Raw genomic sequence first — 59,271 nt, 5'->3', positions numbered from 1 at the left:
CAGACTAGGTAACATAAGATAACAATAAACAAGTTTAAACGATTTTTTATTGGTTGTGATCATATTCTAAATATGTTTGGATTATTGAAAAGTATACAGCTCCAATGAGTGTTGAGAGCTGTATCCATACATTCATGTTGTGCTCAAAGTGCACCAGACTGATGCATTTGACTTCAACATTTAAAAAACAATCTTCCAGGATGTGAGGTCCACTCCTAAATAAAGCAGGTTAAAATAATTAAATTGCATACATTTTATTTTAGTAAACACTGAAGACGGGTCCCACAGACCCAAACAGCACACAAAGTATAATGTTAAAATGTGCTAAATATATATACTGCAAAAAAACAAAAAAGAGGAGTAGCTCATGACTTGTTTTATGTTGTGAAAGTAGCTCTCATCCTCATAAAGGTTGGTGACCCCTGCTCTAGATGATAGGAAAGGAGGTTTCAAACTTCCTTTATAACCTCCTTTAGCTTAGGAACTAGGGATGTCCCGATCACCTTTTTTTGCTCCCGATCCGATTCCGATCATTTGATTTTGACAATCTGCCGATACCGATTTTTCCCGATCCGATCTTTATGCAATGCATTAAGAGAAAAAGGTAACAGATAACGGCTGGTCATCCAACGCGATGAATTCAGCTATCTTGGCTGTTAGTTCTTTGGCCTTTTCACTGTTCTGGGGCAGTTTCTCTTTCCTTTTAAAAGTCTCTGAAAGTGTCGGTTGTTTTCAGTGCCGTTACGTTGTTGTTGGTGTTTGTTTCTCAGGGGGCGTGTTAGATTGGTCGTGTTGAACGTAGCTCTGTTCTTTCCACCACGCGGAACCTCCGCCTTGCAAACATTGCATCTGGCTGTTACACTGCCCTCGCTTTCAATTTTATAATACTTCCAAACTCCTGACATTTTCTCTGTCCCGACTCCCGAGTCACCAGCTGAATGTAGCCTCTCATTAGCTTACTCGTTAGGGTCTTTGATCTGGACCCTGAGTCTGTAATAACGTTTTCATTCATTCATTACTGCTACTATTAGACACTGTGCCCTGCCCACTCTGTTGCCAGATTTGAGAGAAATAAGCAACCAGGTCTATGAAAACAAGCCCAAAAGAAGCAACACATACATGATGTTGTGTAATTTTAAACCAAAACTAAGGATGACTTTAAGACGTGAACATGGTCATTGTTGTTTTGTAACATTAAATAAAATAATAAAATATTTTATAAAAAAATAATAATAATAATAACTCCCGATCCCCGATTTTTTTCTCCCGATTTCGATCTTTTGAAAATCACGTGATCGGCTCCGATCCCCGATCACGTGATCGGATCGGGACGTCTCTATTAGGAACCACTGGACCTCCCTTGACGAAAGGAGAGGAGAAAGTGCTGCCCCACAATGCCTAGCAGCCGCAGCATTTGCCGTCACACAACAGTCGGCCGTTCACGGAAACAACCGATTATGACCGAGAAATTATATCATGAAAGTTACGGTGCTTATTAAGCATTTTAAAACATGTGATAAGTTGCCAAAATGCTTTGTTTTGAACGTTCATCAGTATTATAATCAAAAAGAGAAATATGAACGTGTGGTGACCACCTATTAATACACTGGGTTACAGAATTCACACACGGAACTACAGTTGGGGGTATTGTTCCCACACGGACATGTTATGTGTTTACTATATATGTTGTGTGCCTTCCTGGTTTCTCTCTCGTCTTCCCGGACTGCAACCGGACAACAGCTCTTAAATAAAGTTCCCTTTTGCACCTTCATTGCACCGCCTCTGACTCCCTATCTCTCGGCACTACACTGGTGACCCTGACAAGTCTCGAGAAGTTTCCGGGACGGACCCAAACACGGCAAAAGGAACTCAAGTTTCTTTCTCGAAATGCCGGGGATTTTTTGGAATGGTCCGTGGCTGCCTCCAGCACGCGGACTGAGGCTCGGTGTGTGCCCCGCAGAAGAGCTGGGGACGTTGCTCGCCATTCCTGCATCAGCCTTCCATCCAACAGGGGGACGATGCACGACCTGCTGGGTCGACCAGCAACCCGATTGCTACCTCGTGGGCTTGTTTCTTCGGGGCGTGCGGCTGCACGTCCCGGCTGCGCTAGCTGACGACAACTAGCGGCTAACCACGGCTAGCAGCTACCCATGGCTGCCAGCTAGCGGCTAACGGCTAGTTGTTAACGGCTGTCGACGTATTTCTGTTAACATCTGACTGTTAACAATTTTTTTTACGGTGCCGGAGAGGAGGTTCGACCAGCCGGTTGACCTCGTGTGGACACTCACCTTTTTTTCACCACCTCGACGGCGGTTCCAGACGCCACTCACGTTTTCGTCGGCGCCTGGGTGGCGCACTCCTGGACCCCATCTCGCCTCTACGGTTTCGGACGTCGCCCATGCTGCCATCTGCCCGTGGGTGGCACGCTCCGGAACCTGTCTGGCCAATCCTGCCTTCCGGGGATATCCAGACGCCACTCGCGTTTTCATCGGCGCCTGGGTGGCGCACTCCTGGACCCCGTCTCGCCTCGACAGTTCCGGACGTCGCCCATGCTGCCGTCGGCCCGTGGGTGGCGCGCTCCGGGACCCTGTCTGGCCTCTCCTGCCTTCCGGGGCTATCCAGACGCCACTCACGTTTTCATCGGCGCCTGGGTGGCACACTCCTGGACCCCGTCTCGCCTCGACAGTTCCGGACGTCGCCCATGCTCCATCGGCCCATGGGTGCCGCACTCCGGGACTCTGTCTGGCCTCTCATCTGTCCACGGCTCCTTCCTCCCGGGGAGACTGCTCCTCTCTTCCGGGGATACCTCGACGCCTGCCGAGGACTTCGTGCCCGCCGCCGTTGTGCGTCTGCCTGCGGCCGGGTTGCGCTCCTTCCTCCCGGGGTGACTGCTCCTGCCTCCCTGGGATTCGGCTCCGTTCTTCCGCTGTGTCTTCACCTGCGGCCGGGCAGCGCTCTTTCCTGCTGGGTTCGCCACGACACCTACTGCGGCCCCATTACGACTGCCCGTTCCGGCCCACCCCCGGTGGGGGTGCCCTCGTTAGGGCCCCTACCCTCTCTTGCGGCCCCCTTTCGTGGCCCGTTCCATGGCCCGGCCCTCACCTGCGACCCCGCCCTCCTCGGCCCCTGTGGTGCTTCCTCCACGGACGCAAGGATTTTTATTTATTTTTATTTTTGTTGCCATGTTTGAATTCTGGGGGGACTTGTGTGGTGACCACCTATTAATACACTGGGATACAGAATTCACACACGGAACTACAGTTGGGGGTATTGTTCCCACACGGACATGTTATGTGTTTACTATGTTGTGTGCCCTCCTGGTTTCTCTCTCTTCTTCCCGGACTGCAACCGGACAATAGCTCTTAAATAAAGTTCCCTTTTGCACCTTCATTGCACCACCTCTGACTCCCTATCTCTCGGCACTACAAACGTTTTTACTGAAATTATCAAATAAAGTCAACATTTCACAGTCTTTACTGAGCTGTGTGGGGTTTGTTAAACTTTTTAAAGATGTTTGAATGGTGATATACACAGTGATAGATGTTAAGGACTAACGTTTATAATAAATACATTTGTATTTATTTTAAGATCTTTAGTTCATACAATAATACGTATTGGGATCATTTGTATTAATGTGGACCGGAGGGAGAGGGTGACGACTCTGACAGCATAAGTTTCACTTTCCTTTTTTATTTCAATTCCAACTTTGGTCATGAAGAATATGTTTCTCTGTTGTCCACGTTCATAAAGCATAAAACAACAGCATCAGAGCACGGTGCAGAGTCTCTAGATGAGTTTTACATCCATGTTGTAGTCCGCTGTATAGAAAACTAGTTTCCATAGTTTCCCCGGGGCAGCAGACGCACACATATGACGTCCGCTGGTGCATCATATACACGTCGGATAGTGAAAGTGCGGTCGGATTCTCTAAAGTACCACAGTCTCTTCTCCTAAATCCTTTTTAATTCTCCTATCCACTATCCCTTCACCCCGTGACGTTTCACTCAGAGGTCAAGGAATAGACGATAGGGTTATGGGTTAAACGTTAGGAGCTGATTTTTGGATTATCCGACCGCAACCATGCGTCACCGTCAGGGATTTCACAATGTGAGACGGGTTTTGAACATTTTACATGACCAAAGGGGGGCGCCAGATACAGCTCTCTTGGCATTAGATGCTGTGAAAGCTTTTGACAGGGTGCAATGGTCCTATTTGTTTGAACTTCTTGACCGTTTTGGTTTTGGGGAGAATTTTTGTAATTGGGTAAAACTTTTATATGTATGCAGAAATAATTACCAATAATATCATATCAAAGCCGATAAGGATCAGTAGGGGCTGTAGACAAGGTTGTCCTCTATCCCCCCTTCTATTTTTAATCGCAAATTGAACCATTTGCTATTGCTGTGAGAGAGCACACAATGATTACAGACATAAATGTGAGAGGGTTTGACTATCGAATAGCTCTTTACGCTGATGACGTGATTCTCTTCCTTAGAAATCTGGAGAATTCTATACCGGCCCTTATGGATCTGATTAAAGGGTTTAACCATACAAAGTAAATCATTCAAAATCCTCCATAATGCTCCTTAACTCGGAGGAAAAGTCTAACCTACCCAAACATGCTGGCCATTTTAGAACAGTAAATACTTTTACTTATTTGGGTATTCAGATTGTTCCCAAATTGGAAGATATTGTGAACTCTAATCCGACTATAGCGTCTATTTCCAAATCTGTAGATAGTTGTTCTCCCCAAGCTGTTATATTAGTTTCAAAAATATCCCCCTGCCACCCCCACCAGCTTTTTTTACTAGAATGAAGAAAATGTTTACTAATTGTATATGGAATAACAGACGCTCCAGGCTCCGTTTGTCTCTCTTGTACTTGCCTTATGATAGAGGAGGATTACAGTTCCCTAACATGTTGTGGTACTACTGGGCAGCTCAGCTGAGAACATTGATGTTTTATTACACACACTGTAAAATATTACCATGATTTCACAATATTTAGCCGTAATATTTTACAATAAATTACTGTTTTACCACTTTACAGTCTTTACCTGTGATGTTCACAATATAATACTGTAATTTTGAATTTCACAGTGAAATCAATGCAGGCACAGTTAATTACTGTGAATGTACAGGATCAATGATTACCAGGATTTCACAACATGTTACTGTATTATTTCACAGTACATTACTGTATTCAGACCATCCTCTGTGATAACACAACAAATTATGTGATTTTCTTGCTTTTACCGCTCTTGCTTGGCTTTAAATACTAATTTATTTCTTTGGTGCAGGTTTTACTTAAATTGAAAGTGGCACCGCTGCATGTGCCTTAAAATAAACTATGCAACATATAAATCTATGTAAAATTGAAATTGGTGTCTTGGCTTATTGTTTTCAGGTGCTTCCTGGGCATTAACCCCAAGACGGGCTCGAAAGCCAAAAAGAGGCATGGCAATTTAAACCCCCATGTCAGCACATTCTTCAGAAAATTGTTGACTTCGAGTGGATATCTGTGTAGACATGTGCTCCCCTCCTTGTTTTCTTTTCTGTCTCCCTGCTGCGCAGGTGCACCTGGTCTGCCCCTGGCTCCGCCTCTGCCCAGGTGCACCTGGTCTGCCCCTGGCTCCGCCTCTGCCCAGGTGTTCCAAATTCCACTCAGCCGTGTATATATAAAGAGAAGCTGGAGGAGAAGGATGTCTCGCCTATCCTAACGCCGGGAGACACTCTCCTTACCTCTTTGCCATTTTGAGCTGTAGGCCATATTTTTGCAGATGTGATTATGTTTAGCCTGGAGGACCTGGTAGTCCAGTTTTCGCGGCTAACGAAATTGATATATATATATATATATTCATAATTGATTTCTGGTCGGGGGGGGGGGGAAGCTCTGGGTCCTACGGCCCGTGGTGTGGCTGGCTCGGGTTCCCTCCTTCTGTTTGTTCCTTTTGGCCAGTCCTCCAGACCTCTTTTTGTTTCCCATTTCGCTTGTGTGAGCAAACGGCTGATTATTAATAAATGCTCGTTACCAAGTACCGGTTATTGCGTGTATTCTTTCATGTTGTGGATCTCAGCACGAGCCACTATCGCGGAGTAGAGGTTGGGGCTGTAACAACATGTCCAAGACACTGTGAAATGCACTTTGCACTTCAATGGAGTAATACAAAGTTAAAATGGGCATTTTCTTTGTTTTTCTTTGTTGGTTGAGCTGATTGAATTGTGTAGTTATGGTAAAATCCCAGTTAACTAGTCAGATTTACAATATAATATTGTATTATTTACATTTTTATATTTACAGTAAATTACTGGCTACTGTGTTGCATTACTTCTACAGTAAAAGTGTGAAAATACAATTAATTACTGTAATTTATGTACAGCAAGGTACCATAATACCACAGCTCTGTACTGCTATATCACAGTAATTCCATGGGCATGGCAACTGTAAAGTCACAGTATTTAGTCGTACTTTTATTCGAATTAACTGTAAAATATCTACAGTAAATTACTGTGAAATATTTACAGTCAATTACTGTGAATTCCATGCAACAAGTAGCCAGTAATTTACTGTAATTTTACAGCCAAACATTTTACATTGCAGAGGAGAGGCCTCAGGCGTGGAGGGATGTTGAGTCTTGCTCCTTAAAGCTCCCACTTCCCACTTATCTATATTCTGATAACCCTAAAAACCTTAAAAAAAACTACACCTATAGTTAAAAATATGATTGGTGTCTGGCAGGAGGTTCAAAAATATATGAACGAACCTTCTTCTCGTTTTGCGCCAGGGAATGCCGATGGGGTTTTAGACTATGGGCTGAAAAGGGGGTGGGACAGTTAAAAGACATGTTAGGAAGTTATAATGGGAACTTTTTTATCATTTGAGGAACTTTCAGTAAATACGATATCCCTCGTAAGCATTTTTTTAAAATATCTGCAACTCAGGAGCTTTGTTGGAGCGAATCAGGATCGACTCATGCTGGCCCCTCCTCTGTCTATATTGGATACAGTTTTAATTAAAAAACCCTTTGGGAAGGGCATCATATCTGAATTCTATGATCTCCTGCTGGCGTTCTCCCCAGAATCCTCGAACTCTAGACTTAATGCCTGGAAAACTGACTTACAGGAAGATCTAACATTGGAACAGTGGAGCACAGCTTGTAAGGTGCCCCAAACACAGATGGGTAATACGCGTCTAAAGCTTCTGCAATACAATTGGCTAATGAAAGTGTATATTACACCAGAAAAAAACTGAATACATTTAATGCTAATATCCCAGACACGTGCACCAGATGTGGGGAAGAAAAAGGCACATTGTTCCATTGTCTATGAGTATGTCCAAGAATAAAGGAATTCTGGGAAGAGATTAGGGTAACAGTACAGAATATTTTATTGATCAGCTTAAAGCTGGAACCAAAAATGTTCGTACTTGGCCTATATCCGGATGGACATAACATACAGCGTTATGAACAAGTTTGTATAGATATCTGTTTATTACAAGCAAAAAGAGTGATTGCCTTAACATGGAAAAAGTTGGGTAAACCTAGTATTGCACAGTGGTTTAGGGAACTTTCTTTATGTCTGCCTTTAGAAAAAATCACTTACATTCTCAAAGACAAACAAGAACTGTTCCAGAAGGTCTGGGGACGTTTTATACATTATACCAAGAACAACGACCTATCTCAATTTCTGAACGAACATGGGGCAGGATAATATGTTATAATATGTTAAAATGTAAATTACTGTGATAGCCTCTGCAGAAATAGGGTCCTATTGCTGGAAAACTGGATGGTTGCGATGTATTAAAGTGCCCTTGTTGTATGTACCAATTTAATTTAGTGTTGTTATTTTTTCTTTAATGTAATGTAGTTGTCCTGTGTATATGTATGTATTGCTTTTGGCTCTATGTCTTCGTCCTATGTATGTGATTTTTTTGTATGCTGAAAATCAATAAACATATTGATAAAAAAAAAGACTGGATCTTGGTAGAATAGGGCCAGATCTGGATAGAAAACATCTGCATCCCTGAGAAATAAGGACAAATCTGGATATAATAACACTGTATCTGGGTAAAAAGGGTCGTATATTGGTAGAAAAATACTAGATCTGGGTGGAAGACAACTGTAACTTGGAGGAATTAGAATGGATCTTGGTAAAATAAAGACCATATTTGGGTTAAAGAGGTCATATCTTAGTAGAATTAGACTGGATCTTGGTAAAATAAGACTATATATTGTTAGAATAAGACTGTATCTACATGGAAAGAGGAAGAGTTTTTTTTTTTCTCGAAAATATAGGATCTTGTAAGAATAGGACAGTATTTATGTAGAAAAAGCAAGATTTTGGTTGACAAATAATAGATCTGGGTAGAAGACGACAGCATCTTGGAGGAATTAGAATGGATGTTGGTAAAATGTAAACGATAATGTCAGATCTTGGAAGAATAAGACTAGATCTTGGTAGAATAAGAACACATCTGGGTAGAAAAGGCCAGATCTTGGTAGAAAAAGCCTGGATCTGGGTTTAAGATTGAATGGCACAAATAATTGGTGGATTAGAGCCAGGACACATCCCTTAAACTCAACAGCTGCCTCTTAAGACTGCTAATATCCACACCACCATCATTATGTCATATCAGCCACAGTGTTGACATGGCAACAGCCTTCTTTCCCTTATCAACCCAGCCGATCCGTCTCTGTTGCTGCTCAGCACAGCGGGCTGATTCTGCCTAGCAGCCCATATTTACCACATACATTGGTGTATAGCAAAAAAGGTAAGGCAGATTGTAGTGGAGATTTTGAAGTACATGTATGTAAAATACTCTGTTTTGAAAAACATTGGCTGAGGCAATTCTCATTCTCTCTAATTGAGAAGTTCTGGATTAATCTGTAAATTGTAAAAACATTTTTTAATTATGGTATACTTTGAAGTAAATCTACAGTCCATTATAACTCTAATATTGAATTATCAAGTCGCCCTCAAGACAAACAGTGACAAAAATGAACAAACATGTATGGAACAATTATTTTATTGAACATAATCGAGATGTTCAAACACACTGAGTATTAAAAGTATTGCTATCATGTGAAGCAACATTTATGCCAACAGTGGCTTTCCAGAGGGCCAATCGAAAATGTATACAAGAAAAAACTGAACAAAAGTGGAATGTGAACATCAGCAGCATCAAACCTGGATCACTTTTTAACATATCCACAAATGGACCCGCGACATTAGGACAACAATATTTGTCAGCAACAAACACATGTTCCCTGACATTTTAAACATGGACCAGTTTTAACAGCTCATGGAAATGTAGATGTTCTCTTCTGTTATAATGTCTTGTATTGAGTTCATATTTAGCAGTAGCAGCTTTGACAAGTTAGAAATGCAATGTCCACAATGTAGAAAATAAATTCTCACTAATTATCAAATCAACTGTTTTAGGGTTGTGTTTTAAGGGAATTTTAAAGGTGCAAATAATGCAATTTTAAGGGTTCTTATGCATTTTTTTAAACAATTTAATACCCCCGGATTTGTTGTTTCATAATATACTGAGTTAAAGATCTTCCAGTGTGAAAACATTGCACTTCATATTATCCTGCACAGCTTTGGGAGTATACAAAAAAGGCCAAAAGGTATTCAGTAAGGAATATCATTTTATGGCTTAGGTTCATTTAATGCTCATTTGGTGGTTTGGCTGGCACATTTGGAGATACAGCAGGACGATCATGAGGTGTGACACATGGGGAGATTAAAGGCAATGCAGCCGGGGAAATGTTAGTCCTGTCAGTACAGTTTAAGAAATAACATTAATAGGAGAAACAAATAAAATAATGTACAGGGCTGCGAGGTCTAAGTGATTATTGTCTTAAAATCCCCATGTGACACTGCCTTTGCATAACAAAAAAAACCTTAATGTATTCATTTATTTCATGGACAGAATTACCCCTCAACAGAGTCATAGCGGGGCAGGAGTCCCTCCCAGAATGCACTGGGCAGACCCAGTCTAGACAAACACATTCACAATTATGTTCATAACTATGAGCAGTACTCCTTTAATGTGGCACTACTAATCAGTTAAAGCAAAACTGAGATTCATAAAAAACTCATATTTACCAGGTAGCTGTTATAGAAGTCTCACCTTTCTGCAAAATTCCGCAACCATTTTGAAAATTGAAAGTCCTTTGGAGCCCAAACATGATCATTATTGTTTGTGTCAACATACACAGGTGTCATTATTGATTATTGACAACGGAATTCACAAAAGACGACTAAAGTGATACTTCTATTTTGGCTTAATGCAGAATAACCGCTTTAAAAAACTAAACAACACAACTCATCTCTTCATGTCTAATCCAGTCACACAAGCAAAATGTGTGTGTGTGTGTGTGTGTGTGTGTGTGTGTGTGTGTGTGTGTGTGTGTGTGTGTGTGTGTGTGTGTGTGTGTGTGTGTGTGTGTGTGTGTGTGTGTGTGTGTGTGTGTGTGTGTGTGTGTGTGTGTGTGTGTGTGTGTGTGTGTGTGTGTGTGTGTGTGTGTGTGTGTGTGTGTGTGTGTGTGTGTGTGTGTGTGTGTGTGTGTGTGTGTGTGTGTGTGTGTGTGTGTGTGTGTGTGTGTGTGTGTGTGGTTTAAGCCCTCTTCATGCCTCGCCCCATCAGGCAGGCGAAGATGGTCATCACCATTTTCTGGTTGATCTCCACCAGGTCGTCAGGCAGGGCGTACACTTTAGCTCCAATCTTCCTCGCCATGGAAACGGCATACCTGGTGCAGGAAAGGGTCATAGTTAGGATCGCTATGGCAACAAATTATAGCTGTGACATTCATTGTATTATCTTGCTACTTGTATTTGCAGCAAATGCATGTTAGATGTACCATGTGAGCTTTCAAAGTTATAGCCACTGAAAAGTAAAAAGAGTGCTGACTTCTGACTCGTTTCTCTCCTATACATCATTTTTTATTTGGGTAATTTTTTTTATTTTATATTATTTTAAATGTTTGTTTCTCTTTATAGTTAACATATTTTTGATAGTGTTCCAATCGCAAAATACAATCTTATATAGTTTATATTATCGGTTTTATATCTGTGAATACACATCAATAATTATATATGTTTTAATCACCTTTATATAATGGAAATGAGACACAACAATATAAAAATGAAAATATCTGGGAAATTGTGTTTCAATCTAGCCTTTTTTCTGTGTTTTGGACCTATCATTTAATAATCACTTCTTTAAGCTAAGATATTTTTATTTTGAGTATTTCAAAAATCCTGAGCACAGATATATATTTTTTTTTTTTTCCCTATGTTTTATTTTATCCATACATAGTAAGCACTAAATAATATCCCACTGCAGGCTGAAGGTTTTTTCACAGATCTAATGTGAAGCTTAAACCCAGCCACAGTCAGAGGAAAGCAGGCGGCGGTTACTTGGCGTTGTTGAGTTGGTCTTCCTCTGACAGAGTTCCTGTTTGAACCAGTTCAAAGTTCACACTGGACGGCTGGATGGCATCGATCAGTTCCAGAACCGGCATGCTGGTACCAATGGATTTATCCTACACACACACACACACACACACACACACACACACACACACACACACACACACACACACACACACACACACACACACACACACACACACACACACACACACACACACACACACACACACGTCACACTTGTATACTCTACATAATGACAAATACACTCAAAACAACTAGGCTGTTAACAGAGCACTACTGCTTCTTTAAAATAAAACTGTGAACAATTTCATTATTTTTGGTAAACAAAGAGCTGTGTTTTTTCACAGTCTCTGACATGTCAATGATCAGGTTGTGATGCATTACATCAAACACATAATACAGTAGCATTAACACTAGTAGAAACCAAAGAAAGAAGCATTGCAAACGTGACAGACCTGATTACTCTGGTGGAAAAAATTGAACTATAATTTTACAATTTTCAAGCCAGGACTTTGGATCTAAAGTGTGATAGAAAAGAATGCTAAAGGGTCTGTGAATGTGTTCTAGCTTGACTGTTTACTTCGGACTTATTATAAGCCAAATTTACCCTAAGAAGGGCTACAGTAGATATTAAAGTCAAACTGACCCTAAAGCTTTTGATAGAGGAACTCTTGCCGGCCTCAGCCAGCGTCTTGTTGACCCATGAAATGATCAACTCATCTCCCGCTACTTCTCCTTCTCCCAGGTCCTCCAGAACATTTAACGTGTACCTGCAGGGATTATAAGAGCATACGTTAGAATATCAGCAATCAAATCAAATCATACTTTTGGTGAAGTATGGAGCTTGGGGTAAAATCATTTACTGAAATAGTTAGGGACTTTATTACAGTACAACATTTGATAATATCTAGCTGTAACTGATGTAGAAGGAGAAACTCATTTTGGCTGGTAACCTAACAAAAAATCGTACAAAATCAATGCTACATTTTTCCATAAACCCGATTGCTTTCTATCACAAAGCGGAGTATTTCTGAGTGAGGTTGTTTTCTCTATGGCATCACTAAAAGGAATTAACATGTTGGAAATGATAGCCTTTCAGCGCCCTCTACCTGCTTCAGCCTGTATAGCAACTCAAATCTTTAGAGTCTGAAAGTGTTTTTTTTTCTAGTTTCTGGTGATTTTCTAAAAATAATGTCAATAAGCACGTGAAAAAGTGAAGTTTCACTGTTGAGAGATTAAATCACCTCCTCATCAGCTGCCACACCAGAGCCAGAGTGAGAGTTGGATTGCCATCGTACAGGTCCTGTCCTCCAATTCCCACCAGAGAGAAACCAGCCTTCGTCTTTCCCAGCTCCACAGCATAGGCACAGTTTTCCCTCTGTTGGACACACACACACACACACACACACACACACACACACACACACACACACACACACACACACACACACACACACACACACACACACGTTTAGAAAAATGACTATATCACCTTTTCAAAATTATATCAGACACACTTTATGTAGTGGCTACTGCTTTAGAGTAACTTAGGGTATTTGAACCTCCCAGTCCCAACCATAATATGTAATTGGAACATAACCATATTTAATTAGATCTGAATCGTTTTTAATGTATTGACTCTAACCCTTGTTTACATTGTTGGTTCACAAGGGAAGTCAAGAGGACGGAAACTTCGAACCTACTCTGGACTGTTTTTTCTAAGCTAATGTGAGGGATAAGATGTTGTCCCGGGATGGTAGAAATACAATTTTTAGGATTGCACTCGAAAGACAGACTTTTTCCTGATTGTGATTAAGTTAGCATTAGCTGTTAGCAGCTGGTGAACAGAGGTTTCATTAGATTACGTAAAGGTGCGTTCAAGCTCTCTCCAGTTAAAGTTGATACTCGGTGAAGGTTAATCAAAACATTATCATGACGTGTACAATTGTAATCTTTAGAGGAGAACCTTTTTCAACAAAATAAAATAGATATTAGAGATATTTAACTACAAAATAAAAAAACAGTATGCAAACAAAAATAAAGGATTTTAGTTTGAAGCACATGGGATATATTGTTTTGTTTTTTTAACGTATCGAGAACTGTGGATTTTCAATATTATTAATATCAACCTTTTTTTTTTATCGAGACTTCCCTAATCATACAAGTTATACAATATCTGTAAACATGTATGATACATTCACTTTAATAATACATTTTGAGGATGAATCATTCATACTTCATTTAATTGTATCCTGACTTCAGTAGGAGTTTGAAGGTAGTATGTACGTGTACCTTCTTTAAATGTCCTCCTCCTACTCCCTTGAATGGAGGCAAGTTGACTCTGTCCCAATCCACTGGCACCTTAATCCTTTCATAAAGCTGGAGGATCACCATGGCATCCATCAGATCCCTGCATTATAACACACATGCATGCATTTAAACAGTGACAGTCAACACAAAGCTAAAGTCCCTTCACACAGAGGGGTACTGACCCGTAGATATGGTGGACATGAGGATTCACTCCCAGAGAGTTCATCCAGTTCCTGAAGGTTCTCTCCTCTCTGGTCTCACCTTCAGAGATGATATAAGACTCAGACTCAGGGCTGCACAGGAAGTTATATTTACTGCATGAAGGAGCCATGGATGTATAAAGAGAACTGGATACAGTGTTGGAGGCGGGACCCTGGTGAATCCTAAGAAAGTTTCTCAGTGGCGCATGAAGCCAAAATGGCCTGAATCAAGAGAGCAATAGTAACTGTGTTGGGGCCCATAGAGCATGCGCACTTGTGATTTGCTTAAACCTCACCTCCAATACGCAGTATCAATTATACACTGATTTACAGACGTCTCTTTCCCAATGTAAGTCAATGGCAAAACTTATTTTTAGGCCCAACGAAATCACGGAAGTTGTAGTACCACGGTTTGGCTAATACAAAAATTAGCTTTCTGAGGGCTTGGCTTTTCCCATTGACTTAAATTGGGAAAGAGATGTGTGTAAATCAGCATATATATAATTGTTTTTATTAAACAACCCCTTGTCAGCCCTTATTTATATAAATTATTAGAGTTATTTTCCCTCTCCATTGATTTGACTGGGCCTAGTGATGAAGCGATTGGAGGCGAGGCTTAGCGAAAATGAGGTGCATTATGGGCCCAAAACCCTGGATGATCAGGATTAATGTTCTCAAGTCAGGCCATTTAGGCTTCATGCGCCACTGAGAAACTTCAAAGGCATGAACGATGCCCCGCCTCCAAGCTGAGTCCAGTTCTCTTTACACCTCCATGGATTGAACGTGAGTAATGTATCAGTGCGAGGGAGATTATCGTCCATGCTTACCCTCCAGATTCCATTCCTGGTTCTCTGGTTTGGTGAGAGCCGGGTGTTTGTTGAAGAGCGTGGCTACGAAGGCCATGTTGAGCTTTGAGTTCCCGCTCACGACATCAGTTGCCGTCACAAACTGTCTGCAGCCGAGGCGGTCGGCCTGTTTCAGCATACACTCCGCTCTCTTACTGAGGTCCTTCTCCTGGAGACACACACACATGTACAGTATATTGGGTTGGGTAAACTGGCATTTGGCATGCATGACATCCATTTGAGTTAGAGTTAGGGTTAGACATCGTAACATTGTAAAACACTTTCTGTGGCATGTTTGTTTCTCCTAATATCTGAGTAATTAAAGACTAAATAAAATATAAAAGATACATTAATTAACATACATACAGTATTAGACTTTGCTTCTTTAAGACGAAAACTTGCATATTACATAAAACGAATGGCTCAACAACTTACATAAACACCACTCATGTCGATCTCAATCCGTGGAACGTCCTCTTGGGTGCCGTCTGGAGCAATCTGCTCGAGCAGGTGGAAGTACGCCTTGGAGTCCTGAATAACAGATACACAAACAGATAGACACTCAGTGAGATGAGACAAAATACTAAAGATATTTAGTCCATAAAACTAAAATCTTAACACAAAGACAATGGCAGAAAAAAACAAGATATGACACAGGTGAGACCCTGAGAGTTTCAGTGGGGGTTTCGCACTGCAGATAGCATATGTTTGTAGGCTTACCAGGAAGTTAGCTTCACACTGGTTCCCTCAACAAAAGACAATATGATTTCTCAATTGGAATTTTGATTATTTCAGAAAATAAGCTTTCAAACAAAAGATTATGATACTGTTTTCTTCAGAAGGATGATTTTTGAAGCTGAGATTAAATCGGCAGAAGTTTACAGCTAAAATCCGAACTACACCAGGGTCCAATTACTTTAATTTCACCACGAATAAGCTGGCAACTTGTAAAATTATTTCACACGCTTATGTCTTCTATGCACGATGTCCTTTAATGTCAATGTGACAACATCGGTAGATTCAATTAACCACCTGTTAGGTCTAAGCTATTAGGCTCGTTTGAGATGAGCGAGACCGACGCAGACCTGCGCAATTGCGACTGCCGTCTTGCTAGTGCGTTGCATGATGGTTAGTAATTAGGCTTGTTTGAGATGAGCTGCGGCTTGCCTGGAAAATAGACGAGAATAGCCGATTGCAGCCGGGGGAGGTCTCAAAAAGCTCGCCTGAAGTCGGACAGCTCAGAGTCGGCTTGACTCGGTTTGCATTTATAAAGAATGCACACATGTGTTTAATCGTTAATGTCAGATATGTACTAAGTAAATACATTTGTTCCTGCTCAAGATTATATTCAACTTTATTGTTATTGCACAGATTACAGGTACTGAGACAACGAAATGCAGTTTAGCTTCTAACCAGGTGCAACAAGCAGTAAAGTGAAAAGTAATGTACACAACCTACAGAATAAAATATAGAATGAATTGAATGATGAATAAACAGTGAGGGGTATGAATACACTATATATACACAGCAGCCTGAGAGCAGTATGAACAGTGTGTATGAATATGCTAAGATATATAAAGTATGAAAACGGTAAGCAGTGCAAGTATAGTATAAAATATATAGATATTAATTTCATGATGATAAACATTGTGGAACAATGATGAAAAATGGGAATAGAAGTGGCGACGTAAAACTGACACAAAACACTAAAACACTTTTGCGGAGCCAATTGGAGAGTTTCATCACCAGCATGGGGTAAAAACCACCAATGAGCGCTCAGCTCGAGATACCAGCGAGTCGTTTCCCATCAAGCATTTCGCTTCTGCAGCCCGTGGAGAGGAACTGCTCCGCCTCGCTCTCAAGGCTGCGGGCGTCTTTGTCCCGTGAGATTTCAGCGTCTCATGTGGGCGAGCCTCCAGAGCAAGTCGGATAAAATTGCTAACCATCATGCAACGCACTAGCAAGACGGCGGTCGCAATTGCGCAGGTCTGCGTCGGTCTCGCTCATCTCAAACGAGCCTACTTTGTCCGACTGCATTTCGTTGTCTCAGTACCTGTAATCTGTGCAATAACAATAAAGTTGAATCTAATCTTGAGCAGGAACAAATGTATTTACTTAGTACATATCTGACATTAACGATTAAACACATTTGTGCATTCTTTATAAATGCAAACCGAGTCAAGCCGACTCCGAGCTGTCCGACTACAGGCAAGCTTTTGAGACCTCCCCCGGCTGCAATCGGCTATTCTTGTCTACTTTCGAGGCGAGCCGCAGCTCATCTCAAACAAACCTATTTACTCTGAAACAAGGTAACTTGAAGTGCTAAAGTGCCAACAAATGTCCAGGTTTTAAGGACTCATTCCTGCACCAGGCTTGGTGAGAGGTTCAGACATTTCCTTACCTTAATATCTCCGGAAAAGTTGGATATGGACATTCCGACTTTCTTTAGGTGGAAGTTGGCCCAGCGCAGCAGCAGCTCCTCAGGACTGAGCTTCATCAAGTCCTCCAGACTCTCCCCTTCCTCCAACAGCGCCGCTATCGCTGCACATGGAAAAACAAGCATGGGTCTGGTTAACACTCTATGCCAATAATTAACATTTCTTTGTTGTAAGTTTTGAATTTAATGCCACAAATGTTTCATGTTGACTGATTTTGTCATTTGCAGTTTTTCTGTTTTGGCACATTACTTTTAGCTTTGTGTCAACAGGCTAGTGTGACTGTGTGTGTTTGTACACACCTTCGTTGCGGCTCAGCTCTATATCAGCGAACAGTCCGATCTTGATAATCTGCCAGAGCAGTCCGAGCACCAGGTGAGGTTTCCCCTCCTTCAGATCCTGAGCTCCGATGTTCACTACTTGGCAGCCGATGGCCGAGGCGGAATTCAAAGCCAGGTTCAGATTCTCCTGATGGACGACAGACGCCAAAATATGTGTCACATTCATGGAAGTAATGTAAAATCAGTGATGTAGTTTTAGACATAAAGGTGGCATCACCGTTAAATAAATGATTTGAAAATTGCCTTCCTTGTTCTATATCTTTTAACAGCCACAATATGCTACTGTATCCCACATTTGATAGTTGAATAGTTTTCAAAGATACATGCAATGAAGTTAAATCACACTAAAAACAACATAAGCAGTGGAAAATCTAGTTAAGCAACTAACTAACCTGTGTGGTGAAAGCTGTGAGTTTCTTCTTGTTGATGGTTCTCTCATCAATGGTGTCAGCAACAGAGAGGTTGATGAGTTTACTGCAAAAACAACATGAGAGAAAAACATATGAGCATAATAGTCTGGTACAAAGCCTCAAAATCAGACTGAAAAGTGGGTAAAGGTAACGGACAAGGCCCCGTCGATTAAGAATACACTTTTTTTAAAGGATGGATCACAACAAGTAATACGAAAGTGATGCGTTAGTGTTATTGATAGGGTTTGGGCAGGGACTTCTTAAAGGAGAGCTATCATGCTATATTTGAATAATATATTGTAGGGCCATACCTATATACGGTATATTTATACGTTTTCTTTTTCAAAATACCAAACAGATCATGCATTTTAGCCATGCCTCATTTCACTCTATTTTGCTCTCCTCCACCCCTGTCTTTGCATGCACTGCTGCTGAACACGCCCCCCTGCAAAGGAGGGGGCCGAGTTAAGAGCGTCATGTTACCATGCTGTTACCATGCCATGGCAACCTCTCATTCCCCTGATTGGTGGAGAGTTGCCCATATAGGCGGAGCTCCTAGTCACTGACGTCAGACTATTTTCAAATCTGTATCAGTCTGTATCAGATCCGTTGCAGCCCCGTTTTTAGAGATTTGGGGTATGGAAGAAAAGAGAGAGGGTTGTGTTTTCTGACACTTGGTGAGTTCCCTGACACACCGGGGACACATATTCATGTATAAAAGACGTACAAAGGTGCATTTTGCATGATAGGTCCCCTTTAAGGTTTACCAGAGTATGACGCCATCTGACACTGCTTTGAACAGAGCTTCAGTCTCTGGGTTGATGGGCAGGACGTGGTTACAGTCAGGATCTTCCGCCAGAGAAGAGTTGATGTAGTTGGCGAAGGCGTAGCGTTCCTGCTCTGAAATACAGTTCAGTTAAGAGTCAGATCCCTTCTGTCATGATATTGGACAGAGTACACTAACATATCATTCTATTAGTTTAAGTGTAGCTTTACTAACCAGAGATTGAGTGCTGAGTTCCTTCACTAGAGATCTCGCTGGTGCCCCCGATGGCCAGGATGCCTTCTTTCTTGTTCAGAGCTTTCCTGAAACCCATGGCCATGCGGTCGTCCTTCAAATCCCCAAAAATCTGCAAGCAAACACAACTGAGTCAATTTAATTGTGGTTACATTTTTTGAGATACTAATTAAGAGAGTTACTCATCCGAATCAGTGTGTTTTTTTCTTCTGCACCCTTTGATGCACAACATGGGTCAAAAGTGACCCGAGTGAGTTTTAATTGTAAATATCTTTGCAACAAATTACTTTAACAATTCAAAATGCCAGGTATTCCTCAATTAACTTGTTTATGATCATCACAGCTTCTTACTTTCAGGTTTCCTTTCTTAATTTTTGAATAAAAATCATTTTTGTATCACTACCCTTCTAAGGGACAACATGGGTAAAAAATGACCCGTATTGACCTTAAATGTGTTTCTTAGCTATATTTTTTCATTCTCCCTTTCTTAATTTAGGAACTAAAACTGGTTTTGTATTTCTACATCAGGTTTACATACATGGGTAAAAAATGACCCATGTATGCAAGTGTGATAAAAATGAAAAAAATACATATTATAATAATACTTTCGTTATAAATAATAATTTTAGCAGTGATTTGGACCAAACATGTATTCACTCTGGAATTTGATAGGAAGCTTTTATTTGTAAACGATTGCAGTTAGGAACATGTTAACCGTGGTCAACTTTTCCCACGCCAAGTCTAATTTTACACTTCTTTTACCTAAGGAGATATTTGATATCTTGTGAAAGATAACTGTACATAATATTTGAACATTACCTGACCTTGTCATCCATTACTAGTGAGGAAGAGAGTTCATTTTATGTCAAATTACACAGGAGGAACTGGCCAAATGCTGCTAGTGTACAATATTATTATATATCACAATGGACAACTTCTTCACCAGTATCCTTCTGGCTGAGAAGCTCCTTGAGAAGAACCTGACCATTGTTGGGACTCTTCGCCAGAACAAGCCGGACATACCACCTGTCATGAAGCCATCCAAATTGAGGGAGAAGCATAGCTCAGAATCTGGATTCAGTGGCAACATGACCATGGTGAGCTATGTGGCTGAGGCGCGTAGTGCATAAAAGTGGCCAAAGCTCTGCTGACTCAATAACTGCAGAGTTCCAAACCAGCTCTGGCATTAATATATATACTAATATCAGCACCAAAACTGTGGGAACTTCATGGGTTTTCATGGCCGAGTAGCTGCATCAAGCCTTACATCACCAAGCACAATGCCAAGCGTTGGATGGAGTGGTGTAAAGCACGCCTCCACTGGACTCTGGAGCAGTGGAAACGTGTTCTGTGGAGTGACCAATCACGCTTCTCTATCTGGAAGTTTGATAGACAAGTCTGGGTTTGGTGAATGCCAGGAGAACGTTACCTGCCTGACTGCATTGTGCCAACTGTAAAATTTGGTGGAGGAGGGATAATGCTATGGGGTAGTTTTTCTGGGGTTGGCCTAGGCCACTCCAGTTTTACCAAGTCATTTTGGATAATTCTAGGCTTCGAACCTTGTGGAAACAGTTTGGGGAAGGCCTTTTTCTGTTCCAGCATGACTGTGCCCCACAAAGCAAGGTCTATAAAGGAATGGTTGGATGAATTTGGTGTGGAAGAACTTGACTGGCCCGCATAGAGCCCTGACCTCAACCCCATTGAACACCTTTGGGATGAACTAGAACGGGCCCTCTCGTCCAATATCAGTGTCTGACCTCACAAATGCTCTTCTGGATGAATGTGCAAACATTCCCACAGGGAAAGCCTTCCCAGAAGAGTGGAAGCTGTTATAACTGCAAAAGGTGGGACCAACTTCAAATTAATGCCTGAGAATTTGGAATGGGATGTCATAAAAGCTCCTGTAGGTGTAATGTGTAGGTGGCCAAATACTTTTGTCTATATTGTGTATAAAGAGGCGCATGGAGGGAACGCCCCACCTCCAAAAGCACATTACAGGAGCAATGGAAAGATGTGGGCTAAAAAGACTAAATGCATAAATCCCCCAGCCACATGTATTGTTTGGTCCAAATCACTGCAAAAATAATTATTTATAACATAATTAGGGCCTGAGCACGAAGTGTGCGAAGACCTATTGTAATGCATATAATTATTATTATAATTCTTCATAGTCTGGGGATTGGACCTGTTTTTGAGGGGGTTACGACACTATTCATGTAGCGACATTTGGCAATGCCGCCAGGACGGGTGAAAAATGTTACATTCCGGAGTTGATGGGTGCAAAATTTCCAACATGCGCCAACATAGCGCCAACATAGCGCCAACATAGCGCCAACATAGCGCCAACATAGCGCCAACATAGCGCCAACATAGCGCCAACATAGCGCCACCTGTGAAAATTCAGTTTACGAAAAATGTACATAGTCGCAGCGTAAGTCTGACGGACCTGAAATTTGGCACACTTATCCGGGTGGAGCTGCTCTACATATTATCCTCTCGTATCCCGAAGCTCTGCCTACTTTCTTTTTTTTCTCCAAATTAGCATAATGTGAAAACCAGTGAAATATTAACTTAAATTTCCTTTTTTTTATTTTCAACACCAAACTTAGTGTACAGCATCGGAGGGTCAAACACATTACCGTAGAAAATGAGCACGAGGTGTGGAAAAATGTGGCCGACATCAATCGAAACGTATTAGCAAAAAGGTGTGGCCTAGACATAAATGCTCACAATTCATCCGAAATGTATCCAAATATCACAGATTTCGGTGGATAGGTTCAATCTGTCTTGGGGAATAGGCACACAAAATCATGTTCATTTTGGACAATAGGGGGCGCCAAAAACACAACAAATGTATACCTCAAGAACGGATGGACGAAATAAATATATTTTGTCATACTGTAGATATACTGGCGAGATTTAAAGTGTCGCAACCAATGATTAATGTGGGCGTGTCCTATTCAGTTTTTTCTCGAAATCGAAGGGTTAAAAACACTTACGGACACATAACTTTGTGATAAAATGAGTTACGGCCTTTAAACTCGGGACACACGTGACAGCCCACAACCTTTTCCAGACTGTACAAAAAAATCATACGTTTTAGCAAATACGGCTCAGTAGCGCCCCCTATTGTGCGGTAGTCACATATAGTTTCTCCGAACTACCCGAAACTTGGCACAGACATTCCTCATGGAATTGCGGACATATTTCAAAATGGCTTCCATTATCCCCGCCTCATAAAATCTGCCATTTTGAAAAATGTGCGTTTTAAGCGCGTTTTCGCACACTTCTCCTAGGGAAATGATCGGAAAAATTCCAAACCACGACAAGATCAGCCCATATCCAATGTGATGCTAAATTGCGAATGAATAGTTGACTGCTCAAACGGGGAGCTCGTAACGGAGAATGTACCATTTTTGACGAGGTCACAAAATCGCTAAAATGAGCTACGGACGCAAAACTTGGAACACACGTCACAGCCCATGACCTTTTCCAGACTGTACAAAAAATGTGTACGCTTTTGTACACCAGCTCAGTAGCGCCCCCTATTGTGCGATAGTCACATACAGATGTAGCACTCCAGATAGGACTCCAATGGGTGTGTCCCAACCAAAAACCCAGCGGATCCCAGTGGCTGGGGGCGTTGCCAAATTGCTAGAGGGCGTTGCCAAATTTTCCCATTTGTTCAATTACAGGATTTAACCATGAGATGGCGCTTCATTCACAAATACAGTACAGTAGAACTTAGTCTGTTTGCAACGTTTGCAGCTCTGCAGTTGTGTTTGCTGAAGAACATTTAATCACTTATTTGTTATGGTTTTCACAGGCTACTATAACAAAACAAAAAACAATATTTTAGATCAAATAAAGTATATCTAATCTTATTATCTTAATTGTAATTCAATAATATATAGTCTTTATATATTAAATAATCATAATATTAGTACAATACAATACAATAGTTTGCTTTATGCAGTATATTTTTTGTAATATTGTTGTGGTGTTTTTACACAGTACAGTAGATCGAAGTAAATCAATGTATACATTAAGATAAGAGAAGATGAGATGGACCTTTATTCAGTAGTTCAAACAGCAACAGGGTGAGAGTGAAAAACAGGATAGCACAGATTCACACAGATTAATAAAATCAAAAATAAGATCAGTGATAAAAATAATAATGAGAAACTATGAAATAAGAAATGAATACAATTAAAACGTAATAATCATATCATATATTATAATGTATTGTATTATTAAGTAATACCATACGTTAACCCCATTATAGCAGATGCCACATTGAATGGATGAACACATTTATGCATAAATAATTACAACGGAGTATTTCTAAATACAAGTTGTAAAAATACTTATTTGTATTTAATACTAATAACATAATGATTAATTTTACTTTCAGGTGATAATACTTTTCAGGGTTAGGGTTAGGTCCGGTCTGACAGCGCTTAGCTCTCTGCTGCAGAGAGGAAGAGAAGATCACTGCTCTAAACAAAGTCAAAAATCGTACATCCAAACTGAATAAATATAATTAATTATTATTACTACGTTAAGTCTTGTTCATTGTTACAGACTGCTGGAGAAGAGAGGTTGGGAGATCACAGTAATTCCGATAGCCCATCGGAATGTGACCATCCTCCACACATTCCGATGGCCAATTAGTTTTAAACAAAGAGTTTGCAACATAGGCAACATAGGGGGGTGGGGGCTGGTGAACGGTATGGTCAATGTTTGTAAACACTGTGAAATGTTGACTTTATTTGATAATTTCAGTTAAAAACTAACGTTCATATTTCTCTTTTTGAGAAGTGAAATATGAATATGTTAGTGGCTGATCCAGCCCCATGGTCTGTCACAGCAGAGCCGTATCAATTTCCTAAATACCGAGGTCCAAATATGTTAGGGGGGTTCGGGGGATACCCCCCAAGATTTTTGGGATTTTCATGATCTAGTTAGGTGCTTTTTAAGTCCTGTGGGGGGTCACACATTGGATAATATATTGATTTCAAACCATGTCAGCATCAATTATTTTTGAAAGTGTAATACATAAGAATCAGTTGATTGTTACTATTAATGATCTGGACATGCAGAAGAGGCTAACATGATCACAAAACATTGTCAACCTTCATTTTCCATGTCTCTCTCCTTTCCATAACCTGCAGCCTCTCTTCCATCTTCTTTAGTCTCTCTGTCTTCTTCCTGTTCATTACTCTCTCTGTCCTCTACTCTTTCTCTGTGTTCAATCTCTCCCTCGTTGTTCACTTTTTGCTCCTCCTCACTTGTCGCTCCTGCCAGTGAATTAAAAGCAATTCAGCCATTTAGTTCATTTCACTTGTTTGTTTGCATTCTATTTTTACTTTAAATCAGTTTTGTTTGATTCTCAAAAGAGAACAAAGATGTAAGCAAATTGTGTTTTATACAATTGTATGTTATTATGACATCATAACTGCAATAGATGTATATGTTGTTTTACAATTATGCCTATTGTCTATATTGTAAATGTCATTTTTGACCCATGTATTCAAACTGTCACAGTTTGCTCCATCATTCACCAGTAGTTTCCATTCACCTGTCTCACCTGTTAACCACACCCACGTTTTTGCTCACTCTCTTTCTCTTCTGCACCCATTAGCTTTACTGCCAGTATTTAAACCCTCACCAGATCGTACTTTGCCTTATGCTAGTCTTTCACATGTTTGTTGTCAGATTGCCTACCCGGTTCCGACCTTGCCTGTCCCCGACCTGCCTGCTCTGCCTGATCCCTGATCCTGCCTGTCCTTGGACTATCCTGCCTTGCCTGCTGTCTGACCCTGCCTGTACCTACGTTGACCGCCTCGCCTGCTCCCTTACCCTCTGCCCGGCCCTAACTCACCTTCTGCCCGCTGTCCTCTGGTTCGTTTGCCTGTACATCATCCGATTCCGGTATCCCTCTGCTCTGGTATTATTACCAATAAAGTACATTTTTTACCCATGTTGTCCCTTAGAAGGGGTTTGCATAGCTTGTGTATCAAAGGAGGCCCATTTCTTTTTCAAAATACAGATGCGTATGATAATATGCTTTTTCCTGAGCTCTGCTAAATCCAATTGCAAAGTATAATTTGGTTAGGTTTGGTCCACTGCGGGCATTATACACGGAAAGCGGCAGTTTATGTGGTCTGGTTAATAAACCACTTTAATTCCAGAAAGTATCACAGTTTTCTTTTTATAAATGTACAACTTTAATCTTAGAAAAAGATCAAGTTTTATAGCAGATTATCAAAATGATTTTTGCTGTTTTGCTCAAGTTTTCAAACCTCATACATTAAGACCCTTTTTGTCAGAAGTAGCATTCCCCCACAGTTGATTTACCGCTTAATCACCCCTTCAAGTACCCCTTCATCAAAACTATGATCTCATGTTCCAAACATTCAAACAATAATACACTGGATATTTACTATTAATGATATAGAAGTGGATATTGTACAAATAATTTTCCCTTCAATTGACCTAGAACTACAGTTAAAAGTGTAACCATATATCCTTAAAGTGGACCTATCGTGCTATTTGTAGGCAATAGCATATGTCTCAGATATATACAAATATATAAAAAACATGTCTATGAAGTGTTTTGCTCAAAATACCAAACAGATCACCCATTCTAGCCATGCCTCATATCCCTCTATTTCACTTCCTGTTTCAAAAGTGCTGATTTGGGGTATAAAGTGTTAAAAAAATTAAAAATTAATTTAAAAAAAAGGAGGGGGCTGAGCTCATGCGGGAGATTCTCCCGGCAGATTCTGCGGTGATGAAACGCCATATCATGGATTATCAAGGATTATTTCTGAAACATTATGCAGTTCAAAGGCTTTCTCTCTTGCCGGTTATACCACAAGGTGAGTTCCTTTTTATTTCCTGCTTCTTCACACACATGATCTATCCAGTACAGGTTAGCTCTGAGTGTTAGTGATGCTAATGTAATGCATATTACGTCCAAAACAGTCGGGCATTGTTTCTGATAGCAACGTTTCTGATAGGGCCGTGGGTGTAAAGCCAGCCTATATTTCCAATATTATATTGTGCATGTGCAAGAGCACATGCACAAACTCACGTGCACTCGCGTGAGGCAGTCGCAATTTTTACAGGCTCCCACTACCTGTTAGCATCTGGCATCTGTTAGCATCTAGCTCTCCTGCTTACACACATTTAGCCATCCCTGCTTATACAAGTAGTAGTTTTAGTTGTCTGCGATCTGCGGAGGCCTACTCCCACCTGTCGAGTACGGCTGTGCTGAGGTATTTTTCCCCCGGAGACGTCTCGAAGAGACGGAGCGGCTCCACCTGTTGCTGCCTGCGATCTGCGATCTACGGAGGCCTGCTCGTCGCGAAGAGACAGAGCGGCTCCTCCTGTTGCTGCCTGCGATCTGCGATCTGCAATCTACGGAGGCCTGCTCCCACCTGTAGAATACGGCTGTATTGGAGAGGTTTTTACCCCGGAGTCGTCGCGGAGAGACAGAGTGGATCCACGTTTTCGGGCTTGGCCTGCTTCCACCGGGCGTGTGCTGCTTTGTGGAGGAGGATTTTACCATGGCTGGGGCCTGCTTTCCACCTGTCCTGGTTCTGCTGTTGCAGAGGCCTGCTTTCACCCCGGGGATACCACGGAGGGACCGGAGCGCTTCCACGCTGCTGCTTTCGCCTGTCCTTTGCTGCTGTGCTGATTTTGCTCCAGGAACATCGCGGATACTGTGTGCTGGTCTGGGAAAATGGCCCATATCGGGATTCTGCTGTGCCTGTTAACTGTTTTGGACTATGAGAAGATCTCTAGTCATTCTGAGAAGTCTACTGGATTCAGGTCTGTTCTGCCACCCGCAGTGGGCATCCCCTGCAAAGGTTCGGATGTGTTGCAGAAACAATTACCGGTTGCCTTGTCACAGACAATCTGATCGACAAAATATGTTTGTCTTTTTTGTTTTCCTGCGATGATGGTTCTTCAGGACTGCTTCTTAAGCTCAAATCACACTCTCGCTGACTTTTCCGGTGTTTCTAAAGTAGATGACAATGTATGTGTGTCGATTAAGAGGAAAAGATGCCTGTTTATTTTGTTGCTATTACTGTCAGGAAATATACAACCTAACCCTGGTCCGCCCAGTAGTAGTCAGATCGCTACTCCTGCTGATTTTAAAGCTAGGTCTGGGTTGGGTTTCATCCACTTGAATGTGCGCAGTCTGTTAGGTAAACTAGATTTTGTCCGCATTTGGGCAAGCTCGACTGACGCTGACGCCATTGTTTTATCAGAAACATGGCTAAATAAATCTATTTTGGCCTCTGACATTGCCTTAAATGGTTATTGTTGGATTATATTTTCCAAGGCCCATAACTTTGACCCAGTTTATCAGTTCAAACTGTCCTGACTGAGCACACGCACCTCATAACCTTGGCTGCTGTGCTCTCAGTGTTCTGTCTCCCTGTTCCTGCCTGTTGGCGTCAGCTGATAGAGGTGTTATGATTCTATGTTCCTGCCTGTTGACGTCAGCTGATAGAGGTGTTATGATTTTATCTTGTTATGCAGCATGTTGATGATGCTCTCGGAACTAGCTAAATACATGGGTCTGGGGTAGAGTTCTTCAGAATTGACGTGGCAACTCTACCGTGCAGTCAGATCGTGGCTGCTGTGACTTGTGATGTGAATTCTCCGGCCGAAACTCCAAATAAACCATCAGTGTTTGACATCAAAGCTCCTGCTCTTCCCGTGTCTCTTTCCTGAGTCGGTGACTCCCACTGCATTGCTGCTGCACAGAAGTTTCCCTTATAGTTATAATGTGTATCGTTCCGACCGGCCTAATAAAGGTGGCCGGTAAATGGTGGCGTTGCCATTTATGTTAAGAATAAGTTCAGTGTAGCTTTAATACATTAGTTTCCAAATCTATCAGTAAGCAATTCAAATTTGTAGCCTTAAATATAGAAGTGGCAAAGGGGCAACAGGTCATGGTGGTGGGCTGTTACAGAACCCCCTCAGCTGTCAAGGACTCCTTGTCTTCGCTAGCAAATCTTTTATCGCAGCTAGACTACAAGGAAATAGTGCTACTTGGAGATTTTAACTGGGACTGGTTAACTACAGTATCAGAGAATTTTAAAAACCTTTGTATCTCTTTAAATGTTACTCAGATTGTGGACAGTCCTACTCGCCCTAACATTAAGTCCCCTAATAAATCCTCCCTAATTGATCTCATTTTAACTAATGTTCCCTATAAAATTTACTCATCTGTGGGAGTATTTGCGAATGATGTGAGTGACCACTGTGCTGTAGCCACAATTAGGGACACTAAGGTCCAAAAGGTTAAACCTCGTATTATTATTATTATTAAGAGAGACATAAAACATTTTGTGGAGCAGGGTTTTGTTCATGATCTGTTTGGGTTTGATTGGGGGAAAATCGATCTGTGTGCTGATGTAGAAACTGCATGGTCTTATTTTTATCTTGGTTTTATGGAGATCATTGATAGACATGCACCCCTGCGTACATTTAGAGTAAAGGGACGAGACAATCCTTGGTTTTCTGCTGAACTGTCTAGTCTCCTTCATGAGAGAAACAAGGCCTGGGCAAAGGCTAGGAAATCAGGCTCAGAGGTAGAATGGCTGCGTTTTAGGCAGCTAAGAAATAGCTTCACTTCACATATCAAAAGTGCAAAGTCGAAGTACTATTTGTCAGTTACCACAGAAAACCTAAATAATCCTAGGAAATTTTGGAAAGCCATAAAATCAATATCCACCGGTGAGATCCGTAATGAGCTACCTCCGTGCCTTACCACAGCATCTGGCTCTATATCGGACAGGGCCACCATGTTAAATTGCTTTAATAAACATTTTGTGTCCTGTGGTTCTCTGTTTAATTCTGTGACTAACTCTGCTTCTGTGAACACCCCAATCCGTGACTCTGAACAATGTGGTCTGGAAAACCCTTTCAGTTTTACTCCTTTTACTGTTAATGTTGTTCATGAAGCCTTAACCAAGTTAGATCCTAAGAAACCGGCTGGCCCGGACAACGTAGAACCTTTCTTTTTAAAGATAGCTGCAGATTGTATTGCTCTTCCTCTCACTACTCTTTTTAACCTCTCCCTCAGCACAAACACAATTCCAAAAAGATGGAAGTCAGCTTATGTCTTGCCTTTACTAAAAGGAGGGGAGGCAACTATTTTAAATAACTATAGGCCAATCTCTAAATTGTCAGTTCTGGCGAAGGTGCTCGAACGCCTAGTGAGTGAACAGGTAAAGGAGTTTTTATGTAAAAATAATATCCTGTCTAAACATCAGTCAGGCTTCAGAAAGCAACACAGCACCATCACTGCCACAATGAAAGTGGTGAATGACATTACGAGTATTTTAGATAATAAGCAGAGTTGTGCAGCTCTATTTGTTGACTTGTCCAAAGCGTTTGATACCGTCGATCATCGCATCTTAAAGCAGAGGCTACTCAGTATTGGCATATCCAGCCATGCAGTAGGGTGGTTTGTGAACTACCTCTCTGAAAGGTCCCAATGTGTTCACTTTGATGGGCTGTCTTCTGAGTGGTTAAACATTGCTAATGGTGTTCCTCAAGGTTCTGTTTTAGGTCCACTTTTATTCTCCATATATATCAACAGTTTAGGTGAAAATGTGGATGAAGCTACTTTACATTTGTATGCTGATGATACCGTGATGTACTGTGCAGGTCCCTCCATTCAGGAGGCTGGTATTAAATTACAGGCTGTTTTTAACATTATTCAGACTCAGCTCTCTGAACTAAACCTTCTTTTAAATGTTGAGAAAACCAAGGTAATGCTCTTTTCAAAAGCTAAAAAGACACCAGAGCCTGTTTTAGATATTGTTACTATGCAAGGACAAGTACTTGAAGTGGTTACCTGTTACAAATACCTTGGTATCTGGCTTGATGATTGTCTTACTTTTAAACTTCATGTCAATAACCTGCTTAAAAAGCTGAGGGTTGGACTAGGTTTATTTTTCAGAAATAAGTCCTGTTTCTCATTTGAAGCCAGGAAAAGGCTAGTCACTGTGACCTTTTTACCTGTGCTGGACTCTGGTGATTTATTGTATATGAATGCACCTGCCTATTGCCTGAACAAGTTAGATGCCGCCTATCACAGCGCACTGAGATTTGTCACAAATTGTAAAGCACTTACACATCACTATACTCTGTATACCAAGGCAGGTTTGCCATCACTTACTGTAAAGAGGCTCAGTCATTGGTACACATTTATTTATAAAGCTTTGTTTGGTAAACTCCCGTATTATATCTGCTCTCTGATAACACAGAGAGTTGCAAGCAGCTATTGTCTGAGATCGCATGATGTAGTATTGTTAGATGTGCCAAGAGCAAGGACTGTCTTAGGTAAGACAGCTTTTATGTGCGCAGCTCCACTTGCTTGGAACAATCTTCAGCAAGAATTGAAACTGAGCAATCTCATTCCTCTGCATGTTTTTAAAGCTAGGCTAAATGAAATGCTCGTTGATACTATGGGCACTTGTAAATGTCTATAACTATGTAAATGTATCCTGTAAATATAATGTATGATGTCCTTTATTGTTTTATGTTTCATGTGGAACCTATATGCTGCAGGTCTCCCTTGAAAAAGAGATCTATGATCCCAAGGGACCAATCTGATTAAATAAAGGTTTGAAAATCGGACGCAAATCTGGATCAGCTCCGTTGTACCCCCTTTTTAGGGATTTGGGTATGGAGGAAAAAAGAGAGGGTTTTATTTTCTGACGCTGCGTGAGTTCCCTGACACACTGGGGACACATATTTATGTATAAAAGACATCAAAAAGTGCATTTTGCATGATAGGTCCCCTTTAAGTTTAAGATAACAATTTAAAAATGTTTTGCATTATATTAATACATTTTAATTGTGTTTACGAATGTTTTTTCAGCCATCTAGCAGCTGTTTTTAGCTATCTTTTCAATATGTATTCAATTTAATCTCAGAGAATGTCTGAGTTTATGCCTTGTGTATTTGTGAGGTATTTCTCGCAAATGTATCATTTTTATTTCAGAGAAAATCCAAGCTTTATTATCATAAATGTATAACTTTAATCTTGGACATTTCTAGTTTTTTAGGAAAATATTGACCCTATCCCCCAAGCTAGCTTTTTTTTATTCACCTAACAGCCATCAAGAATTGACTTTATTCAGTCAAACCTTTATTTATTAGTTAATCAGTTGGTTGGTCGTTTGTTCGTTTGTTCGTTCGGTCGGTCGGTCAGTTAGTTAGATAGTTAGTGTTACCTACAGCCGTGAACTCTTCGAGGTTGATGCGGCTGTCGTTGTCTCGGTCGAGCTTCTGAAGCAGTTCTCTGATCTGGTATCCAGGCAGAGAGCTGCCCACCTCCCGGAAGAGTTCCCCAAGCTCGGAGGCGCAGATGTACCCATTACCATCCACATCTAGAAGGAAGGGAAAATTGTGATATTTTTGTTGGAGCCCATCAGGATATAGTATCTGTTTTGTATTGAACATTTCTACATTTGCTAATCTAAACACAATGACTGGACTGGATTGCATGTTTGCCTTTCTTCTGTTCAAATTGACATGTGTTCACTCTTGTTTACAGAAGAGGATTTACAGAAGCCTTAGAGGCGAATGACAAAAAAAATAATCATGGTAATCCGTTTTCTAAGTTTGATGTAAATTGTTTGAGAGGAAACAATTTATATCAAACTTAGAACATTTTCATCCTAATAATTAGCTTTACATCAAACAATTTACATCAAATTTACATCAAACTTAGAACATTTTCATCCTATTAATTAGCTACCTAAAAAAAAAAAAGGAAAAAGTTTTCCTTTTTTTTTTTATCGATGAAATAGGTAGCTATGAAGGAACAAGGCAAATATGTATTAATAGGATGAAAATACATGTTTAGCCAATAGAAATGACAGAAATGTAACATAACTTGCCAACTTACAAAACATGAACGCTTTTAGTCAAATACTAGGTAGTGGTTCAGCCTAGTTTTTATACTTGAGTCATAAACACAGGAGAGAAATCAATTGAGATCAGACTTTAAAAAAAAAGAATCACCAGAAACATTTTTGCTATTTGCCTCTCAGGGCTTCCGTATGGCAAATACTTTACACACAAATACCCAGTTTACTGACTAGTTAGCTTAAAATAACTACTACTCGACACATAAAGACTTAAAGGTAGGGTAGGTAAGAATGGAGAAACCAGCTCGAGTAAGCTAGAATTTGAAAGTACACAACCGAAAAAAATCTGCCCCTTCCTTCAGACTTCCTTACAGAGCCCCTCCTCCAACACACACAAACGCGCACATGACCAATGAGGGCACGAGATAAGTTTGTGCACGAGATGGAGTCTGACAGGCAGGTAGGCCATCCAGTTATTTTAGCAGGGCCGGCTCAGATAATTGGACTTGCTTTTTACAGCGCCACGGCTTCCACAGATGAAATATTTGTATATATTTATTGTCAAAGCATTTAATTTATTCATTGCTATCGAGATGTTAAGAGCATTCCATGGAATATAACAAAAAGTGTTTCTGAACCCTACCCTACCTTTAAAGGTCCCATGTCATGCTTTTCCGGTTATTACCCGTCCCCTTGTGTGTTATGAAGGTTTTTATGCATGTAAGGAGAAATGCTCTCCGCAGACCCATTCTCAGCGTTATAAACCTTTTTCTTACTCAATATCAAGCCACACTTATTGTTTTTACTTCGGCTGTGAGTGTTTGTGTGTGCTCAGGATGAGTTTCGCTTGTTCTCGCTGTATTTGTTTCGCCGACACGGAAGCCCTGTCTGCTCCTCACAGCAGCTGCACGTCGCTTGACCAATCAGAGCACACTGGGCTTACAGGGAGGGGTCGCGAGCTCCAACAAGCCGTTTAGGACAGAGTGAATACCGGTGAATACACATACTTTACAGAGATGCTGTATGAGAAACCAATGTGAGTTTGGAAAATTGCACAATATAAATCTATTCTAGTAGACCTCAACAATGGAATTATGATCAGTAGAAATGGCCATGACATGGGACCTTTAAATAGGAGGCTAAATGCAGCAGACAGTTAACTTAGCTTAACATAAAGACTGTAATTGATTCTGTCTAAGGAAACCTAATTAGCTTACCAGCACCCTTTAAACTCATAGGTTAGCAAATGTTATATCACTTGTTAAACTGTACCTAGAACAAAGCCAAGCTAGCTGTGTCCAGTGTTATGCTAAGCTAAGTTGATTACTAATTTTAGCATAAACAAATACACGAGTTGTATTAATCTTCTAATCTAATTCTCAGCAAGAAAACTCCAAAACATACTATTACCAAAATATCAAACTATTATATTAAGCCATAACTTAAATGTAGGGTATCAAAGGTTTCATTTCTTTCTTCTCCCATGACAAACATCTGTCCATCAGATGGAGCACCAACAATGTATATGAACATGTGTTTGTCAGGTGCTTTACTCCACTTCAAACATTACTGACCAATTCATCTTTATGTACTGGGTGTCTACAATTTACCCACACACATTTTTACTCACCCACTTTCTGGAAGCCCTCCTTGATCTCCTCCATCTCCTCAGCGCTGACGTTTCCTGACATGCTGACACCTATAAAACGACACGGCAGCTGAAGTTATGTTCTGTAATACATTTGGAACTCATTACAATTTGAACTCATTAAACATAACACACATATTAAAGCAGATTTTGTTATTAATCTATTTACCATTACATGCTTTAATCAGCCTGAAGTATAGCTATTTTTACTTACGCAAAATAAATGGAAGTTTGATCTATTAAACAAAAAAAGACATTTAGCAAAACGGTTACATCAGCTTAGAGACCCTTATAAGTACTTATCGATGTATGTAGATGGCTTCAGGGTTATATTAGTCTGCAATGGAGGGTGAAGAAGTTTGTAATTTAGCTTATGTAGATGGCTACTTACATATGAGGTAACAGCAGTATACCAGTATCAGTATTTAGATATTACCAACCAAACCATTACATTTTTGATTGATCTTGGAAAAGGATTTCTGCTATCTAGGCTAGCTGTTTTTATCTATCTTATTAGTAAACCATTTATTCAACATTTGTAATTTAAACCATTTAGCCATTACCAAAATAACTATTTTAGCCATTGAGCCATTACCTCTAAATATCAATTTCTGCCATCTAGACACTTGTTTCTTTTTAGCTATCTAATTATAAAATGTAATTATTCATTGCTTTTATCTATATTGGTCATTTAGCAGTTAGTTTTATACATGTTATACATTAGCATATAGCTAGCTGTTTCTTTATAGCGATTGGATTATTTAACTAATTTTCTATTCTTTTTTTAGCTAATAGAACCATTTCATTGTTATTTGCTTATGTTTTCAACTATTCTGCTCAGTTACCAATCGTACAGACACTTACTATTTATTTGTATGGTTAAAATGTGTATGAGATACTCCCAAATGCCATTGTACCCCCAGGAAACTGCAGAAGACCGCCTGGGGTACCACTACCCCTGGCTGGGGAAAACATCAAGAGCAATGTGTGTTTTCTAGAAAAAGATCTCGGTAGTCAGGTAATCCACAGACCTCACTGGGAACAGTTTCTGCCAAAGTATTAACACCAACTGCCTATCTCTGTCTGTACTTTGGTTCACCTCATTTCTATCTCATTAAAGATTATTGGAAGTGTTCTGTAGATAACTGACCCTTAAATATTCCCAAATATGCTAATGAATTTAATTAGCTGAATATATACATGTTAGCATGCAAAACCCTTTAGAAACAGATCAATACAATTAGATCTTAGGCTAGGATGACGTTTTTTGAATACAAAAATGAGGCTCTAAAGTAGCATGGCAGCTAAATGTATCACACAGTACATCATGTAATGTTATAGAAAATATCAGCCAAGTGAGATTCGTCTGTGTATGATTCAATCAGAGGGAGAGCTTTCTGCTGCAGAGAACAGAGCCCTGTAACTGCCTGAGAATAGACTAGATGGCAACTTGATGAATTACCTCTACAGAGAATCAATACGAGCATAAGAAGCCAAAAATATAATGGGAAAATATGAAGGCATCTAACGTCAAAAATCATATAGAACAGACTTGATCATCTAATATAGTTATATCTTCCCATCAATTAAAAGATTTGATGATGAATCCAAATCTAACTAAGAGAGATCAAAGTTTTGTTTCCTCTCTTGTATTAGTCTTACAGCTGTACATTTTAAGCAATATTAGCCAGAAATTCCTCTTAAATTGTTGCTTCTGAAAGTTTCTAAATCACCTTTTTACTTTAAGTTCAATCAAGGTCCCTCTCTGGGTGTCCTAAAAAAGCTCACGTGCCATGCTCGAATTACATCGCTGTCTGTTTGAGGCTATAATGCTATAATATAACACTGGTGGTCAGATTATACGTGGCTTAACGTCAGTTATATTGCAGAGGTTTTTGAATAATGACTGGAAAGGTATTCTCTTATATGCAAAACATTCCTGTTTACACAACAGGGTTCATACACTTTTTCACTAATGATTTTCAATGACTTTTCCATGACTTCTCCATGACCTTTACCTCATTTTCCATGACCAAAAAAATTACTCTTTCTCGGCAGTACCACTGAAAATGGTTTATTTGAACATGGAACAGGAAAACAAGGTCTGCATAATGAAACATGTTGTGCCTATCTAAAACATACTTAGCTTCTACAGCTATAGCAACTAAAATCTCTCACCAGCAAAATACCTCGTCAGTTAAATGCAATTTTACGTTTCATTACTATACGATACAGTATTTATTATCATTATAGTATTACTATTTCGGCGATTAGATACAATATAAAAAAATTATATTTGATGCAACTTTAGTTACATTTCCATGACTTTTCCAAAACTTTGAGAAGAAACAAAATGGAGCAAATTGTGAGGCTTTTTGAATGTATTTCCAGTAGGCTACATACGAAATCCAATTAACTGAATTAGGTTTATCATATTTAAAGATTGTTAGGTGTATTTGCAATTAATACAATCTGATCTTTTTTAGTGTTAAATAATTGGATTACAGAAAAAATACATTCTTACTGCCACCAGATGTCCCTACTTGAGGAAGAACAGACATTGGTTTTAAGGGTTGTCCAATGTTTTATGGGTACATTTTTTAAAGTAGAGGTATAAAAGGTGGGTTTGTGCCTAAATTAATCAGAAAATCATGCCAAATGTGTTCAATAAAATAATATGAGCATCTTTAGGAAATACTGAAAAGATATCTTGATGTGAAAATGGGAGCTAATAAAGTTAACAAATAAAGTATTCTCTGTCCTATCAAACGTACACCAAATTGCAAACTAAATCAGTCATCAATTCCTAGTTAAAAGCCAATCATGACACTGCATTATCTCCAGATGTGGATTCTGAGGATGCATGACTGAAGAAGTGTGTTTAACCTACAGGAATCCTGATGGATCCTGACACACACAAACACACACACACACACACACACACACACACACACACACACACACACACACACACACACACACACACACACACACACACACACACACACACACACACACACACACACACACACACACTATGTCTAGAGTGTAGTTCATATCTCCATGCATCCAGACACATTTCTGCTGCTGTCTGCCGCTAACACATTGTTATTAATTTCCTATTAGGAAACTGCAACCTTCAGATGTTTGGAAACAACCGTAAAACGTGATATTCAAACTTAAGTGATCACGTAGTATTTTAAACAATAATCTGTAAGCACTAACTGCAGGTAAATCCTTGTTTTCACTTGGTCTACACACAATAAAGCACATTAGCCTAGCTGCATGAGCTTCTTCATAATAAATACTATCTTAGTGCATATTTTAAATATGCCAAATAGTATTAATCAAATATTGATATACATTCATAAAATGGTAATAAGAAAATAAATAAAACATGCCCAAATGCATTTGCACACGAGACTAACATTTATTCAGCATTCAATGGAACTATTGTGTGTGAAGAAAATAGCATTTAGAATGTTCAAATTAGCTTTTGTCCTATGGTAAATAACTCACAAATACTGCTTTACTGTGAGCATCTTTTTATTCAATATTTTCAAATATAATGTTCTGAATAAAAGAAGACACGCTGTGCCGCAGTGAGTTATAAATCATTGTTCTGCTCTGTTAGTTAAGCTAACACAAGACTTCCCCCTGAGTCATGAGAAAACGCCCTAAACGCTGCTTCTCTCTTACCTGAAGTCCGCTGGTCCAATTCAGTACAATCACCCGGGTAAATGAATCCCTATGTTGGCCTCTCTCTGCTCCTCTGTCCCGTTTTCTTCAGCTGACACCGCCCGGTAGAGAGAACCGCTCCGCCCCTCCGCGGCGCCCCTTGCCTACGAACACACCCTCATCTCCTTCCTGCTGTCATGTCCGACCACTTAGCAAGAAAGCATAGACAGTGCAGATTTAATACAGTGTCTTAGAGTGGGTAACATTGGCGTATGTTTAGCGTTTGTTTTAACTGAACAAAAGACTGATTATAATAAAAAGGAAACAAAAAATGGTGAAACAGTTTTGCTTTATGTTCATACCAATTGAAAGCAAACACTCACTGATATCTCAATTAGCTAAATGGCTAGGTGTACAACCATCGTTATTAGTAGAAAGTGTAACTTCAAAAGTGGACACGTTTCCCTTTACAGATACAATTAAAAATATAATGAAATATTGTTAATATTAGTGTATAAATATTTAACTGAGAAATGTATCCCTAATTTTATTTATAACAACATTTTGTACTGAATAAAAAAAGCTTTCCCACCTGCAGTAAGCCGTAAGTAATATGTCTTTATTCAAGTGCTAAGGAAAACAGGATATTGTTTTTAATTTAAGAAAAAAGGGGGAACAAAAAAGCTTCAACCAAAAAAGCTATGGGAGTTTTATTATTTGTGTAGTTTATGTGTGTTGTTCATAACGGTACAATAAACATTTGTATTCGCTAGCTAAATTCAAGTTGCTATTCCCGCTAACTGAAGGTCCGTTGGCGGAGCAGCCGACTGCTCTCTACTGCCGAAGATGCTTTCTAGTATTTAGAGTGTGCTAGCTAATTAACTCATGTCTCATTTCTGTTCTGTTAAACAGTAATTCAGTCAAATTCAGTGCCCCATTTTGCTTTTTTCCAAGTAATTCATTAGGGACACTAAGTGAAAACGTTTCTTTCGAGAACACCAACGGTTAGCAAAAGTAGCTTATTTATATTTGTTATTCACCCACTTATTTTCGTTCTGAACGAGCTGCTTAATGCAAGTTGTTTGTGTTATTTTATTCATTACACACACAGTAACTTTATTGTTAACATTTATTTTATCAATGTTTCATTGAATAACGTTTTCTTGTCACTAAGACCTACCCATCTGCCTCTTTATGAACTGTATTGCTAAATACTGTTTGACTCACAGGATGTTCAGCTCAAGTGTGTAACACACTTAAGTCATACAAGCTGCCAATGTAGTGACTAATTAAATAAACTGTTTAGTTGCAAAATAATAAAACATTACTTGTGCAAAATCAAAAATGTATTACCTACATATTGTACACAAAAGCTCACTCTACACCAAGCAATTTAATGCATTTCGTCTTGAGATAATAAAATAAAATCACTAACACCAAGGCAAGGTTAGGTATTTGTGCTCAAATGCTGATTACTGATAAATCATTCTCCAAACACGCGTTATCAGCGGGCGCAACTTTATGAACTGTCAGAGCACTGCAGCTGCTACCAGTCTCTACATGCAGGAATTCCTCTTTTCTCCCTCCTCCTCTCATTCCTCCTCCACTCTTACCTTTCCTTCCTTTCCCTCCCTGTGTTGTCCCTTCCCTCTCGTCTCGTGTCTCTCTGTCTCTGCAGTGATGTGCTGAATCTTGTCTCGAGTAAATTCCTCCAAAAACCAGTAAGATCTTTCCAGAAGGTATTGACTTTTCTGTTCGCCACCCTATTTGTTCTGGTTCTAAAAAAAGATAGTGAATTAATGACTCTATGGAGACTACTTCCACTTCTTTTATACATTTTTTGATTCAGGGTCGATTATTTTTTAAGTCAAGTTGCTTAAAGTATAATTAAAAAAGCAAATATTTGTAAATGACTAAAATAATGTGATAAAATATGTAATTCAAACAGAAACCACAGTTGATGATTTGTGTTCCTATGTGTGAATACCACAACAGAAGGATATTGGCAGGTTTGGGAAGGCTAAATAACTTTTTTTTTACCTGACGCTGCCCGCCTCCGGCGTCTATAGAAAAGACATCAACTCAGTGAAAGCACCGCCTGCTGACCAATCAGAGCTCAGTGTGCGGAGTTTAAATATATCAAGTCATATTACAGGATAAAGGAAATACAGTTTAAACTGCCGTATGTAGAGAAGTATGGGCTCAGAACAGTCTCATAATACACACATACACACAGAAGGATTCACACTTGTATTTCATGATCCGCAAAAGGATTCACACTTGTATTTCCGGATCCACACTTGTGTTTTTCAATGCACACACAAATGTATTCCGTTTCATATAACTGTAAATAAAATCCAAATACAGAAAAAAGTTTTACATGTGTATTTTTGATCCTCACATATTTGTTTTCCGTTTAAAACCTCTGAACCTGCAAACACAAACCGCTTTCTGTGCACGGATCGCTGTGCATTCGTGTGTGGGTTTTTTGAGACTCCCCTGACGGTCAGCCGATTCGTACTTGTAATTATTTCTATCTATAGCCAATCAGATGTCTCCTCAATTCTAAGCCAATCACATGAGCGCGCCCCCACGAGGGTAGATTTCTTGCGTTCATGACGTAGCGCTTCATGTACGCATTTTGCGCAGTCCGGAGCTGACAGCTCCATGGAGCCTGACTGCAGGCGCTAATCTCAGGACACCCTCCACTCTCAGTACAGCGCCACTTTCCGAACAGGAAATGCACGCAAATACAAGCCTTTATATTATTAAGGTACAGCGCCACTTTCCAAACCATTGATGAATGCTTGTGTACACAAAAACGGCAGGCAAAACCGTTTTAAATGTGTGTTTCCTGTATGGCGAATACAGCTGCTTTATTTATGTCTGTATGAAGTTGTTGTGAGTGTGGAGGGAGCAGCTACAGGTTAGCTTAGCCTAATCGATCAGTGCACTACGAAGCCAGTGCTAGACAGTGACCTCGGGGGGGAGCCCCGCCGGTCATTATCGGCCGATATTGACTCTTAATAGTTTGATCGGTGCTCTCTATAAAGGCCGATCAGGAGAGCTGGATCTGATCGATATGGACATAAACGCGAGTGAAGTATAACCGGACGCAAGAGAGAGATCAGATCAGCTGCTGAGTCTGACGGAGACACGCTGCTCTGCATGATCACCTGATGCTCCGCTCTCTGTTTAGCGAGCTGACCGGACTGCGCAAAATGTGTATATGAAGTAATCTTACCCTCGTGGGGGCGCGCTCATGTGATTGGCTTAGAATGAAGGAGACATCTGATTGGCTATAGATAGAAAACATTACAAGTACGAATCGGCTGACCGTCAGGGTAGTCTCATAAAACCCACACACGAATGCAAAGCGATCCGTGCACAGAAAGCTGTTTGTGTTTGCAGGTTCAGGGGATTTAAACAGGAAACTAATAAGTGAGGATCAAAAATACATATGTAAAACTTTTTTCTGTATTTGGATTTTATTTACATGTATATGAAACGGAATACATTTGTGTGTGCATTGAAAAATACAAGTATGGATCCGGAAATACAAGTTTGAATCCTTCTGTGTGCATGTATGTATTATGAGACTGTTCTGAGCCCATAGAGAAGACGCCGACGTGTCGCAGTTATCATTCATATCACACTGATCATCATCGATCACATAATATCACAATATTTCCTTATCTGAGTCAGCTTCTCAAGCCGTATCTGGCCGTGCAACACTTACATTGTCACATATAGCCTACTCAATCAATCAATCAATGTTTATTTATATAGCCCAATATCACAAATGTTACATTTGTCTCAGTGGACTTTACAGTTTGTACAAAATATCAGTATGACAATACGACACCCTCTGTCCTTAGACCCTCACATCGTACAAGGAAAAACTTCCGAAGAAAACCCACAGTTTAAAGGGAAAAATGGGAGAAACCTCAGGGAGAGCAACAGAGGAGGGATCCCTCTCCCAGGACGGACAGACGTGCAATAGATGCCGTGTGTAAATTGAAAAGATAATTCATTTGCAACATAGGTAGTCCAAATGTTTGGAAATGCATGTGTGTATAATAGGAAGATGAATCCACAAGGATATCCATCCAGGACCTATGATCCAGGACCACAGCCACGACTCAAGATCCAGGGCTCGCGATCCAGGACAGAGGAGCGCAGGATCATCCATGTCTCCGGATCCCGGCGTATATAGACACCAAAAAGAAAGACATTTGGGGAAGCTGGGTTAATCGGAACATGAGAGTACACAGGTATAGACAGAGAAAAGGAAGAAGTAAGATGTCCCCCAATATTGAATTGTTCTCTCTCAGTAAGATCCCATTTTCAATAAAATTGCGGTCTTACCTTGACTTGAAGATGAAGTCCATTTGCCTATCCCTCTGGACAAAAATCTCTATTACTTTTTTGTAAAAGTCCTCCTTATCTTCTTGTAGTTTCAACAGTCTATCATAAATCGAATCAATAGATTTATGATTCGAAATTATAAAAGTAGGGTAGACATGTGGATATTATCCGGCTGAACAAAACGTGCATTTATCTAACAGGTACGTTTCCCACAGATCTTATTTTGAGCTATTTTCTAAAATCCTATGGAGAAATCCCATTGCTTTTTTTTGGAGGGAACCCATGCGCAGCTTACTTCCGGGTTTTAGGACGCGTCTCTTGTCTCCTCTTCACACACCACACTTTTTTCGCGGCACACGTACTTACGGCCAATCAGCTCTGAATTATGTGAGATGACGTATGGTGGGGATGGCAGCTCAGTGCTCCCATAGATATATATAAACACTAGATGGCTCATGGCCAGCAGCGCGGGTGAGTCATCTCGTGTTTATACACTGAACAAAAATATAAATGCAACACTTTTGTTTTTGCTCCCATTTTTCATGAGATGAACTCAAAGATCTAAAACATTTTCTATATACACAAAATAACCATTTCTCTCAAATATTGTTCACAAATCTGAAAAAATCTGTGATAGTGAGCACTTCTCCTTTGCCGAGATAATCCATCCCATCTCACAGGTGTGGCATATCAAGATGCTGATTAGACAGCATGATTATTGCACAGGTGTGCCTTAGGCTGGCCACAATAAAAGGACACTCTAAAATGTTCAGTTTTATCACACAGCACAATGCCACAGATGTCGCAAGTTTTGAGGGAGCGTGCAATTGGCATGCTGACAGCAGGAATGACCACCAGAGCTGTTGCCCGTGAATGTTCATTTCTCTACCGTAAGCCGTCTCCAAAGGCGTTTCAGAGAATTTGGCAGTACATCCAACCGGCCTCACAACCGCAGATCACGTGTAACCACACCAGTCCAGGACATCCACATCCAGCATGTTCACCTCCAAGATCGTCTGAGACCAGCCACTCGGACAGCTGCTGCAACAATCGGTTTGCATAACCAAAGAATTTCTGCACAAACTGTCAGAAACCGTCTCAGGGAAGCTCATCTGCATGCTCGTCGTCCTCATCGGGGTCTCGACCTGACTCCGGTTCGTCGTCGTAACCGACTTGAGTGGGCAAATGCTCACATTCGATGGCGTCTGGCACGTTGGAGAGGTGTTCTCTTCACGGATGAATCCCGGTTTTCACTGTTCAGGGCAGATGGCAGACAGCGTGTGTGGCGTTGTGTGGGTGAGCGGTTTTCTGATGTCAATGTTGTGAATCGAGTGGCCCATGGTGGTGGTGAGGTTATGGTATGGGCAGGCGTATGTTATGGACGACGAACACAGGTGCATTGTATTGATGGCATTGTGAATGCACAGACAGGGGCGGCGGGTACTGTAGGCTAGGGAAGGCTAAGCCTTCCCAAATATTTGTGTCCCTGCATCCTGGTAAAATAAAAATATAATGTATAATGTTTGTGTCTTTGACATTAGCGCTGCTATGCAGCCACCAGTAAACTGTACTACGAAGCCAGTTCCACAGACCCTGGATATGTTTGAGTTATCTTAACTAACCCTAACAAACGAGATCTTGCTAAGCGGTCCTACGACGCTGGTTATCAACTCGGTAAATCAAGCCAGGGTTTCTCTCTCCAGCTGAGAGCGCGTTCACGTGAAAGGGGCGGGGTTAGCTACATTTGACAAGTGTATTGACAGCGCAGCGTCATACTTCATTAAGGAAATGTAAACTAATATTAGACAAATATGAACTTTAAACATCCATGACTTAAACATATAATCCAGGATACAAGCCACATAGCTGCACCTGCAAGGTGAATATAGAACAACTGGTTAAAAAATAAATAAACTACCGAGTGTTTGAATGCGTACAACAGGTTTATGATACTGCTCCGTCTAAGACACGAGTGGATCTGACTTTAATTACATTTGAGTTGAGTGTTTCGTCAACTTAATGTGTTGCTTAAAATAATACGTCTGCATACAGTATGTGACAATGTAAGTGTTGCACGGCCAGATACGGCTCGAGAAGCTGACTCAGATAAGGAAATATTGTGATAGCCTATTATGTGATCGATGATCTGATTGATGATGTGATATCAGTGTGATATGAATGATAAGTGCGACACGTCGGCGTCTTCTCTGCATACGGCAGTTTAAACTGTATTTCCTTTATCCTGTAATATGACTTGATAGATTTAAACTCTGCACACTGAGCTCTGATTGGTCAGCAGGCAGTGCTTTCACTGAGTTGATCTCTTTTCTATAGATGCTGGGGGCGGGCAGCCTCAGGTAAAAAAAGTAGCCTTCCCAAACCTGAGCCTCACGCGCCGCCTATGTGCACAGAGATACCGTGACGAGATCCTGAGGCCCATTGTTGTGCCATTCATCACCTCATGTTGCAGCATGATAATGCACGGCCCCATGTTGCAAGGATCTGTACACAATTCCTGGAGGCTGAAAACATCCCAGTTCTTGCATGGCCAGCATACTCACCGGACATGTCACCCATTGAGCATGTTTGGGATGCTCTGGATCGGCGTATACGACAGCGTGTTCCAGTTCCTGCCAATATCCAGCAACTTGGCACAGCCATTGAAGAGGAGTGGACCAACATTCCACAGGCCACAATCAACAACCTGATCAACTCTATGCGAAGGAGATGTGTTGCACTGCGTGAGGCAAATGGTGGTCACACCAGATACTGACTGGTTTTCGGACCCCCCCAATAAAGCAAAACTGCACGTTTCAGAGTGGCCTTCTATTTATTGTGGCCAGCCTAAGGCACACCTGTGCAATAATCATGCTGTCTATCAGCATCTTGATATGCCACACCCGTGAGGTGGGATGGATTATCTCGGCAAAGGAGAAGTGCTCACTATCACAGATTTTTTCAGATTTGTGAACAATATTTGAGAGAAATGGTTATTTTGTGTATATAGAAAATGTTTTAGATCTTTGAGTTCATCTCGTGAAAAATGGGAGCAAAAACAAAAGTGTTGCATTTATATTTTGTTCAGTGTATATATCTGAGTGCTCCCGGCGCTGAGTGCTCATAGAGTGGCGAAGTCCCTCCCCTTCCGGTGGACCTCCATGGGACCTTATTTAGAAAAAATTATGTATTGAAGTCAATGGAGAGAGAAAGATTATCTTTCGATCCCGTTTGAATTGTGCCACAAATTACACATATGATGTTTGTCAATTTAAAAGATAATTTTGCAAGTAAAAAAAAAAGTGTCGTAACACATTTGTTTGTGTGAAACGCTCAATGAACTACATCTCTGGTCTCGCAGAACAACACACGTCACCAAGATGGCCGTCACTACTGTCTTGTCAACAAAACGATTGACTACCCTCACTATCACCACAATGAAACACGTCCAGAAGAATGTCATGCAAAGCTACCTGCCTGCCTGCCTTCCTTTGATTTTCTCTGAACTGCCTGGTCTTTTAATGTTTAATGTCAACCATTTGTGCAGATAGCATGAAGTAGAAAAGATCGGTGATCGCCGATGCTAGCGTTAGCATTTCTCCCCCAGGCTTAAATTGTGTATTATAGAATGATCACACCGATGACAGTACTCTTCAAAGGGTTCACGAAATATGACTACTACTCTTACTGTTTAACATGTTGGGTTACTTGATGTTACTTCATATTAAGGCTAATACAAATGACAAGGTTGTAATGCTAACTAACGTGCTAGCTACTAGCTAGGTAGCTAACTTGATCCAGCCACTCCTGGTCCTTTCATCAGACGGGAAGCGAAAGAACGAGCAAGACCCATTGCTGGTATGATAACAACCTAGTACTAAGCACACAGGCATCTTGTTAAAGTTATCTTATCTTAGCCAGCGCCATATAGATAGATTATATATCTATATGGCGCTGATCTTAGCTATCTCTTAGTGGAGGAAAACAATTGTGACATCACTTACGCGACTCTGGGATTTGTAGTCTTTCTAGTTGCGTATTTTTCATAGTCTTATATTTCAACAGTTTTACGACAAACTGACTTTTTTGACATGGAAATTATTTTTTAAGATTGACAAACATCATAGGTCTATGTGTAATTCATGGCACAATTCAAACGGGATCAAAAGATACGTTTTCTCTCTCCATTGACTTCAATACATACTTTTCCCGAAATAAGGTCCCATGGACCGGAAGTAGATTGGCGTGACTTCGCCACTCTATGGTCATTATTTTTTTGCCACACACATTAAATAAGACAATACTCTGAGCATGTGCAGTGTAGTTTTTACAGTTACCGTTCACTTAGACAGTGAGAGGGAGGGGCATGATCTGGTTTTGTCCCACATGGCTCTAGTTCAGGGGTGGGGAACCTTTTTCCTCTCAAGGGCCATTTCAATTTTTTCAACATCCTCCGAGGGCCGTACAAATTATTGACCTCTGCTTAAAAATCACAGCCCATTAATTTGGCCTTTCTTTCATGCTGTGCAAAGAAAAAGCAACCTCTTAATCCAGATATCTTGCCATGACTCGCATGCATGCACGTGCACGGTGTGGCATGACCACCAAACAGAAAGATATGGACACAAGATGTGTGCAAATGTATTTAGTTTCCTATCCATGTGGACATTATTTAAGTGGGGGGACCTAACCTCCTTTAGGGGGGTCCGGGTCCCCCGGGAAGATTTTTTTTTAAATATTGAAGTTAAAAGCATCAATCTGGTGCACTTTGAGAACAAAATGAAGAGATCTATGGAAACATCTCTCAACACCCATATGAAACAGAACTGTAAGCAGATTTACTTTTTCTTTATGGATATTTTACAAATCACTCTCCTTTCAAACTGTATTCTTGTTTATTAATAACAACTTTTGTTTACTGTCATACTGTATAGTATTTTATGCCTGTTTACTTTATTCTCTTGATTTTTGATAACTATAATGATCATATAAAGATGTGCCTTCTGGTTGGAGAAAAAGCTTCTTATATTCGTTAGCATAGCTAGCTAACCAGATGCTAATAACAACAAAGTTATTGACTGTATGATCAGAATGACAGATGAACAGATCACCACTGGACTTTCAACTAAAGACACAGCCACGCAAAAACTGCAGCATGTGTACGGATTTATGGGTACTGCAATTTTTGAAGTCCCGGAGCGGCGTTCTGGTGCTCTCCGTCAGAACTGCACCCCTGTCAGAGGAGACATATACCACGTGATGACACGTTAGGCTCGTGTTGTGTTCAAGGACCATGACCGTTGCCAGGAAAAACAGGCACTCTCTTGTTTAATTATTTTGCGGGTAAGATTTCTTTAATTTTTTGCGTGTGTTTATAAATTACCTCGAGGGCCATACCAAATGGTCTCGCGGGCCGTATAGGGCCCGGGGGCCGGAGGTTCCCCACCCCTGCTCAAGAGATGCAGCATTTTCTCAACAATGTTTAATTTACATTTTCAACCCAACGATAATTTTTAGCCCAACGATAATTTGGACTTTATTACCCCAAAAACATAAGCCACAGCTTTGCTATCATTGCAGTTTAGTCGTGTTTATATCCTACATTGGATTTTTGGTATCCGCGTACCAGGTCCACTTTAGAAAACACCAGCGTACCGGCCAGATGTGCTGAAAAGTCTTGAATGTGCGGCACCTGGTAGCGGTCAGATGTCGTGGCGTCGTTGAGGCGGCGGTAATCCCCGCACGGGCGCCAACCGCCGTTCGGCTTGGGAACGGCGTGCAAAGGAGAGGCCCAAGGACTGTCAGACCGGTGGACGATACCCAGGCATTCCATGGTTGAAAACTCCGCCCTCGCTACTGCAAGCTTAGAAGGGTTCAACCGCCGGGCCCTGGCATAGACTGGGGGACCCTCGGTGGTGACGTGGTGCTCCACATTACATTACATTACATTACATTACATTGCATTACATTGCATTTAGCTGACGCTTTTATCCAAAGCGACTTACAATAAGTGCGTTCGAGCAACAAGATACAAACCTGAAGAAAACTGAATTATATAAGTAGGCTACATCAGGTTTCATAGAGCTAAAACATTTCAAGTGTTACTTGTTACATCCCTAGCTCGCTTAGGGTAAAAGGGAAGCAACACGAAACCAGGTGTTCTTGGTAAGAGGTTGATTTTTAATAATAAACTCAAAATAAAGATGATATAACCAAAAATACAGGCTCTTAAAACCAGCTATCTGTTCACAATAACGCTACACAAAACGAAGGTCACAGATTATCACAGTCATAGCACACTATGGGAACGTAAGGCTAAAATAGTGAGGCATCTCGCACAAGTTCGACGCCGTCACAAATCACAGAATACACACAAAACACACACTAACTAACCACTGTAGCAGAACTAGCGCAGAGCTACACAGAACTGACACAGAACGTAAGGAGAGCACCGAGAGACGTCTGACACAGATTCAGACCTCTCCTGTCTAACTGAGATGCACACACTTGTAAGAGTCCCCGGAAGGTGTAGGCAGGGATTGGTGAGTCGGGACCGACCTGCTCCAATCCAGATCTTCGGTCACGCCTACCGGAGGAGGGACAGGAAACTGGCATCCAAAGGCGTCCGGGCAACGGCACATCTCATATACATATAACATACACAGCTGAAAACAATCCCAGACAGGTAAACGAGCAGACAGCAGCAGCAGCCGTGACACCCCCCCCCCCCTTAAGACACAAACTCACAGTTTTGTTAACCATGCCTACTACTAAACCTACCTAATAATTCTGAAGGACTAAAAGACTCGAAGGAAATCTCTACACACAATACACATAACAACCAGGGTCGTAACATACTCAACTGGCTTTAGATAAGCCAGTCCTTTATTAGTATAAGTGCTTTGTTAGTAATTCTATTGCTCGAAGTGGAGTCGAAAGAGATGAGTTTTCAGTCTGCGCCGGAAGATGTGCAAGCTATCTGCTGTCCTGGTTTCAATGGGGAGCTCATTCCACCATTTTGGAGCCAGGATAGCAAACCCACGTGTTTTTGCTGATGGGAACTTGGGTCCCCCTCGCAGTGCGGGTGCAGCGAGCTGTTTGTGCACGTGCTGGGGTGTACAGTTTAACCATGTCCTGGGTGTAGGAAGGGCCAGATCCATTCGCAGCATGGTACACAAGTACCATTGTCTTGAAGTGGATTCTAGCAGTTACCGGAAGCCAGTGAAGGGAGCGGAGGAGCGGCATGGTGTGGGAACATTTAGGAAGGTTGAAGACCAGACGAGCAGCTGCATTCTGGATGAGCTGCAGAGGTCGGATGGCACATGCAGGTAGACCAGCCAGAAGGGAGTAGCAGTAGTCTAGGCATGAGATCATGAGAGCCTGGGCCAGAACCTGCGTCGCTTTCTGGGTCAGGAGGGGACGTATCCTCCTGATGTTGTAAAGCGTGTATCTGCAGCAGCGGGTTGTAGCAGCGATGTTTGCAGTGAAGGACAGTTTGTTATCTAGGGTCACACCCAGATTCCTTGCAGTCTGAGTCGGGGAAACAACTGAGGTGCCGATGTTGATTGTCAGGTCAAGAGTGGGACAATCTTTTCCCGGAAGGAAAAGCAGTTCAGTCTTGTCAAGGTTGAGCTTGAGGTGGTGAGCAGACATCCACTGAGAGATGTTTGCTAGACAAGCAGAGATGCATGCGACGACCTGGGTCGCTGAGCGGGGGAAGGACAGAATGAATTGGGTGTCGTCAGCGTAGCAGTGGTATGAAAAACCATGCGGGCTAATGACATATCCGAGCGAGTTTGTGTACAGGGAGAAGAGGAGGGGACCAAGAAAAGAGCCCTGACCCCTGTAGTTAATTGAGAAGGGTCGGACTCGGACCCTCTCCAAGTTACCCTGTAGGTACGGTCTTTGAGGTATGAGGTGAGGAGGGAAAGTGCAGAGCCTGAAACTCCAAGTTCTTGGAGAGTGCGAAGGAGGATCTGATGATTCACCGTGTCGAATGCAGCAGACAGGTCCAGAAGGATGATAACAGAGGAGAGGGAGGCTGCTTTGGCCGTGTGCAGCTCCTCAGAGACAGCAAGGAGGGCAGTTTCTGTTGAGTGACTTGCCTTGAAACCAGACTGGTGCGGATCCAGAAGGTTGTTCTGATTGAGATAACAGGAGAGTTGTTTAAAGACAGCGCGTTCAAGTGTTTTAGACAGGAACGGGAGGAGAGAGACAGGCCTGTAGTTTATAACATCGGACGGGTTGAGAGTGGGTTTCTTTAGGAGAGGGTTTACTCTTTCCTCCACCCCATGCTTTGTGGTGAGCGCGGAGAAGGTGGGTAGCATCAGGTCTGGAAATTCAGCCAACAGCCTGAGAAAAGTGTCTGCCCCGACAGCGAGCCCGACAGCCGCCTTGCCAAGTGTACACACGAGGAAGGAAAACGTCAAGGCATCAACCAAGCTTTTATTTTTAACGTCCACCAGGAGTCATAAAAAGTCTGCCCCGAGGAGGGGAAAAGAAATGTCTGCCGTCACAAAATCTCAGTTGAACCGCTGTCCTGCAATACACAAACACATAGGCCTCACGCCGTACGTGCGAATGAGGCCGCCATTAGCCGTCGTCAACCGCGGTCCGTGTCCCCCACGAGCGACGTCTTCCCTCGACGCAGGAAGCACACTCCGTTGAGCGCCTGTGTCACACAGAAACAAGCTTCCTGAGACTCATTAATCAAGACAAGGTAAGTACATGTGCTGCTCTGTATGACAAGCTATCATGAATGACACCAAACCCCGGTACCCTCACTAACGGGTCCGGGTTGCAACACAATAATCCCAACGGTGAATTATGTCCCATAACGTGTCACCACACAATGCTATTTTCTATTTAGAATGAAGACTTCAGAATCTTAAAATCCCTTGACGTTTTTATGCAATTGTGCTAAATTCAACACTGGAATCAAGCAAATATGAATATGTTTGCATGACATTAGTTATTTATATTTTGCCACCACTTAATTATACGTTTAATACATTTAAGTCAAGCTAAGGTACATGTGATGGTAGCTAGTTAGTACTCTTACCTGTGATGCCTCGTCCAAATAGCATAATAACCAGACTCAACCCAGAAAATGTGGGCATTGTCTTTTTGGATAAAGCTGGACTAAAACAGCATTTAAAGATATGTATTGTTAAATTACCTAGTTTTTTCAAGACAATTGAAGTAAGTATAATATATAAATGTATAGATACCACACTCAAACTTTCCCGATTGATAACTTACATTAAGCCTTTTTTTTCTTGCTGCAAGTTTCCTAAAAGTATATTTTCTGATGCTAACTTTTAGGGAATTTAGGAGATAACTACAGAGACAAATAAACTAAGTCTTTGTTTGGATGTTTTCTTTTTTTCTGAACGAATACGTTATGGAAGCACAAAAAACTGAACTCTCAGAATTTACCAGTTCCAAAAACAGCCTGTAGTTTTTCACCAAAGGTTAATAGCAGTGGAATACTAAGTGGTTTTCAAAGAGATTAAATAATAACTATGATGTCAGACTGAAAGCCAATAGGATCGGAGGTCTGGAGAAATGTAACCTTTTGCTTTTTCCTGTGTGTGGGATTTGCAGTGTTGGCTGATAATGATTCTGTCAATCACCATGAAGTATTGTCGTGCGGGCAGAATGTGCTGGAATATATAACGTTTGACTCAAATGTCAATCTTCTTTTTCTCAAAAGATATACAATAACCTCTAAAGAGTTTAAATAATAAAGTCCCTATTTCCTCCATCACCATCTCTTTCTGCTCCTTCCTCCTAACACTATTACTTGTCTATCATCTTCCCTCATCCTCCCTCTTTCCTCTTTTCTCAAAATTAAAGCATAGTAAAGTAGAGTGTGTTTTAGGGTCACATCAGGTAATAAATGTTAGAAAGCAACAGGTGGTAGAGGTATTAAAAGCATTAGAGGATGTCTCGTCAACCCTTCCTGTGTTTTTGAAAAGGTTTAGTCTGTGACCTCCTCTATATTCATGTTGCATAAAGGAGTGGAGAAAGGAATGCTTGTGACCGGCTACTTCCACACTTGTTTTCACACAAACTATTTTGGGATGTGTTTGCATTTCATCCAGAGTTAATCAAACTCCCTGTTGTTGTTGTTTGTCCTTTCTTTTTAATAAGGTGAGACGCTACAGGCATAAGCAAGTTTTTTCATGCAGTTTATTTTCATCTTCAGTCTAGTTAAATGACTCGTGTTGGTCTATTTGTGTCTGTATACATTTCTCTTAAATTCACCAAAAGAAGGCATACAATTATGGCTCATTTACATTATGACACATACAATGTCAGAGAAAAAATATACAACACATACTAGGAAATTGTATACTCATATATTTTCCCTTATTCACCTGTAGTGTATTGAAGTTCTTTAAATACGTTTTTTTATACAATAAACCATTAATCTCCACTCCAGTTGCACTTACTTACACAAGATCATTTGTATTCCTATCTTCTTAAGGGTTCTACAGAGGGGTGTTCATATATTAATGATAATCCTGATTTATATGACGTTACACCCCAAACCATGATAAAAATAGATTATTATTATGTTGAAAGTATTTTACTAATGGTCAAGTGATGCTTATGCTAATTGTTATGTTCATATTTGTATGTTGTGCCTCTACTGTGACATGTTTATATGCTTTAATGTTCAAAAGCTCTTTATTCTTCTCATACTGCCTGTGCTGCAGCACCTCTTTTCACCCTCTGTCTGAAACCAGAGTCCAGTTTGTTCTGATTGGTTAGTTGGCCGGCTCTGTTAATTGGTCCACCACTAAGAGATGTCCTGCCCCCTGAGTGTGCCGGAGAGAAACTCCCTCTGGAGGGAACACAGGTATTTTAGCCTTTGCAGACCATTTACATTCACACAAACCTATATCACACACTACAGGAAAAGGAAAACCCCAAAACCCATAATAGGGTCCCCGTAACTCATAATAGGGTCCCCGTAACTACACCTGTTATACTACAACACATATGAGTGACCTGCAAGTATTATCAACAAATAAAAAAAGATTATAATGATAAATACAAAAATCCTAAATATGATTAATAGAACATTTTAGAATACTTCTTCCTTATCCAGAGGTAGAGAAAAGAATACATGTAGGCAGTTTAATAATTGGAGCGTGTGTGAGCATGTTAGTTTCTAAATGTGCGAGGGAAGGTTTGTGTGTGTTCCCACGGTCTGGGCAAGGCAAAGAGAAAACTTGGTTCTTGTGTCAGATTGTGTGCTAAGTTTGTAAAGCAATACTGCAGTGTATCAGGGAGTATGTGAGTGTGTGTGGCTTCAGGCCATCTGGAAAACAATTCCCCAAACCACACCTTTCTTCCCGGCTCCCGTCACTCACCTTAGCCCATTTGTCCTTATAAGGTCATACCTGCAGCTCGGCTGGTGATTGGACGGAAAAAACACACATTTTGATTTAAGCACACACAGAGGCTGGCAAACCCACACCCCCAGACTGCTTGATACTAATCGTATCTCTGTATGCTTTTATACTGAGTGTGACTGCTTCTAATAATGCCATTGAATGAACCCAATAACTATATTTGACTGTGTGTTTCATTCTCAATAATTGTGATCGATATTCCTTTCTAAAGCAAGCTTGATTGTGATTTTAAAGACTGGAGTGGTACAAAAAGAAAAACTTTAAAAAACAATAAAAGTCAGGAGTTATAAAGTTGTCCCACGCACACACACACTTCTGGCACCTGTCCTTTCTAGACATGCTGCTAATAAAATCCTGCAAAAACACACAGTGCATACCTGACTCTGCACACACAACACTGTTTGTTTATGTGTTTTCAGAACCTATGTGTTTGTTTATGTGTTTTCAGAACCTGGAGGACTGTTTCAATAAAAATGGGATGGTGAGATGTCTCAAAAAAAATTCCAGATGCAGCCATTTGAGGAAGTGTCTTATCAGGGACAACAGGAAGTTGCTTAGAGAAATTAGCCTCTGTGTATCTCCCCCCAGGCCACATTTTTTATGGCCATGGATTCTGCAGAAAATAAAAATCCTTTATCTGTCATCTTACTGGGAATTTCTCACCCACGTTTGCAAAGCTAAAAATAATCATTAATGCATAAAAAGTGGGAAAGAAACTGTAATTTCTAACAAGTTGTTGTATTGAGTTGTTGACTGGAGAAACAGCAACCTCTAGCTGTCAAACAAAGCATTACAGGAGGTTTGGATGATGTTGTGACATAACGTTTATTAACACACAGATAATGAAACACACTATGAAATTGTGAGATGTTTGTATCAATGGATGGGCTCAGAGGTCTCCTTCAGCCTGAGGACTCTCCTGTCGACTCCAGCTCAGATAAAACGGCTCTGGATGGGACGGAAAAAAAAGAAAAAAAGACAGTGTCAACAAAAGTGATCATAAAAACATATGATTTTGTCTGTGTACTGTTAGACATTTTTAAAATAAATTCAAATAAATAATCCATCATTGTTAAAATGGCCGATGTTGTCTGTAGAATTACAGTTATCGGTATAGGGAACAACATTTGGAAACTTGTTTTTCTTTAAGTCTCCGTGTCCTCCTCCTCCTCCTCCTCCTCCTCCTCCTCCTCCTCCTCCTCCTCCTCCTCCTCCTCCTCCTCCTCCTCCTCCTCCTCCTCCTCCTCCTCCTCCTCCTCCTCCTCCTCCTCCTCCTCCTCCTCCTCCTCCTCCTCCTCCTCCTCCTCCTCCTCCTCCTCCTCCTCCTCCTCCTCCTCCTCCTCCTCCTCCTCCTCCTCCTCCTCACCTCTGCTCCTCGGTCAGATCTAACTCAGCCAGGGTTCTCTTGGCCAATTTGGGTGTAGCAGACAGACAGAAGGCTGCAGACAGCTGGACCAGCTCCACGGCTCTCTGAGAGGAACCATCGCTGCAGCACACCGACAGGAAGTCCTCCAGCAGCGGCTCTCTGCAGGGGAACACGGCAGGAAGTCAGAGCATGAACCAGGGCAGGACGATTTGGAGAGAATCACAACATCACTATCCATGGATTCTGTGTCCATATTGTACGGTTGACCATTGATGCTCCCACAACACTTTTAGATCATGAGAATTTTGATAAATAATGATCAGTTATTCACAATATTACTTCACTTGACGGTAATGCAGCCTTTAATATATATGTCTGTCTGCTTGTTATGTTTATATACATATTGTTATTCTATTTTGTATTTCTTCTTTTTAATGGGACACTTGACTAATGTAAAGCACTTGTGCTATTTACAAAATCTAACCTTTATCACAGCCTTATGACAAATATGTTTTTTTCTATGTGTAATAACCATTTAGAGGTTATTCACAAATTTATATTATTTTCCATGATGGTATTTTTCAAAAATGTAAATGACCAGTATATATTTGTTGTTATATGTAAATTGATGCCATACATTGGCGCTCTGTGGTCACACACACACGATGTACACTGAAAGACATTTGAAATATTGACTTAAATGAATGTATTATGTAAACAGATGACTCATAATTGTAATAGGTTAATAGGCAATAATATTAAGTACTATTGTTTTCAACTAACCTGACTTTAATTAAAGTCAATGTTGAACATTTTCAGTTTAAAGAGATGTTCCCCTTTCTAAATCAGACTTCTGTGTTTATATTTGTTGAAGTGACTCACTTTGGAACTCTGTTCTTAGATTTGAAGAGCTTCAGCATCTCCCTGCAGACACAGAGAGAAAAGAGAAGTCCATTTACAATCCTCAGCGATGCAAACACAGGTATGGTGAAAAAAGAGAGAACTATTCGAAGCAGAAAAAAACCAGCGTAATAAACCATCTGACAAAGGCCTGTGCTATAATGCTTCAATTAACTGTTCTTTATAATATACTCAGATCAATAGGAGACAGAGATGTTAAGTTATAAATCAAGGGTTTTTATTATTATTTACAGCAGGGGTGGGGAACCTTTTTCCTTTTAATTTTTACAACATCCTTCGAGGGCCGTACAAAAGATTGAACTCAACCTCTGCTTAAAAAAACTAAAATCACAGCCCATTCATTTCGCCTTTCTTTCATGCTGTGCAAAGAACAAGCAACCTCTGAATCCAGATATCTCACCATGACTCGCGCACGCATGCATGTGCACGGTGTGGCGTGACCACCAAAACAGAAAGATATGGACACAAGATGTGTGCAAATGTATTTAGTTTCCTATCCATGTGAACATGATTTAAGTGGGGGGGGGGACGGGGGACCTAACTATTGAAGTTAAAAGCATCAATCTGGTGCACTTTGAGAGCAACATGAAGAGATCTATGGATACATCTCTCAACACCCAGATGAAACAGAACTGTAAGCAGATTTCTTTTTTTGGACATTTTACAAATCACTCTCCTTTTAAACTCTATTCTTGTTATTTTTAACAACTTTTTTGTTACTGTCATATAGTATTTTATACCTGTTTTTCATTTAGTCTCTAATGTCTCATTAATAACTATAATGATCATATCAAGGTGAGGGATCGAGGCCGATACCGATTATTAGTAATCAAGGAGACCGATAACCGATATTTGGAACCGATATACATTTGCAGTAAAATCAGAAAATCTTGGTGTTAAAATGTAGAATAACACAAACTCCAACACAACTCAACACAACTTCTTTGAAATGCATTTAAGCATATATTATGTTTAATGAGCTTTTAAACATCTTACAACTGGTTTCCTCTCTGTGCCCTTTTCTTTAGTGCAGTCATCTGCAATGAGTTAGAGAGAGAGACAAGAAGTGGGGCTGCAGGCTGACATGCTTAACTAACAATAATGCTTAATGTATTATATCTGTCTATCTAGCATACAATCCCAATAAGCTGCTAGCAACTGCAAAACACTAGTGCTAGCTAATGTTTGGCAAACTATTAAAAGTGAGGCTATTACAGTAGACCTAACGTTAGTCTAGTAGCCTCACTTCTAATATTGTGCTAAACATTTGCTAGATACATGTTGGCTAGCTAATGAGCTTCACATATCAACCTGAAAAACTCCACTCGCAGCCCCCCCCCACCCCACGAGACGCTGCACTCACCCCCAACTCTGACCGACTTCCCGCGTCCCTGTGTAACTGGGAAACTGATAGAATTGGATCATAAGATCGTGGTGTTTTTGCAACTTCAGCATAGGGGATAGGGATGTTTATTGAACTTCGGTTTAACACATGTATGGCTCTGCCACTCAGCGCTGCTGCTTGCTTCAGTCTGTGGCCGTTTCTCAATCGCAAGTAAAACTGCTGCAGAGCAACTATTTCAAGTATACTACGTCATCGAGTGGCGCCGAAGGACTGTTTAAAATGCATGTTAAATGCCCAGCATTCTGTGCTTCAGTGTTGATTGACACTTCAGTAATAGCCTATCAGATAGCGCTGTGGGCGGGACATAGAGTGGTGACTGCAGCCAGAGAAACGGCCGCATCAGAGCCAAAGTTTTATCGGCAATTTGATAAAAAAAAAGGCCGATACCGATAATCGGTCAAATGCGGAATATTGGCCCCGATAATCGGCCTGGCATATATGCCGATATTCCACCTGGTTGGTAAAGCTCTTTAAATTCCTTAGCATAGCTAGCTAACCAGATGCTAATAACAACAGATCGCCACTGTGCTTACAACTAAAGACACAGCCACGCAAACACTGTGGTGTGTAAGGCTCCTGCAATATTTGAAGAACTGGAGCGACGTTTGGATGTTCCGGTGCTCTCCGTCAGCACTCTAGTCTACACTCCTTTCAGACGAGACATATACTACGTGAAGAAACATTACGCTCGTGTTGTGTTCAAGGAACTTTGAATCAGGAAAAACAGGCACTCCCTTGTTTAATTATTTTGCGGTCTAGATTTCTTCTTCTTCTTTTTTGAAGAACGAAACGAAAACTCTTCGGTTCTCCACGAATTACACAAGTCACCCAAATCAGCTTTAAAAAAGCGGGAGGCGCCGAAAAGCGACTAATTTGCATCACTGAATCCTTTAAGGCCCTGACACACCTACCCGATTTTGAGAGTCAGAGGCCGTCAGAGGCAGTCGGCATTCGAGGCGCCCTAATCAGGTTGGTGTGTCCCGCACCGTCGTTGCTTTACGGCACATTTTCACACCTCCCCAAAGAAAGTCGGCCAAAGAAATCACTCTGATTGCTGTTGCCTCTTTTGAATGACGAATACACACTACCGCTGCCGGCTGGTAAGGGACAGTTATTGCCATTCGTCGACTGAAGTCTTTGCGGTGTGTTCGTAGGCGGGCGGCGTAGGCCGACGCAGGCGACGTCAAAAGTCGGGACCGCCTTCGGTACGCGTTCTTTGGTCGGTGGGTAAGTCGGACTTTTAGGCAGTGATGAAAAGCTCTCCTGTGATTGACAGAGAACACAGCCCCCCCCCCCACCTCACCAGGCCTCTCGGGTGCTTGTTGGCGGCGCAGTCTGCAGGGAGGTGATGTTGGAGAGGTGAGGTGGGGCTCCACTCCAGAGGGTGCTTGCCGCCTGGCTGCATCCGACATATGCTTGATGGCCAGAGCACACACGTGCGAACGCCGCCTGGACCGCACAACACCAAAGCACACACGCCACACCCACACCCACACACACACACACACACACACACACACACACACACACACACCAACACACACACACACACACACACACCACACACACACACACACACACACACACACACACACAACACACACACACACACACACCACACACACACACACACACAAAACACACACACACACACACACAACCACATCACACACACACACACACACACACACACACCACACACACACACACACACACACACACACACACACACACACACACACACACACACACGTTATTGACATAAAGCCCCTTCTAGGCTTTAATATGTTCAATTTTTTCCTCTCAGCTGTGTGGCGCTGACCTCAGCACTGTGCTTGTCTCGGGCCATCAGCATGAGCAGGTCCTCCACCAGGTCAGCGTTATTGTCATAACCCAGAGCACAGATATCTGGAAACGGGGAGGAAAAATATCATTATGATATCAATACTGTAATATCGTCAGGGTTGTCTTTTCCTGGTTTTAAAGGCTGCATAAAAGGATGTCATCATCTGTTTTAGCTCTTTTCATATTTGCCTTTGCCTAGTTATTATATCCACATTAATGGTGATTATTTATCATTTTGTACACATACCCCTTCCAGATGGTGGGCAGCAGGTCCAGGCGGCTGTCTGTGTCCAGAGCCTTAAGCAGGGTCATTCAGACCCTGGGGGTTCGGGTAGTACAACTGCAAACCCACAACACAATCACAACTACTGTTATAGTTCCATCAAAAATGTCTACGTCAAAAAAACTAAAACGATCCAATCTTTTCACAAACTTTAAGTCTGATCATGACTACCAAATGCTTCAGATGCCGCATTGTTTACATTAATGGTATCACTGATTCTCAAGCGAGACATTATAAGATTTTATACTGACCGAGGGAACAAGTTTTCTGTACCACGTCAGCACCACGTCGATGTGCTCCATCATACACAGCAGGTTGAAGAAACGCCGGCTGGAGAGGAGAGTGAGGAGAGATGAGAGAGAGGAGAGAAGAGAGAGAGAGGAGAGTGAGGAGAGAGGAGAGGAG

The 59,271-nt window shown here is 41.1% G+C and overlaps 2 protein-coding genes across 3 annotated transcripts; both read right to left on the bottom strand.

Annotated features, from left to right (window-relative positions):
• Positions 1-9,006: 9,006 nt before the first annotated feature.
• LOC117536411 (plastin-3-like) lies at positions 9,007-39,147 on the bottom strand. 2 transcript variants are annotated; one of them, XM_034201256.1, is made up of 17 exons: positions 38,869-39,147; positions 37,277-37,463; positions 33,560-33,628; positions 31,295-31,446; positions 19,004-19,133; positions 18,771-18,903; positions 17,986-18,067; positions 17,555-17,720; positions 17,219-17,358; positions 15,253-15,348; positions 14,800-14,986; positions 13,955-14,033; positions 13,755-13,872; positions 12,707-12,840; positions 12,109-12,232; positions 11,427-11,551; positions 9,007-10,756 (listed from the first exon to the last, which is right to left on the bottom strand). In XM_034201256.1, the coding sequence occupies exons 3-17, from the start codon at positions 33,618-33,620 to the stop codon at positions 10,624-10,626; spliced, it is 1,860 nt and encodes a 619-aa protein (XP_034057147.1). In that variant the 5' UTR covers positions 33,621-33,628; positions 37,277-37,463; positions 38,869-39,147; the 3' UTR covers positions 9,007-10,623. The 2 variants fall into 2 exon arrangements, with proteins under 2 accessions (XP_034057147.1, XP_034057149.1); XM_034201258.1 differs by lacking the exons at positions 37,277-37,463; positions 38,869-39,147 and having other exon boundaries at positions 31,291-31,446.
• A 14,705-nt stretch (positions 39,148-53,852) lies between these two features.
• On the bottom strand, positions 53,853-58,828 carry LOC117536410 (pentatricopeptide repeat domain-containing protein 3, mitochondrial-like). Its single transcript, XM_034201255.1, has 6 exons — positions 58,825-58,828; positions 58,561-58,646; positions 58,042-58,187; positions 55,295-55,336; positions 54,413-54,571; positions 53,853-53,994 (listed from the first exon to the last, which is right to left on the bottom strand). Exons 1-6 carry the CDS (start codon positions 58,826-58,828, stop codon positions 53,949-53,951), a joined length of 483 nt encoding a protein of 160 aa, XP_034057146.1. The 3' UTR covers positions 53,853-53,948.
• Positions 58,829-59,271: the final 443 nt, after the last annotated feature.

The sequence above is a fragment of the Gymnodraco acuticeps genome, unplaced genomic scaffold (assembly GCF_902827175.1).
Source record: "Gymnodraco acuticeps unplaced genomic scaffold, fGymAcu1.1, whole genome shotgun sequence".
NCBI classification, from domain to species: domain Eukaryota; kingdom Metazoa; phylum Chordata; class Actinopteri; order Perciformes; family Bathydraconidae; genus Gymnodraco; species Gymnodraco acuticeps.
Note: the sequence above shows the minus strand (reverse complement) of the source record. Positions and strands in the feature narration are given on the sequence as shown.

Excerpts from the sequence above, each read along its gene's own strand:
- LOC117536410 (XM_034201255.1), bottom strand. Across the intron at positions 55,337-58,041 it reads ACAAGCACCCGAGAGGCCTG|GGAGATGCTGAAGCTCTTCA; the intron begins GTGAGGTGGGGG and ends CTGTGTCTGCAG. Across the intron at positions 53,995-54,412 it reads GATCTGACCGAGGAGCAGAG|AGCCGTTTTATCTGAGCTGG; the intron begins GTGAGGAGGAGG and ends CGTCCCATCCAG.
- LOC117536411 (XM_034201256.1), bottom strand. The coding sequence starts at position 33,620 with ATGTCAGGAAACGTCAGCGCTGAGGAGATGGAGGAGATCAAGGAGGGC. Across the intron at positions 15,349-17,218 it reads ACTTTTCCGGAGATATTAAG|GACTCCAAGGCGTACTTCCA; the intron begins GTAAGGAAATGT and ends TCTGTTATTCAG. Across the intron at positions 12,233-12,706 it reads GTGTGGCAGCTGATGAGGAG|GTACACGTTAAATGTTCTGG; the intron begins GTGATTTAATCT and ends TAATCCCTGCAG.